This window comes from Oncorhynchus mykiss, chromosome 12 (assembly GCF_013265735.2).
Source record: "Oncorhynchus mykiss isolate Arlee chromosome 12, USDA_OmykA_1.1, whole genome shotgun sequence".
NCBI lineage: Eukaryota > Metazoa > Chordata > Actinopteri > Salmoniformes > Salmonidae > Oncorhynchus > Oncorhynchus mykiss.
The window spans coordinates 76921683-76993771 of record NC_048576.1 but is presented as its reverse complement, the minus strand read 5'-3'; the positions used below and the strand labels follow the sequence as shown (position 1 = coordinate 76993771).

Here is a 72089-nt window from a genome sequence, read left to right as displayed (position 1 = left end):
TGTAACCCCATTACATTTTTCCAGTTAAACTGGAGCTACTTGCACAACAAGCCCACATGACTCTTGAATAAGAACCATGATGTACTAAGTGCTAGACAGACATCTCTTTTGAAAATGTTTACAATATAATAATCAAAGTGGGCTCCTGTCAGTCTAAAGGTTAAACGGTTAATTATAAGATCTATATTTCTTAAATAAAAGCTTTCTTTAGAATTGGGAGGAAAAAACAATAACATTTTAGCCTTATATTTATTAATTATCCCTGTCCTGACCCAATGACTGGAACTGGAGTCGCTTCATCAGACTAAATCAGTGTTAGCCTACATGTAGGTTAACATAGTGTTATATAACACACCGTATCAATATCTAGAAAAATCCCCGCAATGACCTGTATTGATTGCTTTGTTTATTTTTGATTTGACTAAAACAAAACGGCTTAACATTTTCAGTTAACGACCAGACGTTATATCTTTCAGGAATCGAATTGCCTCAATGACATTTATAAGAGCACAAGCCTAGTTTGCAAGTTAATAATAGTCCGCGCCCTACTGCTATTCCCTCCGTTCATTTACCAATGGTTCGCTGTATAGATCGAACTGTTAATTAACCTAGCTGCAGTACATCCCTAAACGAATGCTGAACTGGTTCTTCTCTAAACCGTTTAGAGGATGTCATTCTACATTTCAGTCAGATATACAAAGGGAACGAAATAACGTATTTAAACAGCAATGAAAGTTTCAACAAACTATTGCAATGAAGGTCCTGTTAAGCATAATTACATACCTGTTCCACTAAATCTATTCAGATCATCTTAAGTCATCATAATTCTGTGACTGTAAAGTTATCTACTGAATAGATCACTGGCGAAGCCTAATAATGACATTTGTGGAGTAGTTGTGTGTGATAAACATATATATTATATAAATATATTTAAATTTATTTTATCTAAAGCTGATTCGAAAGTTGGCTGTAGTTTTCTTTACTTGGTATATTTGATATTATTTAACCTCAAATCATCGTAGCCTTCATAATTGATAGGCTTCTGTTGTAGGCAACATTGTCACATTTCTGCTCCTTATGCGATTGCCTATTCTCTGTAGTATAATGAAGGCACTGTTGAAATACACCGCATGAGTGTAAATTGTGAAATTACCTTGAGTTGGAGTCTCGTTGTCTCAGAAAAGCACCGATCTTTCAATTAAAGAAACGTGTCACAATGTAACAGAGCGATCATAATAATTCAGCAGCTTCGATTCAGCACTGGGTCATCGAATACACAGGATACTTTGTTTCCTGCACGGTGTAGGCTACTGTTAGCCTACTCAATATTAGGCTACTAGTCTCTCTGACACCTTGTGTCTCGCGTTTCTGCTCCACTTGGATTGCTGCAGCTCCTATTGGTTTCTTTCCCGGTGAAGTTCAGCGGAGGACGTTTCCTATCCTCACTTGAACCAATGGGCCGCATATGTGTGGTGCGCTCACTGAGACCGCCTCTCTCCATGCCAAGACCCACCCCTGTCCTGGCAAAGGAAAGCTCACATAACGTTATCCTGCTCATGCATCATCAACTGAACTCGCTAGCCCATCCTTTCGTAACAATTAAGTAATATTGCCAACTCTGGCTCCCTCTCACTCCCCCTGCAGATTTCCAATAGACCTATGATCTTCAACCAAACATCAGCTTTAGGGACGGCATGCTCGGTTTCACGTCAAAGTGAGTGATAGATCAGAGTTGTTGGAATAGAATTGAGAAAGAAAATGCCAGCAGTCATTATGTAAGCATTTGACTGAATCCATTCTCATTATAAAGGAGACATTCCTAAAAAAAAAAAAAAAACTGTAGATGTCTGGAGGGATATAGTGCAGGGAAATACTCTCTGTTTTTTATATGGCTTCTTATGAAATGTTCCATAAAAACAGCAGAATTCAGCAGTCACATGAGCTTTTAGAGTGGAACATACTGTATGCATCAGTCGAATGACCACCAAGCATCTTATGAAAATAAATCCTGGGTTTAAAAAAGTCTCTCCTGAATTAGTTTCAAATCCAGACTATAGGCAGGCAACAGCTTGAGACTTTATGACATTCTTTCCTCCATGTCAGTCTTGTTCCTATAGGATTAATACATTTTTAAACCATGTTATTTTTTTCTGGAAATAGATAAAGACAAAGTTTTCAAATCTAAATTGGTTAAACTACACACATACACAGAGCATACCAAACATTAGGATAATCTTCTTAGTATTTAGTTGCACGCCTCCCTTTTGCCCTCAGAACAACCTCAATTCATCGGGCAAGGAGTATAGAAGGTGTGGAAAGTGTTCCACAGGGATGCTGGCCCATGTTGACCCCAATGCTTCCCATAGTTGTGTCAAATAGTCCTGATGTCCTTTGGGTGGTGGAACATTCTTGAAACACACAGAAAACTGTTGAGCATGAAAAATCTAGCAGCGTTGCAGTTCTTGACAAACCGGTGCGCCTGGCACCAAGTACCATACCCTGTTCAAAGGCACTTTAATATTTATCTTGCCCATTCACCCTCTGAATGGCACACATACACAAACCATGTCTCAATGTGTAAAAATCATTCTTTAACCTGTCTCTTCCCCTTCATCTACACTGATTGAAGTGGGGTTAACAAGTGACATCAATAAGAGATCATAGCTTTCACCTTAATTCAACTGGTCAGTCTATATCATGGAAAGAGCAGGTGTCGTTAATGTTTTTTATGCTCTGTGTACAATGAACTGGTTGCTGACCTCATAATATATCATATCTGTTCTTAGGCAAAACAAGATGAAATTAATTACAATGATTAAATGAATAGTGACTCATCATGTACTTTTGATGTTCATCTGTTTATACAGTGTGATGTCCATTGACCGCTCAGCCTACAATAGCCAGGCGCTGCAAGGCGCTAGTGATGTCATTTCCCAATTATCACCCTCGCTGTCCATTTGGTATGACCACAGGCATTCCTCCGGCCCTCTCCACTAACTATGCAACCACTACGCACCCACCTCAACTGGCACAGTGCCTGCCTTGGTCCTCTCCCCTTCAACAATCCCTTCAACAGAGCCTCGTGAGTGCTTGCTGTTTGCGTGGGTCTTGGTTGCAGAATTTATCATTTGTGTTGGATGCAAGATATAGATATGAATTATATAAAAGATATAAACAAACAAAATATCGCGTGAATCCCTCTTTAGTGGCGGTAGTCTGAGGCCCTCTTCAAGAAGTTTAAGTTGCAAATCAATCGTTGTTTTTGAAATCAGTGGACAGTCAATGAAAAATGCACTCTTGCAACAGCCTATGGAATAAAAGTGGGGCATTTATTGTGCAATCTAATTCATGCAGATAAAAAAATCCATAGGCCTAATGGACCCATACTCAAACTAGCACACTTTTGATAGACTTAAAGGGGAAATCTGTAGTTGCTACATCCATTTTGGACATATAAATTATTTATAGTAATGTAAAAATATAATTTAATCGTATTATTATATGTAGTAGAAAGAAATGGGTTAGAAAAATGTAACATCCATGTATTGCCATCTATGTAATCTTTAACATTGATTTATCCTGCAATAGAAGTTGTTCAATTGGTAACATACATTTGTGTCTTCTTCTAATGCCTCTTAAGGGGAAAGTAATCTAAAAGTACCTGAATGTAATCAGATTACGTTACTGAGTTTGGGTAATCCAAAAGTTATGTTACTTTGGACAGGTAACTAGTAACTGTAACGGATTACATTTAGAAAGTAATTTACCCAACCCGTATGGGGTCAGGGATTAGTTGGATAACCCATTTTCTCCAGTGTTCTTCTGTACAGAACTCAATGTACATGGTGAGGTCACTGTCCTCCTCACTGTGTTTGCCATGGCTATCACAGGCCAAAGAAGATCAAACATCATGGGGCCAGGGGCTAGTTTAACTATCTATCTTACTGCAAGCTGGGGTGGGGTAGGTGGGAGATAGCTGGGATGCATGCATGTATTCACAGACGTAATTGAATAGGTCATACTCCAATTCATATAATGGTACTCAATATCAGTGTCTTCATTTGCGTTAAAGGAACACTTTGATGTAACTGTAACTACAGTGTAACAAAGCTTGCTTTTTTTGCCTTATTTGCCTGAAATACACACTCATTTGAGGCATTACACACTCACATCATACAGTGATCTCTATACATATAAATATCTCTGTCCTGCCTGCCAAGTGGGTGGTACACAGTGGCACAGAGGGACTCACAGTTAGGCTGTTTTTATCCCAGCAAGACTGAACGACAGAATTGACCACTGGGAGAGGACAGGGAGGTTTTAGTGGAAGATGGTGGTACAGGGATGTTGTGTAACGTCCTCTGGGACACACTGGGATCGTGCCTAAAATACCAACATGAGGAGTCCACTGAGGAAAACAAAGGCCATGATCTCTATACTATAATTTACTGTACATTTTGTTCTATTGACACACATGAATGATTGCTGCAACCTGGTCTCAGAGCATTTCATATTATTCTGTATGTAAATTCGAGAGACTCCATTTAGTATGATATTCTACGTTTGGCCGTATGGTATGTATTAATTTGTGGATATCCACCACCCATTTCGTATGATATGTTACAAATTACAATTTGTATTATATGTTATGAATTAGCAAATCGTACAATATGTTACGAATTTGCAGAATTTACAATATGTTAGGAATTCTAGTTAGGTGGCTAACGTTAGCTAGCTGGCTAATATTACCTAGGTTAGGGGTTAAGGTTCATTTTTAGGAGCTAGGTTAAAGGGTTAAGGTTAGGGTTAGGGTTAGGGGAAGGGGAAGGATTAGCTAAAAGGGTTAAGGTTAGGGTTAGGTGAAGGGTTAGCTAAAAAGGTTAAGGTCAGGGTTAGGAGAAGGGTTAGCTAAAAGGGTTGCAAAGTAGCTAAAAAGTAGTAAGTAGATGAAAGTTGCTAATTAGCTAAAATGCTATAGTTGTCCGTGATGAGGTTTGAACTCAAAACCTAGATGTTCACGTTGTACGCCCACTCATCCACTACAACCAACCACCTTAGCCTTAAGTAACCATCTGTCTTATGTAACCATATCAAACGTAACATGTCATACTAATACCAGATTTACATTTACTATGTTCACTGGTCACGATGGCAACACCCACCCGTAGCACGCGCTCCAGCAGGTGTATCTCACTGATCATCCCTAAAGCCAACACCTCATTTGGCCGCCTTTCCTTCCAGTTCTCTGCTGCCTGTGACTGAAACGAATTGCAAAAATCGTTGAAGTTGGAGACTTTTATCTCCCTCACCAACTTTAAACATCTGCTATCTGAGCAGCTAACTGATCGCTGCAGCTGTACATGGTCCATCGGTAAATAGCCCACCCAATTTACCTACCTCATCCCCATACTGTTTTTATTTATTTACTTTTCTGCTCTTTTGCACACCAGGATCTCTACCTGCACATGACCATCTGATAATTTATCACTCCAGTGTTAATCTGCTAAATTGTAATTATTCGCCTACCTCCTCATGCCTTTTGCACACAAGGTATATAGACTCTTTTTTATTTATTTATTTATTTTCTACTGTGTTATTGACTTGTTTATTGTTTACTCCATGTGTAACTCTGTGTTGATGTCTGTTCACACTGCTATGCTTTAATTTGGCCAGGTCGCAGTTGTAAATGATAACTTGTTCTCAACCTGGTTAAATAAAGATGAAATAAATAAATACAATTTAAAAAATGCTACGTCTAATCTATGAGACCTGGCTGGATTACTGCAGGAAAAGATTTCACAACACTTCCTTCACACCTGGACCACACCTTGTCAAAGTTTCTCTCTCTTTTTTCTTTCTTTCTTTCTTTCTTTCTTTCTTTCTTTCTTTCTTTCTTTCTTTCTTTCTTTATTTCTTTCTTTCTTTCTTTCTTTCTTTCTTTCTTTCTTTCTTTCTTTGTGTCTCTCTTTTGTTGTGCCTTTCTCCCCCCTCGCACTCGCTATCTCTCGTCAAACTCTTTCAACCCTGTTGGCCAGTCTCAGACCATATCACAGCCTCATTCCAGAAGCTGGGGTTATTGTGTCTCAGTTTAGATAATGGGCTGTAACACATTGACATGTTGCACCACTTATCTGCCCTGCACTCATTGACACGCTACAGATAGGAATGCTCAACACCATGCTGTAGTTTCTAGTAAAACTACAGCATATCAGTAATTGCTATTGAAGACACCCCAACCTGAAATAAAACTGCCATGTCCCCATTTGACCCCCCTTTATAGGCTCAGCACCATCTATCCCTCCACTATCCCCTCCATACAGAGTCACGTGTACTGTGCTGTAAAATGCTATTTTAATTCTATATAGAATTATTCCACAATATTGCAACATTTAGTTTTCCTGAATTGAGAATTAACTTCAAGCTCTGAATCAATGAATGGAACGAATTGCAAAAATACCTGAAGTTGGAGACTTATATCTTCCTCACTAACTTTAAGCATCAGCTATCTAAGCAGCTTACCGATCGTTGCAGCTGTACACAGCCCGTCTGTAAATAGCCCATCCAATCTGCCTACCTCATCCCCATTTTGTTTTTATTTACTTTTTTGATCTTTTGCACACCAGTATTTCTACTTGCACATTATCATCTGCACATCTACATCACTCCAGTGTTTAATTTGCTAAATTGTAATTACTTCGCTACTAAGGCCTATTTATTGCCTTACCTCCTCACGCCATTTGCACAAACTATATATAGACTTTTTCTATTGTGTTATTGACTGTACGTTTGTTTATTCCATGTGTAACTGTGTTGTTGTTTGTGTCACACTGCTTTGCTTTATCTTGGCCAGATCGCAGTAGTAAATGAGAACTTGTTCTCAACTGGCTACCTGGTTAAATAAAGGTGAAATACAGTGCCTTGCGAAAGTATTCGGCCCCCTTGAACTTTGCGACCTTTTGCCACATTTCAGGCTTCAAACATAAAGATATAAAACTGTATTTTTTTGTGAAGAATCAACAACAAGTGGGACACAATCATGAAGTGGAACGACATTTATTGGATATTTTAAACTTTTTTAACAAATCAAAAACTGAAAAATTGGGCGTGCAAAATTATTCAGCCCCTTTCATTTCAGTGCAGCAAACTCTCTCCAGAAGTTCAGTGAGGATCTCTGAATGATCCAATGTTGACCTAAATGACTAATGATGATAAATACAATCCACCTGTGTGTAATCAAGTCTCCGTATAAATGCACCTGCACTGTGATAGTCTCAGAGGTCCGTTAAAAGCGCAGAGAGCATCATGAAGAACAAGGAACACACCAGGCAGGTCCGAGATACTGTTGTGAAGAAGTTTAAAGCCGGATTTGGATACAAAAAGATTTCCCAAGCTTTACACATCCCAAGGAGCACTGTGCAAGCGATAATATTGAAATGGAAGGAGTATCAGACCACTGCAAATCTACCAAGACCTGGCCGTCCCTCTAAACTTTCAGCTCATACAAGGAGAAGACTGATCAGAGATGCAGCCAAGAGGCCCATGATCACTCTGGATGAACTGCAGAGATCTACTGCTGAGGTGGGAGACTCTGTCCATAGGACAACAATCAGTCGTATATTGCACAAATCTGGCCTTTATGGAAGAGTGGCAAGAAGAAAGACATTTCTTAAAGATATCCATAAAAAGTGTCGTTTAAAGTTTGCCACAAGCCACCTGGGAGACATACCAAACATGTGGAAGAAGGTGCTCTGGTCAGATGAAACCAAAATTGAACTTTTTGGCAACAATGCAAAACGTTATGTTTGGCGTAAAAGCAACACAGCTCATCACCCTGAACACACCATCCCCACTGTCAAACATGGTGGTGGCAGCATCATGGTTTGGGCCTGCTTTTCTTCAGCAGGGACATTGAAGATGGTTAAAATTGATGGGAAGATGGATGGAGCCAAATACAGGACCATTCTGGAAGAAAACCTGATGGAGTCTGCAAAAGACCTGAGACTGGGACGGAGATTTGTCTTCCAACAAGACAATGATCCAAAACATAAAGCAAAATCTACAATGGAATGGTTCAAAAATAAACATATCCAGGTGTTAGAATGGCCAAGTCAAAGTCCAGACCTGAATCCAATCGAGAATCTGTGGAAAGAACTGAAAACTGCTGTTCACAAATGCTCTCCATCCAACCTCACTGAGCTCGAGCTGTTTTGCAAGGAGGAATGGGAAAAAATTTCAGCCTCTCGATGTGCAAAACTGATAGAGACATACCCCAAGCAACTTACAGCTGGAATCGCAGCAAAAGGTGGCGCTACAAAGTATTAACTTAAGGGGGCTGAATAATTTTGCACGCCCAATTTTTCAGTTTTTGATTTGTTAAAAATGTTTGAAATATCCAATAAATGTCGTTCCACTTCATGATTGTGTCCCACTTGTTGTTGATTCTTCACAAAAAAATACAGTTTTATATCTTTACGTTTGAAGCCTGAAATGTGGCAAAAGGTCACAAAGTTCAAGGGGGCCGAATACTTTCGCAAGGCACTGTATATACTTTTTTAAAGTGCTCCTCTGAGAGTTCCACACAGAAACACATTCAACTCTTATCGAATCATCTATACACGCAGCCACATCCACTGTTTCATAATCATAAGCATATGACATGTACTGCGGCTCCTAAAAATAGAACACGGCTCATTTTGTTTAACTTGTGGGTCTGTTTCATAACAGGGGGACTAAGCCCCCCGTCCTCCTTAAAGTGGCAATATGCAATTGCTACATACATTTTTTGACAAATTAATTATATAAACCTGTTGATTCTTATAAACGCCTTATGAGCATATTTTAACTGCCTTACCTCATTAGAACCCAAATTACAAGCTTATTTTACTCCATTGTTTGTAAACAACGCAATTGTAAACTAACACTGTATAGCCTCAAAACATGGTTAAAACTATAATTGTGATATCATGGATGGTCAGTCCTTGCATCCATAGCTTTGTCTATGAATTTGAGAGTGAGTTAAATTTCCCCAACCCCATCCCTCAGCTGTTTACCAGAAGAGCAGCAGTGTTGTTATAGTTTGAACTGCAGATTGCCCCTTTAACTCTATACTGTATGTCTATCACTCTCCATCTGCTAAATCCAAAGCACATGCACTAACTCACAATGAACACTAAATTAACACACAGAACTTACTCTGTGTTAACATTTTGCTTTGAGGCAAAACCGTATGCGTTTCAGTATTAACCTCTGACACACACATCAGAACAACATGAGAAAAACAGAGCATTGTGACGAGGAACACAAGACCTCAGAACCCTTCCTTCCACATGCTTCTATTCCTGGATTCTAAAATACGTCACACAGTTGCCACAGCAACCACTGCTGGTTGCAGAGAGGAGGGGATGTGATGAAATAATCATAAAATGGGCGGGTAACAAATGGAAAATCAAGTTTTCACATCCAGATCAGATCAATAAACCAGAAAAATACTTTCAGCCTAAAGTTATTTTCTTCACAATATGTTGAAAAGCACAAATGTTAATGATGCAGATGCAGACAGAGTATGAAAGCCATGTCTGGCCGTTCTTATTTTAGGTTGAGCTCCGTAAGCAGTTCTCTAGCTCAGTGCCAGGTCGGCTCCAGGAAGGAGCGCAATCTCCATTATTTCCTGTAACTGGGAGGTAATGACCTTGTCACCTAATGCCATTATGTGACTCAATGTGTCACCAATCCATGTGTTGTTCAATGGGCACACTTTGACCTACAATCCTGGCTAGCTGCAGAGCGGAGGTGACAGCCGTCCAGTGTGTAATTGTAAGAGGCAGAGCTCATTGAAAGTCGTCCTTTTTTCTTTGAACATAGCCTCTGATAAACACTTGTATTGGTTTCAAAGAGCATAAAAGCATATGGAATATAGCTTACTAGGCAACACAAGATGTTATTGCCTTCTTCCACTCTATTGAAATACAAATTGACAAGGAACTGAATGTATTTATATTTGCTGTGCAACTACTCTACTATGACATCTGTCATCAAGTCAAACGCATTGTTCAGTTGTCATGAAATAAGATATAAATCCTCAGAGCTTGTGACGGAGAGAGTTGTGTGTGGGAGGGGGGTCTTAGTTGTATTATTCTTACTGGTGGGTTGGTGTTGTTGAACAATCTATAGCACAGAGGGGTGGGGGTCGAGAGTGAGTGCATGACTAGGGTTATGTAACCCATGCTGTGCCCTTACATAATACATTCAGAATCAGCCTCAAGGACAGATATAGATGGCCTAGTTTCCACCTTGTGCCTGCCAGCATACCAGTGGCACAGTGTCCTGAACACTAATTTCACTGCTGGCTGCAGAGAGGAAAGGCTTGGGATTGTTCAGCATATCTATGGTTTTACAGATTTTTTATGTCAGATACAGTGATATGTGTCTAAAGAAGACAAAAAATGCATTTGCAGTGTACATGTTAAGACAAATATGGCCACAGATGTTTTGGTGTGAGGCTGATAGACATACCTTTTTGGTTTGCTAATCCCTCCTGTAGTTGACATCACTTAGACATGACACATGTAGGCCTAACACACCGCAAGGCCCTGAGCCATGTCAAACAGATTCTTTTCCAAGTGTGCATGCAAGAGCCACCCTGTCATTACTCTATTTATACTTTCACAGCTCCAGACTCTTCCAGTATGCCATGCTCCAGACATTTTGGAATGTTCCTCTACTCGTGTCACCTCTGCTCTTCCACCAACATTGCTGAGCTAATGACCAGTTCCAATACTGATTCCACCACTCTACCAAAGCTAAAACAAAACTCTCCTTTTTCCCACTGCTAACATGACCATATCAGCACAGCCTGGCTCAGTGTAACTCTGTGTATTGCGAAACCGTTAAATGACCTGTTAATCAATATCAGTTTGTCTACATTTGAAATAGTTGTTGCATCATCCTCAGATAGCAGCTTCCCTCTCATTAATTTGAAGTTGAAACATGTTGTACTATCCACATTAGTGCTGTAGTGTCAGAGTGAATCCACTCAAATAAAGGAGCTAGGTTACGGTTGTTATCAGAGAGGACTTCCTCCATCATACTCACTTCCGTTGCCAGAGACAACTAAGTACACTTCGTAACACCCTCCGATGTAACATGTTTGGATCTAGCAGCCTCCCTCTCTCAGATAGAGAGGAGTCTTTCTATCACTGTAATTACACCAATTCATTTTCAGAGTTAGTTAGCAGAATTGACTGATTTGTGATTATTGGTTAGTTGCATTACTGGGAGTGAACCCATTAGACTCACATGGTCCTATTCTCCTCAGTTTGTCATGTCCTAAACAGCACATGTCCCCCATTTGCAGAACCTCTGAGCACAAGTAGCTTTTAGGACATACTTAGGAGGAGGGGGAGGGGGGTTAAAATTAGAAAGAATGTACAAATCCCAGAGAGCACTAATAGAGGTATGTAGAGAAGCACTTTGTTACAGCCTATTCAATAGACTGTACGTAGTTTCCTGTTCCTTACTCTGTTGCTGGGCAGATTATCGAGATAATGTAATGAAGAAAAGAGAGAGATATAAAAGCATGTAATATGCATTTAGATAAGGTAGAGTGAAAATACATCGCAATTATTAATGACAAAAATGTCAATTAAAAACAGAGACAAGGAAACTCATCTGAAACTTTGCTCCTTCATTTTTTTTAAAGGGCTTCACTTTAGCCTACGTTTTCAGACAAACCCTTTTGAGATTCATCCATGTGTACCAGTATTGACTTCAGTTCACATCCATGGTGTAGCTGTAATGGAAAACAGTGACTTTCACGCTGAAACTACAGTATGTCAGCTGTGTCCACTGCAGCCAATACAAGTATCTGCATGTCTAACATATCTTTCCCCCTGAGAACTAAACTGGGTTTTCACAGCTTCAGTGATGGAAACTCCTTGTTGGACTAATGCTTTGCCCATGATGTGATGTTGAGGTTTATGTAATGTCTGTTGGTGTTCCAGAAAAAGATTCAAAGGCTTTCTCAAGTAAAGGTACTGCAAGTACGGTCTTTCCACTAACTCCATAAATAGAGTAATGGCAGTGCAGAGGAAGAACAGTGAAAAAAGGCTTTGAACAGTTGGCTGTAAGAGCTTAACCCAAAGTTACTTCAGCCCCTGATCCTCTGAACAAACCCCATGCCAGAGCTAGCCGCCAAGGCTAATAACACATTTGGATTGGTCAGTGATGGGAACTGTCATCTACTGTCATCAGATGTAGGCGATGTTATTGTGACATTGGGGACAATAGGTTGAGCTGGGCCTCACTACTTTGACAATTGATAAAGGATTTATTGTGGAAGTGTACAATAATGCATACTGGTGTTGAATAACCACAGAGAAAAGATTCCCAGCTGGTGGAGTCTAACTAGCCTGGTATATACCAGACTGATTTACCGCTGTAGCGAACCAGTCATGGGTCGGTCGTTCCATGTCATTTCAGCATGCCATGACAACCACCATCTCAGATTGTTCTGAAATCATTTCTATAGTAAGAAGCAGATAAGATAAGCATTCCGTAGGCATTATTTTGATAAAATATTATTTGATCTCTGAGGAATTAAGCTGATTGATTGCAACCAAATTGGCAATTTTAACATATAGGATTCATATAATCAATAATTATAGTACCTAACAGCCAATTTGGACCAAACGTTTTTGACGAGTATATAGTGTCAGTTCTCTATGGTTGACAAGTAGTATGGAGCTGAGGCTCAGAGTTTTGTTTCTTCATCCTTTGTAATGTACTCTAGGTAAATTTGGTGTGTCCCCCTGTTTTCCCCACCATCTAGTGGTCAGAACCAGGTAACATCAGGATATTGGATGGGGCATAAACCCAACAACTTCAAAGACAAATTTCTCTGAACATACTACACTGAACAAAAATATAAACGCAACATCTACAGTGTTGGTTTCATGAGCTGAAATGAAAGATCCCAGAAATGTCCATACGCACAAAAAGCTTATTTCTCTCATATGTTGTGCACAAATTTGGTTACATCCCTGTTAGTGAGCATTTCTCCTTTGACAAGATAATCCATCCACCTGACAGGTGTGGCATATCAAGAAGCAGATTAAACAGCACAATCATTACACAGGTGCACCTTGTGCTGGGGACAATAAAAGGCCACTCTAAAATGTGCAGTTTTGTCTCACAACACATTGCCACAGATGTCTCAAGTTTTGAGGGAGTGCAATTGGGATGCTGATTGTAGGATTGTCCACCAGAGCTGTTGCTAGATAATTTAATGTTCATATCTCTACCATAAGCCGGCTTCCAACGTCGTTTTAGAGTATTTGGCAGTACATTCAACCGGCCTCAAAACAGCAGATCACCTGTATGGTGTTGTGTGGGTGAGCGGTTTGCTGATGTCAACATTGTGAACAGAGGGCCCCATAGTGGTGGTGGGGTTATGGTATGGGCAGGCATAAACTACGGACAACGAATACAATTGCATTTTATCAATGGCAATTTGAAGGCACAGAGATACCGTGACAGGATCCTGAGGCTCATTGTCGTGCCATTCATCCCCGCCATCACCTTATGTCTTCCATGGCCTGCATACTTACCAGACATGTCACCAATTGAGCATGTTTGGAATGCTCACAATTGACGAATACGACAGCTTGTTCCAGTTCCCGCCAATATCCAGCAACTTCGCACAACCATTGAAGAGGAGTGGGACAACATTCCACAGGCCACAATCAACAGCTTGATCAACTCTATGAGAAGGAGATATGTCGGCCTGTGTGAGGTAAATGGTGGGCACACCAGATACTGACTGGTTTTCTGATCCATGCCCCTACTTTTAACTCAGGTTAACTTTAACTCAGTAAAATCTTAGAAATAAATAGAAATAGAATCTTAGAAGTAAATATTTGTATTAATTGTTGGCGTGGGATGTGGGGGGTCCGTGGGATGTGGGGGGTCCGTGGGATGTGGGGGGTCCGTGAGATGTGGGGGGTCCGTGGGATGTGGGGGGACTGTGGGATGTGGGGGGACTGTGGGATGTGGGGGGTCCGTGGGATGTGGGGGGTCCGTGAGATGTGGGGGGTCTGTGGGATGTGGGGGGACTGTGGGATGTGGGGGGTCCGTGGGATGTGGGGGGTCCGTGAGATGTGGGGGGTCCGTGAGATGTGGGGGGTCCGTGGGATGTGGGGGGTCCGTGGGATGTGGGATGTGGGGGGTCTGTGGGATGTGGGATGTGGGGGGTCCGTGGGATGTGGGGGGTCCGTGGGATGTGGGGGGTCCGTGGGATGTGGGGGGTCCGTGGGATGTGGGGGGTCCGTGGGATGTGGGGGGTCCGTGGGTGGTTTTTGACCATTTTTAACTTTTTAACTCATTGTTAGAATCGGATGTTAGGTACTATATTTATTAAATAATATATGAATCCTATAAATGAAATTGGCAAATTTGGGTGCAATTAATTAGGTAAATCTTTTAGAGATTAAATTATATTTCAACAAAATAATGTTGCAGAAATGGTGCAACATTATCTATTTCTAAAAACAGAAACAATTTCAGAACAATCTGAGATGGTGGGTGTTGAAATCCTCTTTCCTGGGCTTTTTGAGGTGGAACGACCCTGATGCAAGCCTGTGGGATCAGGCTAGAGTCCAACTATTCATCATCCAATTGTGACAACCTTGTCTTTGTTGTTGACCCTTGTAATGTTGTGTTATTGAATTAGACAATTGTATTTTTTTGGGGGGGGGGAGGGGTATAGTGAGGACAATGGCATACCATAGTTGGGCTATTTGAGGACTGTTGGTTGTTATTACACCATGGACCCTCTTCCAATGTTGGTTTATTCATTTCAATTAATTTATTCAGATGGCAGAACAGGCAAGTCAGAATCTCCTGTAAACAGATGTTATATATATATCTTATTGTGGTGTGTAGAACCAAAACAGTCTGCCCTCCTGGAAGTAACGTCAAATATTTGTGCTTCCGTGAATTTACATTTAAAGTTTTACAGAATATTTTCTTCTTTGAGATGCAAATGCACTAAAACTGTTTCCTAAACATAAACCATGGGCTCATTCATTACCTACAATAAAACAGTGATTTATTCCCTCAACAACCATTCTTCTTTTCATCCACCTCAAAGGACCTCGTAGATGTCAGTTACATTAGATTGAAAGAAGAAAACAGTCTTTTAGTGGTCATGAAGTATTCATCGGTGCATATCTGTTCCATGGAAGAAAACGTGTACACATCTATCTGGCAGACAGGCAGAGCTACCTGTGAGCTTCCTGGTGGCCTCTGTATGATGGGGTGAGGTGAGTGAGTCATCCTATAGGCTTGTCTCTGCTGGAAATTTGTTGGGCCCCATCTCATCTCAGGGTATTTGAAGGAGTGGTGATGTCAGAGCTGTCACAGCTACACTCTGCCTGAGCCCATAGACTGCTCCTCATATTGACGAACACTGGGAGATTGAAACTGGAATGAATGGACCGTACTGTCTCTCTCTTTCACTCCTGCATCTTAACCTCCTCTCTCTCACCCTCTTCCTTCCCCACTCCCTGTTTTCTCTGCTGTTTTCTGGCTGGAGGCATGCATATTCATTTTCCTGGAAGAAATTACAAAAGTCAGCCAATGGGTTTCCAAGAAATGCTGGAACACTGTGTCAGGCTTGGCACCGCTCCAATGGCTTTTGTTAGACTCAACTGTATCAATTGCATAATAAACACTACAATGCAGGCTTTGTATACAAGCCTATGAGTCAGAGAGGGACTCACATTTCAATGCTATTTCAGAAATAGATAAACAAATCAGTTAGCAGGTTTGTTGAGCTGGTCTTTTTTCTTGGCGTTAACTGGTGCACATCACAGGTAGCAGTGTTCTATCACTAAGTAGGATATTAGTGACTCATAGCTGGATGAGTCACATAAGTTATTTTCAGTCGTCAGCAACACCCTATTCATATTACCCTTGTAGTGACTTTGTGGAACTACTGTACTGTGTAGGAAATGCTTTCTCTGATTTGTAAGGGTGATATCACCATCTTCTGGTAAAAGATGGTATCACATCTCTGAATCCACCCACAGAGCCTCCTTGCTGTGCTAATTCATTAGGCCTACTTATTATGGTTAATTGGATCAACTATTTTTTACTTTTTGAAGAGGAATTGACCACTCATTTTCAGGTTAGTAAATGAATGATATTGTATGTTTTGATTATGAGAGTATGAAAACCACAGTGCCTTAAATCACATAGTAAGTTATATGGACAACGCACACATACAAAGTGAATCGATTGAGTGCTCTACGATAATGATGGCTGGTCATGGTTGGTCGACGATTCATGCTCAGATGATTCGTTGAGAGCCCCGAGACAAAAGTACAAAGGTCTTTTATAGCCAAGATACACCCCTTTCAACCTACATGACGAACAACAATGGGTCACAAGGTTAAGATCTGTATGAAAGATACCTATAATACGTAGCAGACAGTATCTGCTGTGTCAACAGTTTTCATTGTATAGAGACCAGTGTCTGGTCCTCCGACTCCAAACTGGAACCATCTCTCCCTGGTACAGTATAGAACAGAAACATTAACTCATGCTCTGGAATGCTCTTTAGGTTTTATCACCCAAAATACATTGTAAATCTCCTGTCAGTGTTATCTCTCAGAGGTCCATCCTCAGAAGAACACACACACAATAGTTAAGAATACTCTATTCTGTTGCATTTAAACAACCATTTGATGCAATAACAGTATTATAACATATTCTTGCAATTTTCCACCATAATATCTTTAAGCGTGGTCAAGTTAATAATTATACAGTGGATGAAGCATTAAACCACCCAGACACATCAAAGATGCAGTCGTCCTTCTGAACTGAGCTGCAGGAAAGGAAGGAAACTGCTTAGGGATGTCACCATGAGGCCATTGGGCAACACAGTTGAATGGCTGTGACGAGGGAAAACTGAGGATGGATCAGCAACATAGTAGTGACTCCACAATAATGACTTACATCACAGAGTGATAAGAAGAATACAAATATAAACATGTTTTTGTTTTTAACATGCATGTGTATGCAACAAGGCAGTAAAGTAACACTGAAAAAAAAAAAAACATGGAAAAGGAATACTCTTTTTGGCCTAAATGCAAAGCCTTATGTTTAGGGCAAATCCAACACAACACATCACTGAATAGCTGCCTTCTTATTTTCAAGCATGGTGGTGGCTGCATCATGGTATGAGGGTAGCCTAGTGTTGGGCCAGTAACCGAAAGGTTGCTGGATTGAATCCCTGAGCTGACTAGGTAAACATCTGTTGTTCTGCCCCTGAACAAAGCAGTTAACCCCTGTTCCCCTTTAGGCTGTCATTGTAAATAAGAGGGAATATACACTGTATGTAGTGTGATTAGGGAATGTAAACCAGGTGTGCGGGGAAACAAGACAAAACAAATGGAACAACGAACAGTGGAGTGGCAATGGCTAGAAGACCAGTGACACCGACCGCCGAACACTGCCCGAACAAGGAGAGGAGCCGACTTCGGCGGAAGTCGTGACTGCTTGAAAATCTAAGACTTGAAAATGGCTGTCTAGCCATGATTCCCTACACCTTGACAGAGCTTGAATAATTTTTTAAAGAATAATGGGCCAATATTGCACAATACAGGTGTGCAAAGTTTTTATGAGACTTACCCAAGAAGACTTACATCTGTAATCACTGCCAAAGGTGTGTCTAACATGTATTGAATCAGAGGGTTGAATACTTATCTAATATCTAATACTTATCTAATAGTATATTAGTGTTAAATGTTACTATCACTAGTTACCACAGCACAAAGTCAAAATTATGGCTAAACCCCACCTATTTCTATAATTTATATTCTTAAAATATTTGTTTTAACCTAACCTTATCCCTAACCACATTGCTAACCTTATGCCTAACCTTAACCTTAAATTAAGACCAAAAAGCTAATTTTTACTTTGTGGCTGTGCTAACTAGTGACAACCATTCTTCTATGACATTATGCTGATGTCACAATGCAACCGCACTGTGCTGCCCCACTTTCAGACATTCTCACAGCTACAGCTAGTGTCATCATACTTCCCTGTGGCACTGTGTACTGAGACAATCTTGTCCATCAAAGCCCTGTCTCTGTACCCTGTGAAGAGAAGAGAGGAAGCAGGGGGCTGGCGAACACTACGCAGAACCCCCTGTCAACACCAGGAAGAGGGACCATGACCGCCCTCCGGGACAGCATGTTTTTAGGAGGAGGGAACACACGGAGGAAAGAAATCACCAACGTCACCATGGCAGCCTTCATGCTCCCCGTGCAGCACCTTAATGAGATCACCCCTCTGATTCTGCTGGAGTTCCACCCTGAGGTGGAGGCTGACACTGTGGACTGGCTCCTGGGGAAGATCCTTACACCTGAGCCCCTGGGGGGACTAGACCTTTTGGCCAGAGTGATCAGCCGGACCAGGGCCGGGGGTGCCATCATGGTGGTGGGGGCCACGCCAGAGCGGCTGCTCCTGGAGGCTGACGAGGACCTTCTGTTCAGACACAAGCCCTGCTGCCCAAAGGAGGTCAGGCACGGGAGGTGGGGGACCTGGGGGGGATGCGCCCCACGGAGGGGGTGCATGGGATGCTGTCATCGGCTGAGTGTGTGACCCTGGTGCAGAGGATCCTAGACAGGCTGAGAGTGGGGGAGGGGGAGGAAATTCAGGTGCTCCAGCGGATTCCCCTCCTTCCAGGAGAACCAGTGATGGCCAGTCTGTCCCGCTTAAGAGTCCTAACTAGCATCTACCCCCTACATGAAGCGCCACTGCTTCAGAGCCTCCAGGGGAGGTGGTGGGCTGGCTGGTGTGGCCTCAAACCCTTCAGCCAGAGAGAGCATTGGCAGCTGCTGGAAGATATCAGGGCTTATTTTGGGGAGGTGGTGGCCCTCTACTTTGGGTTTGAGGGTTCGCTCATCAGTGCTCTCCTCCTGAAATCCACCTTGTCCATGTTTCTCTCCTTCTACCCCCTCAGACTGGGGAACAACCTGGTCTTTTTCACCCTCTCTAGTGTGGTGTGGTCAGAGCTGTTCCTGAAGGGCTGGGGGGAGAATAGCAAAGCCCTGCAGAGGGACTGGGGGACTGTGGTCACTCATCTGTCACGCAGTCACTCATCAATAGCAGCAGCGGTGCCCAGGGTGGCACAGGGCACAGCACCACCACAGCCCCAGATTGATGCCCACCCTTTTGGAAAGATGAGCTTGAGGAGACTGCAACACTCCGTTGCCTTCCTAACCTGCACCCTCTGCCTCTCCTCCATTCTGATCCTGATGTATTTACACCTAGATGGACTAGTGGGGGACTTCCTCCTGAGAGAAGAGCTCAGTTTCCTCTTTCACAACATCCTTGTCTACCTCCCCAAAATCGCCCTCACGGTTGCCATGGCAGGGATGGACTGTGTTGCATTCCAACTGTCCCAAGGCCTCAGCCCTGATCCCGAGCCGCCAGGGCAACAGTCACCAAGGCAACAGCCCCTGCTCCCTGAGGTTATCCTCTCCTGCCTCTTCAACCACTTTTCCGTCCACTTCTACAGGGCTCTGATCTTGAAGGACCTCGCCATGGTGCGCTTCCACCTGTCTGTGCAGCTGGCCACCCACCTGGGCATCAAGCTACTGTCCGCCACACTATTTCCCCGCCTGAGGAGGATGAGGACGCCCCTTGGCCGCGCCCACCAGGAACATCAGTCTCCCGTCCTTAGACAGATCATAGAGCAGAGCAACAGACCACCGTGTGACACCCAGACCTGGAGCTACCTGGAGCTCCTCATCTCCTACTGCCACGTCATGTTCTTCTCAGGCATCTACCCCCAGTGTGCCCTCTGGTGCCTGTTGACCATCATAGCTAAATCCTGCATGGACTTGTGGCACCTGTGTTCAGGCGCACGCCGCCCCTTCCCCAGAACATCCCCCGGGGGTAACTTTTTGTGGCAGCGGGTCTTCTGTGGCTTTGAGGCCCTGGCTGTCCTGCTCAACTCCCTCCTGCTGAGGTCCTCTCTGGAGTTCAGGCTTCTCTTCCTGAGCTATACTGGGTGGGAAATGTTCAGGGCCTTCCTCCTGCTGCAGCTGTCGCTGCTGAGCCTGAGAGGAGCGGTCACCTTCCTGCTCCTCTACCTGGCCTGGTTTGTTGGCAGAAAGGCAGAGCAGCCTGAGACTCGCCAACCCCACCTCCACAGGCTCCATCGCCACCAGCACCATCAACAGCAGCACTCTCACATACTGTAGAGATGCAGCAGCCACTCAGCTTTAGGCTTTGTGGGAGGATCATTGTGTCCTGCAAATAAAGTGAGGAGTGAGGAGTGACATGCTGTAGGTGTGCTGTTTGTGTGTGTGTGTGTGTAGGGGTATCATTTTTCTTTTACAGAGTCTATCAACTTTGGCATTAGAGTACAGAAATCTTTCTCAAAAAGATCAAGCTCACACATCTATATCTGGGATCTTTAGTGAGTCATTCTTAACCGTTGTCCCATCTACTGTAGGCTATGCCCAGGCTTTTGGCCTACTTTGAATGGTGATAACAGTCAGACAATTAACACTGTGACTGGAGTCCTTCCGCCCTGGCAGTAGGACTGACAGATGGTGCTAAGCAAGGCTAAACTCAGTGGTCATGTCTGTGACCTCAGAGATGAGACACTCTCCACTGAGTCTGATCACAGACCGGAGAAAGTCCTTGTAGGAGAAAGTCCTAGTAGGAGAAAGTCCTGTTTTAATGATCAGCTTTTTGAGACTGATATATGTTTGGTAAACACATGACCGAGCTACAGTATGTATCAAATGTGTCGGTCTAATAAAGATACTGCACATCACTAGATTACAGTGGCATTTTACAGTGTTTATGGACTTACACCCAGGCCTTCCAGTGGCATAAGAGGGTGCTGCTAGCCTTTGATCCTTCAAACATTGTTATTGCTTTCTAAATTGAAACTCAGACATAGCAGGTAGCCTCCTGGGCTCTTTCTTCTACATTTTTAAGATATAACTGAAATATAATATAAATGTGAAAGTTATTGTAGTTCTAGACTTTGGCCTAAATGAATCTGCTGATGATAAGACTCATAGTATTGAACAATATAGACTGTTCTGTTTTGTCATTCTATGTTACCTGCCAACAGGAAAGTAGTGAACCCTCGACTCAAACATTTCTGGTGTTAAAACAGAACCCTGTTTCCACTATTCATCTGAGTCACATCATGACAGTGTTTTATTTGTGGATGGACTGAACTTTGGTTATTCCATGTCATTAAGGACAATAATGTTCATTATGAACTGTCAGTGGTACAGTATCTGAGATGGAAAGGGCTGATCCCAGCCAATCATTGATTGGCTCACCTCTAACTTGTGACTTATGGCAGATAGAGAGACCCCCAGTGAAACCTTAGCTTTAGCCACAGAGGCCCGAGCTCATGTACACTGGGTGGGTTATGGTCAACTAACTATGCTTGCTGAGTCAAACATGGTTGCACCCAGGATAATAGTCATCTGGCTTTCAAAATGCATCTGGGTCCAAGCATATAACAAAGAAAATGTAAATGCCAATTTCTGTAGATCCTTGTTTGTTCACTGTCACACGTGACCATAACATGAAGGACAGGAACCTTCCTGTAGCAAGATAAATTAGACAGAGTTGATTTGAAAAGGATATTTAATGTATGCACTTCATTTCTCCTCACTGGATTGTATTAACAAAATGTACAATACTGATAAGCAGAGCCTGATGGGACAAAACTGAGATATGTACGGACTGAGATATGTACGGACTGAGATATGTACGGACTGAGATATGTACGGACTGAGATATGATTACGGCATTTGTGCGTTTACTGAAACATTTATAGTAGTTTTGATTACCTTCACATTTATGCAGTCCTTGATAATGACATTTCTCTGAATTGTGTGTGACATTTGTCATTTTGATCGAACACTGAACAGTAGTTAAACCTTTACAAGCAGAGCAGTTAAATGAGAGAGGACGTCTTTTGTACATTGTGAATATTTGTAATGAAATTGTAATGTTATATACAAAACAGATTTTAGTCTTACAAAGCATGGAATGTTCAAGCTAATACTAATTCAAGTTTCTGCCATCGTAGTGAATTATGCAGTTCTACCATCCCAGTTCCTTAGTTATACATTTGAAACGCTAATCTTATAGAAGTCCTGGTAATGGTGACCTCCAGTATCAGTCCTGTTCCCGTGGCAGTGGCCTGTTCACCATACCTGCCTCCCAACGCTGCCACAGAGGAGTTTTCTGGCCGCCTGCCTTGTAAACCTTGGGCTCCTGGAGAGATAATGCAGGACACAGGAAATGGATTTAGCTAGTCTGATTAGCAGTTTAGGTTTTCTTACATTTCAGTCAATCTCCATTTAGCCACACACAGAACTTGAATATAACCACATCCCTTGTCAGATGTAAAATATTATAGCGCAGAAAATAAATGTTGAGGTCAGCTTTGCCAGCAAAATACACCGATTCTAAACAGAACCCCTACTGTTAAATTGCTAGCAGAGACAGACATACAGTGTAATTGCAATCAAAGCTTGTGAGTGAATGACATGTTGTGTTCTTGTCACAGGGAGGAAACTTTTAGGAAAACAGAGCTGTACCTGTGTTTGTCCAGGGTTCACCCTAGCACTCTTAGGATTGGGAGGAGGCCAGGTCCGATCCAACTTCCCCTTGGATTGTCGGCCATCAACTGCAGAGAGGCAGGATAAGGAATAATGAAATGGGATAAGGAAAGGATTTAAAGACTGATCTAGCAGGCTCCAAAACACTGCTAAGTAAAAATACAAACTACTTCTAGACTCTGTACAATTTGAAAATGTATCCATTGCAGTTACAATAATTCATATTGTAATTCCTCCGATGGCTATTTTTGGAACTAGTTCATTTTATTTGAATCATGCTAGAAGTCAAGGAAATTATCTTCTCCCGTCTGTCCCCCCAGACCTCTAATATCAATGGTCACAGGTCACAGCCATATATATATATATATATATATCCCCCATGCCCACAAGTTTATCAATCTAGAATATACACACTCATATGATTCTACATTACATGACAGGAATAAGCTGCGACTGCACTGTGCTCACAGAACCCCTTGCTGCCCCCCAAGACATATCTGTCATCTCAAACATGCAGATGCCCAGAACACCCTTGATCTGATCTTTCTGGCCATTGTACTGCCGTGGTAACTTTGGTTACATCCTACAAAGTCCCCCTGTGGCATGTGCTGCTGATTCAGATAAGTGTTCAGCCAGAGGGATCTTGCCCTAACCCCTGGTGACAGGGATGACACTAAGTTGACGACAATACTGTGCCCATAATAACATTATCTGATGCTAATGCAAATAGGCAGACATTAAAGTGCTTGGGCTGAGATGAATGTGTGCTGTGGAATGAATGAGGCTATAACTGGCTTATCCACTTTCCCTCAACTAGGTGTGCTTATCATACGTTGACACAACACTATTTCATGATGGCACAAACAAATACTTTTTGCAAAAACTCTACTATGCTCCCCCTCACTTTGCCCCAATTCAAACACAAAGGAATTCTACATGTAATACAGGACATGTCCACTGACCTGATGCTGTGAAAGAGGAGGTGGATGAGGGAATGCGTGTGGTAGGTGAGTCTGGGCTGGGGTCCTCTGTGCCGTCTGGCCTGCCCCCACCGACTCCTGCCTCTCCGTACAGACTACACCTCTGCCTGCGCAGCTCCTCCTCTCTCTCCCTGGCTTCCCGGATGTCCCTTTCCACCTCCGGCTTCATGGCCAGTGAGGGACGCAGCTTAAAGAAGGGGTTCTCCCTGAGGATGTCGTCCTCATCCCCTGGCTGTTCTACCCTCACCTCATCCGTAGCCTCCTCCTCTGTAGAGACAGTGCCCCCTATATTTAGGCAGTCTAGGCTTCTGTAGAGGCGTTGAGCTCCTCTGTCTCGGTTCGGATAGTGGGCTATGATTGTGTCGTCACTTTCCAGAATAACCACCTTCCTCTCTGCTCCTTTAGCGGCGGGTTGGTTCTCTGCACTTGGGTTTTGGCCTGAGCTAGCCTCCTTTTTGTCCTTTAAGTCAAACAGCTGATGGGAGTGGGCTCTTGAGAGAGGGCAGCCTTTGAAAGAGACAAGCTCCATGCTACGCGTCCTCTCCAGCACAGAGGGGTAGACATGACCTCTCATCCCCAGGCCTGCTGTGGTGAGGGGTCTCCTGTGCCTGGTGGGTCCTTCTGCATTGCCTTGTTGGAAGGCTTCAAACAGCAGCTTCCTCTCCCTCATCTGGCGTACTGTTCCCTTGCTGTAGACTCCAGGGATCTTCCCCATGTTCACCAGGACAAGCTCCCTATGGATCTCCTGGCTGATCTCCTTCTGCATCTTCTTCTCTGAGAACTGCCAGTCAGCACCCTGCCCCGGCCCTGCCTTAGAGGACAGTGTCTTAGCCAGCAGCGGAGTCTTCATCAGGGGGATGTCTACCACCTCCTGACCTTCCTGGGTGTTTGACATGCACCTGGACTGACGCAGGCTCTGCTCCCTTTCAGCAGATCGCCGGATCTCCCTCTCGATGGGAGTCTCCTTCTGGGGTGGGGGAGCCTTGTTGTCCATGATGGGGGCTGTGGTCGTGTGGATCTCGTGTGTGCTGACAGGGGAGAAGTCAGTGGACACCCCGCTGTCACTCTGGTCATCGTCACTGCATTCCATCTCAATCCTGACCATAGGCTGGACACTGAGCTGGGCAGAAGGACGAGACTGGACCTCCTCCGCTTTCTCTCCTGCCACTGTTTCAATATGTTCTTTCTCTGGAATCTCTGTGTCTTCCTCACTTACCGCTGCCCTCTCTTCCACCTCGACAGTCTGTACTCTCTCTCCCTGCTCTCTCTCTTCCACCTCGACAGTCTGTACTCTCTCTCCCTGCTCTTTCTCTTCCACCTCGACAGTCTGTACTCTCTCTCCCTGCTCTCTCTCTTCCACCTCGACAGTCTGTACTCTCTCTCCCTGCTCTCTCTCTTCCACCTCGACAGTCTGTACTCTCTCTCCCTGCTCTCTCTCTTCCACCTCGACAGTCTGTACTCTCTCTCCCTGCTCTCTCTCTTCCACCTCGACAGTCTGTACTCTCTCTCCCTGCTCTCTCTTTTCACCGCTTCCCTCACTCCCTCCTTCCTCTTCTTCTTCCTCTTCCTTCCTACACTCGATTCGCTCTACCTCCTGGTAGCCTGTATCCTGATTGGTTGTCTTCATGGCCACCTGGTGTGCGGGCGGAGGCTCCTGTGGCACCTGTTGTCCGTCCTGTCTCTGTTGCACCAGATGCAGGCGATGCAGCAGCTGCTCCCCCTGCTGGATGTCTTCAGCTACTGTCAGGCTGCTAACCTCCTGCTGCTCCTGCTGCTCAGGGGCAGGTGACTGAGGCGAGGGCACTAATACTTGTTCTCTGGATAAGCCTCTTGAAATAGATAGGTGAGGCTGGAGGCACTGGACGTCACTGCTAGCACTGTCTCTCCTGACCCACTCGTCTTTGGTCATGTCATAGTCTAGTGATCTACCATCGACCATGTCCTCAACATCATTGTTACTCTCGTCTGTATGTTCTGGCTCTATGATGGTCCCTTCATGGGTTGGATGACTATTGTTGTCAAGGCAGTGCTCTGGCTCAGACTCTCTTGTCTGTGATGATGGGACAGGATCTGTCTCTTTCAGAATGCTGGTTTCCATGTTCGGATGTGGCTGCTCAGGGCTACTGGCACCCACTGCTTTATATCCGTCTGTTGTTGGTGGCGTGACAGAGCCAGGTCTTTCAGTCAGCACTGTGATATCCTCAGATCCTCCCTTCTTCAGTTCAGTCTGCTGCTCCTCTTCCACTGTTACTGTAGCCTTGTCCATGACTGGAGTGCTGCTAGGCTGCTCAGATTGAACTCCATCTAAGCTCCTGGGATTTTCTTTAGCCTCTGTGACGCTTATGGCCCCAGCATTGGGCTCCGTAGTGCTGCCCTCTTCTGGACAAGAGGGGTCTTTGCATGGTGGGGAAAGGATGAAGACGTCGTCATCCTCCTCCATCCTATCCAGGTGGCCTGCGCTGACCAAAGGGGGAGGTGGTATGACAGCCTGCCAGGCCTCACAGGGCTTTTCCCCAGAAGTCAGGGAGGAGTTGTCTTTGGCCATATCTGTGTCCTCTGCCGGTTTACAGCCAACCTCCATCCAGAGACCACAATCTTCCTGGGAGACTGGACCCTTAGGAGATTGGGGGCTGACCATGGGCTCTGTTTCCATAGTGATGGGGTATAATTCCGTAATTTGAACTTCACACCTTTAAATATTTTCTTTGTTCTCCTTTCACTGTCTTTGGTTTCAGTCTCACAATCTGAAAAATAGTGTTAATGACTTTGCAATTAGAGGCATGTTATTTGAGCCCCTTCAAAAACATGCAACACTAGGCTTAGGTGGTCTACCATTCAGTAAACCAAATAATTACGAAATGTGTTGGTCTTTAAAGTGTGTACTAAAAATTGCAATTTTTATAACAATGTCATAGATGTCAGGTAATACCAGCAGAAATAGGACAATAAAGTAAATGTTTGTGAATCTGTTCCTCTTTTGAGGAATGCTGAACGTTGAAAGAAAGGATGACGGTCATTATGCCAGCTTTGGCCTGGCATAATGTGATGTCACTAAAACATGTCATGTCACTAAAACATGTGATGTCACTAAAACATGTGATGTCACTAAAACATGTCATGTCACTAAAACACGGAACTTGGATTTAAAAAATATGTACAAAAAAATTGCAACTTCACCTTTTAAGCTTTAAAATGAAGGAAATTATCTTAAAGTTGTAGTGCATTCTGTTCTCTCTCACCTGACATATTTACTAGCTGACACTACAATGGTGATGTAGTTGACCTGAGCAGAGTTCTGCTTACTAGGGGGAAGAGTAATCAGCTTTTCACTGTCTGGCACATCCACTATGCATCTGCTACAGGAGCCTCCTTCACAGCCTTCTACTCCAGAGCCATATCACTTTCAGTCTTAAGCTCAAAACATTGACTTCATGACAACATACTAATTTAAATTCCAGCCAATTTAGAGAGCTGTATCTGTGAGAACCAGTAAACCACATTATGAAAATGTATGTTTACTGTATGTCATTTGCGTGAATGTCTCCAGACACCACACCTGTTAAGATGACTCCAGATTTTGTACGATGCATAATGGCGAACTGATCAGAACCGTTATTGTCATTGAGGATGTGCAGTTCTGTCTGTCATCATGTCTAATTACCAATGCTCCCATGTAATCTACAGATGCATGATCTTCATTTTAAGACAGCAGGAAAATAATCATGCAGCAACAGAAAATGGGAATTATTGTCTGGATTATAATTAATGGCCATTTTTATAGGGGTTGATACATTTTTTGTTAGGGAAAATCAAGTCTGAAATTTCAAAGTGGAAATTACAAACTTTAGAAGCCTTTTAAAAACACTACAAGTTTGCGTTTCCTGCCGTGCAGGAAAATTCTCAGCAACAAAAGAGTGATGAAATGAAATTCCTACACCTGTAGTCACCTCAGGTGCAGGTGAGATTTATATGTCTATATTTACCCTCAGGCTTATAGCCATACTCCTGTCCAGGATTATCAAAAAGCCAGCCACACTATGTATGAAGTGATTGCATCGCAACGCAAAATATTAATGATATTTAATGAGCTTATCTCCTCCATTAAGAGGAAGTCAACCAAACATTTCTCAGTGATACAAATTCAAGCTCTTCCTTGAAAACCACAATTAATTATACATATCACCTCATGACATATCAAATATCCTGAAATCTGGAATATTTAAAGCCTTTTCGTGGCAATAAACTGTAGGCTGTATATATCTATATTAAAGTAAAGCTAGACGCTTCTTTCAAGAGTTGTTACTTTGTGATCAATAATAACAGCCATACTGTTCAAAACCATTATTATTTGTTTATGAAAACTAAATGGGTTATGGAAATGAAATGTAAATGAATCATATGCATCTGTGAGTGCTATTAATGACAAAACGTTGGTAACTAACAGTATAATATCAGAATACGGCAAGGTACTGTAAAATGAATAATAAGAAAGAGACCCACCTGTTTGCAGTGTCGTGGCTGTGCCCAGGCTTCTGTCTGAATGATGCTGCTAGGCTGCTGCTGAGACACGTGAGAGGTGAGACTGCCTGTCACTCAAAAGGCGAAGGGACTGAAGCTCATTGACTACACATCGAATTGCTACAGGGCTGGCCCACGTGGGGAAAATCTTAGGGAAAATGGCATAGCACATCTTCCAGAAAAATAGCATATCTTTTAAACTAGGGATTTCATGGCTAATTGTGGTAATTCTGCTCATATATTAAGTATGTATGAACTACACATTGACACATCCAGCCCAAAGCGAGAGGGAAGAAAAATACTTTGTAGACGGCAAAGTTCCCTAGCGTGTCTTTAATGGTATGTCACAGCTCATTTGCAATAAAGAGTGCTATACATGAACGTCCTGACAGGAACGTTGCTACTGATGATCAAAAGGAAAGACCGAGACAAACAAAAATCTTAAGAATATGAAATATATTTTGTTTTGATAATCACACACACATTCCAGTTTTTATCCACCTTCATTAACAGACATGGCTAAATCAAAATTCAACTACCAAACACACTTACAAATACAAATCGCACTGAATAGATGTAATGGCAACCAACCCTTCTTTAACAGACTGTTTTGGTCAATGACGGAATACAATATCATATTCATAACCATAACATTTGTATTACTGATGAGGAGACTCTAAAAGTGCTTCTACACCTGCATTGCTTGCTGTTTGGGGTTTTAGGCTGGGTTTCTGTACAGCACTTTGAGATATCAGCTGATGTAAGAAGGGCTATATAAATACATTTGATTTGATTTGAACAAAAGAGGTGCCATTGAAAAAGGCACATCGGGCATTTCTAAGATTAATATTTAAAAATCTATTTCCAAAAAGGAACAGATCAGTGGTTGTTGTATTCTTCATCTATTCTTCATAGTCTTCATTCCTAGGGGACATAGTGCTGAGTACTTTTTTTGGCTGATACAACCAATCCAGAGGAGTGTGAGATGAGTGCTGCTGGGATTCTGGCAGTAAAACCTAGTTGCATTACTGAACTGTGTCCAGCAGGAGGCAGAAGGGCTTTGTAACAGTCACACTGGAGTCTGTTCACAGAGCTGTTTGAAGAGAGGAGGATAACAGTAAACACTCCTTGACACAAGCCATGTGGGACTGTAGTCTCAGAGGATACCAGTGACATTTTAGATGAGGAGCAAAGGCACGCTGGAGCACATCCTGTGCAATTTAGACAATGTTGTAGATTTAGGCCAAGCATACAGCCCATTCATCATGAGTGGCATAGCTAAGAGAAATGGGGTGTGCAGAATCACATGATAGAGCAGCACTTGGTATTGTGTTTGGATGCCCTCTTTCCTGTTTCCTCGGCTCTGTAGCGTGGGGTTGGTCTGGGGGGATCATCCTCATGTCCCAGATCCTCAACCTCTTCCCGAGTGTAGCCCAGGATGACAGGTGGGACAGGGCCCTCCACAAAGACAACCAATCCACTCACGTCCTCCTCATCATCCTCATGCCCCACAGCCTCAACCTTTTGCTCAGTGTAGCCCAGAAAGGGTTCAGTCTCAGACCCAAGAACAGGAGACTGGAGAACAATCTCCTCCTCACCCGCGTCAGAAATGATCACCCGCTCCACCTCCACCAACTCTCTATCATCCTCATGGCCCAGACCCTCCCTCTCTGACTTTACCTCAGTGTAGCCCAGGAAGGTCAGTGTGACAGTGCCCTCCACAAGGTCTACCTGACCTACTCCTGTCTCCTTGTCCATCTCATCATCCTCACAGCCCAGATCCTCAACCTTTTCCTCAGCGTAGCCCAGGTCGGTCAGTCGGGTAGGGCCCTCCACAATTTCCACCACTCCTATTTCTACCTCCTCGTCCATCTCATCATCCTCATGCTCCACAACCTCAACCTCTTCCTCAGTGTAGCCCAGGGTTGTAGGTGCGGCAGGGTCCTCCACATTGTCCACCTCCTCTTCCATCCCACCACCAACCTCTATCTTCTCCTCTGCCTTCTGTTGTGGTACAACTGGGATCTCATCCAGCAGCACTTGCATCCCGACATCGTTGATGACACTAAGGAGCTGTCCCAGCTCCTCAGCAGAAGGCTGCCCTTCTGCCCCGCCGACGTGGTGGACGCTCTTCCTGCTGTCATTGAACACCGTCTCCCCCAAGGCCCTGGGTGCTCCAGACACGGGCACCACAGACCTGATCTTGGTGACCCCTGTCTTTGAATCCCTCTCCACCTGCACTGTAACCATCCCCAGCACTGCAACACAGAGGGAGAAATTATACTGGGCAATATAACAGTCAAGTCACTATATTTGGAATCTTGGTCAGAGCATGGATTACCTGGGCTATAGAAACATAAAATATTAATGTTATATTCTACCCATACCACCACTCAAATACTATCAATATAGCCTTTCCCCTAAAGGAAGGCCTACATTACCAGTAGGTGAAGGGCGAGGAGGCACATTTTTGTGGCATATGTCAGAGCCCTCTTTGCTAATGTCAGCCTGCACAACATGAGTAAACAACACAAGGTCAATGTGCAGGCTCACAGTGCACAACCCAGTACCCTTTCCACTCTCCATAGCCCCCAGCATGCATAAGAAATGTACCAAGAGAAACAAAGTGGGCTAAATATAACTATCGCCTGCATTCTGCTCCAGCCCTTCAACCCAGCCAGCCACATCGTTAAGCCGTACCCTGGAGGCAAAACCCAGCCACAGGAACAGATATAGAGAAAAATATGGAGAGAAATATGGTTTCCCTCATAGCGAAGGTATGTATAGATCATCACTGTGGCTGGGCCCGTCCCAAATCAATGGTCTGGAGGATGATGAGCACTATCACATTTCTGTGGTAGAATCCTCCCCAAACAGTACCTGATCGACCTTCCAGTCCATTCTCATGCAGAACCCTCTCCATTACTGGCCCAGGGAGCTGACCCCCAGCAGCTCTGATGATGTCTAAAAGATAAAGATACAGCTAATACAAAACCATTGTACTTTCCATATACAAATGCTAATGTGCTGCGCGACAATCATGCATTTGAGTTATATCATAGCAATTATAAAACAATCACAGCTGTGGCTTCATTCTGTCACCCTGATTACATTAGTGTCAGTCAGAAAGAGATGAAAGAACAGTCACATGCAGGATGGTCTAAGAGAAAGTGAGAACAAACGAGATATCCAGGCCTAGAGCTAAATGACCATGCAGGTGAAGCTTACCTTGTATCCCACCCTCTTCAATGTCACTCTATGGGGAAACAGAGGAGACAATTTTAAGTGGAACCCCTGGTCCAATTGGTCCTACAGTCACTGTCTCCCCCAAACACTTTCCTCTTCATCCCTTATCTCTCTCAGGCCCTGCGCACTGCCATAAATATGTCACAGTAACCATTAGAGCAGTGTGGCGCTGGGCTCAGCTTCGTCACACCATGAGTGTTAGAGATGAATACACACTGAACTTCCTTACCAAGTGTTAGTGTGAGCTAAAGATGGACCATACATGAACCTGAATGTAAAAGTTCAAGTAATGGCCAGTATATTATACACACTAAGTGTGCCAAACACACCTGCTTTTTCCATGACATAGACTGACTAGGTGAATCCAGGTAAAAGTTATGATCCCTTATTGATGTCACCTTTCCTAAATTAGCCATGGATGGAGATAAGGATTTGGACGTGTGGTTTTACTTAATTCTCCATGCTGGACAATGATTATAACGGAGATTCTGATCCAACCATAAATTCATACATTGTGCCCCTGGACTGAGAGGATGGAAGTTCAATATGTAGCTAGATGTAGAAGGCTAATGTTAACTAGCTAATCGTTGCCCATGAAGGGAAGCATTTTAGCCAGGTAGCCTAAGGCAACAAAAAATACAAGTGTGTACTGTATGACAGAGTCATAGACCGTTTCGTCAACAGGAAAGAGAGCAGGATGACATTGGTGTTTCTCTACAGGTAGGTTGAGTCAACATGTTTTTTCCACTTTTGTGCACACACCCACACCCACACACACACACACACATCTCACATCAAAGCTAACTCACATGGACAGCCACATCATGTTTGGCGTATGTTGATTGGACTAAATAGTTTTTGGTATATTTTAGTTGTCCCTGTATTAGACCAATCAGAGGTGATTTGATGATGTTGAAATGTTGATGTTGAAATGGTGCTGGAATAGTGGAGGCAGCTCCTGTTTTGTTTGTGACTTGCGGTAACTCTACGTGGTTCTAAATCAACAGTTGTTTAGTAGTCCATGCTGCAGGTCATGTAACTGTTTGTTACATTCAATATGCTTTGTGGACTTCACAGGACAGATCTTGCTCTCCGGTTTGTGATGATACAAAGGTGTGGTTTAATCTTTCTGCCACTGTATCTTCTTATTGTCTCTGCCTTAGGCCTATATATCACAGTGGAAAGGCACATGAACTAACAGGTTATAGAGCAAACAACGCAATTGTCACTTTTTTTCTGGCTTGGCTTCCCCGGTGATTTTACCCACGCACCACTACTGGTGGAATGCTTTCGACACCTTGTCCATGCCCCGACGAATTGAGGCTGTTCTGAGGGGGAAAGGGGGTGCAACTCAATATTAGGAAGGTGTTCCTAATGTTTTGTACACTCAGTGTATGTTCCCCTGTAGAGTTCACAGTTGTTATGAGGTCCTGTCAGTCAATAGCCAGACACCCTTTAGGGCTCCCCCAATGTGGAGGGCTATAATGTCACTAAATGTCAGAGTCAGTTTTCCATAGGGTAGCATACATACACTCCTACTTTAGAACAGGGGATCGGCACTTTGCAATGTACTGTGGTTTGATTTACAAAGGGAGGCAAAAACCAATCTGTTGAAAAGGTCATAACTGCACAACGGGAAACTTTACTATAGAGAGGAGTGGTTTCTGCTGAACATCAATCTGTAGGATCACAGGCTTAGTGAGGGAAAAGATCTTCAACTGCTGTAGTTGTGAAATATCGAAGCTATTTATATTACACAGTTCCAAACTGAATCAGCTGTTATTGATGTAAAAACATTGAGACTATTGAGTAAAACAGACCATTGGGGTAAGAAAGTATACCGGACATAAATATAAACGCAACATGCAACAATTTCAACGTTTTTACTGAGTTACAGTTCATAGAAGGAAATCTGTCAATTGAAATAAATAAATGAAGCTCTAATCGATGGATTTCACATGACTGGGCAGTGGCGCCGCCATGCATGGGCCTGGGAGGGCATAGGCCCACCCACGTCGGAGCCAGGTTCACCCACTGGGGTGGGGCGGCCTAGTGGTTAGAGCGTTGGACTAGTAACCGAAAGTTTACAAGTTCAAATCACTGAGCTGACAAGATACAAATTGGTAATTCTGCCCCTGAACAGGCAGTTAACCCACTGTTCCTAGGCTGTCATTGAAAATAAGAATTTGTTCTTAACTGACTTGCCAGGTTAAATAAAAAAATCTGAATGAGTTTTTCCTCACAAAAGGGCTTTATTACAGACATAAAAACTCCTCAGCGTCCCCCTCCTCAGATGGTCCCGCAGGTGAAGAAGCCGGATGTGGAGGTCCTGAACTGGCGTGGTTACGTCTGCAGTTGTGAGGCCTGTTGGATGTACTGCCAAATTCTCTAAAACGATGTTGAAGGCGGCTTAAGGTAACAGCGCTGGTGGACATTCCTGCAATTGCATGCTTTCTCAAAACTTGTGGCATTGTGTTGTGTGACAAAATTGCACAATTTAGTGGCCTTTTCTTGTCCCCAGCACAAGGTGCACCTGTGTAATGATCATGCTGTTTAATCAGCTTTTTGATATGCCACACCTGTCAGGTGGATGGATTATCTTGGCAAAGGAGAAATGCATATTGCGTTAATAATTTTGTTCAGTGTATAATGGGGAAAATCTGCTAAGATATTTAATATGGCACAGGTATTTTAGCTGATTGAGTATATTAAAAATCATATTGAAACTCAGGTTCTCGGAATGTCTCTGCGTTCTCCACTTGCCTGGCTGTGGTTCTGGGCATTGGTGACTGTGTAGCTTGTGGATTCAATGACCTCCACTATATCCTCTTCAGTTGGCAACCTAATACACACACATTCACACAATGATGACCGTAACACCCCATGACACATGAAACCAATACATTAACATACAAAGCCATTCACAAATACAATACATACATGCAGAGGCATGACTACAGTTCAGGGGAGGGTCAGTATCAAGTGCTTTATGTAAGAGATATAAAAACATCTGAGCATATCAACTCCCTCAGCCAACAGGAATGGGGAGTGATAGATTGTGTGTGTGTGTGCCGTGGGTGTCTCACTCCTCTGTGTAGTTCTCAGCGCTGCGCCCAGGGACAGGCTGGGGGTTCTCGCTCAGCCACTGGTCCCTCAAGGACTTCCGCTGTGAGGAGAGATTTGGAGAGAGAGAGAGGGATGGAGAGAGAGAGAAAGAGGGTTGGTGACTATGACTAGGGTCTGCTATGTCCTATGCAGTTAGCATATGCATGAAACGGCCTATGCTCTGAGCCATCTCTCACAGCATGCAGCTTCCCCACCTGCCAGCTCATCAGCTCAAAACAAGCCTATTCTCTAAAATTCCCCATAGCAAAAGAAGCTAACAAAAACAAAAGCCTTCTGTCTCTATGAATACTGAAACGGTTATCCAGTATGCAGTAACCAAAACAAACAGACCCTAGGCACAGAGCTCTGGTTGCCTTTTTTGGATCTCCAGCAGGATGAGTGAGGCCAAGAGCTTGGTGTTGTCTGTGAGGGAGAAACTGCCCCCAACTCCGGATCCCTCACAGGGAGGGCTCAGAGAGCCACACGTCCTCAAACCCGAGTGTAGGCTTGGTCACAAGGGGTCTGATTGAGACTGACAATAATAAACCTGACCATGTTTATTTAGAGAGTGTTTGTAAATTTGCCAACCTGCATTGGCTGCGACTCAGTTAGTTCCCTTTCAACCTTTGAAGCAGAAACCTTCCAGAGCCCAGAGGTACAGTAAAGGAGGGGTCCTCCTTTCATTCTAACTCAGGTATGACAACACCAAGCCGAGGGGTGAACATAGTCCTACCTGGCTCCAAGCCTCATCAATTAGTCATACGACAATGTGGGGAGTGTGATAGCAAGCTAAGCAACAACAACAGACAGACAGTGGTGACAATGACACAACATTATATTGGAGTGGTGGTGACACTAAGTTGGCCTTGTTCACAACTATTTGCCAAGACAACCTTTTGGATGGAAAGTATGTGACCGCTCCATGTGGACCAGTCTCTTACTGTGCTCAGAGACAGAAAAGAAATGTAAGACAGGAGGGGAAGTGAGCTGTGCATACAGAGATGCTCTAACTGCTGGGCTGACTGGGAACACGAGACTGTTCTCACACTTCACACTGAGGAAGAAGAAGGACAACTCTCTTTCCTCTGCCATGTGTAAGGCTGGTGCCGCCAGCACAGCACACATCCTCAGGCAAACCCAGTAATGTAGATTAGACTGTTTGTGTGGGCGGCTGTCTGAGTCATATGTGTTGATGGAGCGGTTCTAGCCACTCCACCACTGATCTGATGTGAAGGAGTTAATGAGGTCCAACAGGGATCAGTGCTGGTGGTCCCAGTGGAGGAGAGAGTTACTGACAAAGATCAACACAATGCACAGCTCTCTCTCTCTCCCTCACTCTGACTCACTCTCTCCCTATTTCTCTACAACCACCTCATCATTTCAGTTCCTCTCTTTCATGTGATTTCTCTCTCTGTTACAGAGATCATGGTAGCAGAGATCATGGTAGCAGAGGTCATGGTAAGATGATGAGCAGAAGAGAGTTGATCAGGAAGGAGGGAGAAAAATACTGCTATACAGAGGAATAGAGAATGCCTCAGGACACCTCATGGTGTTGGGGATGTTGTCTGGTGTTATGGAGCTAATTGAGTTTATCATCACACAGGAGGGCTCCACCCTGGGCATGTGAACCAGCTGCCAGACATGTGGCTCCCTGCAACAGGACAACAGGGAAGGACAGACAGACAGATCCAGACAGACCTTGCGCTGGGCCTGCGTCAGCCACCCCTCCTCCATCTCCCTCCTTGCTTTCTCGTCGTCCTGCTGCTTACGTCGCTTGTCCTGGTGATGGGAGAAGAAGAGAAAGAGACCAACAAAAAGAGAGATTTAGGGTTGAGTGGAGGTAGAGATATACTTATGTTTCTGAACCTAATGAGGAGCAATTCCTGTTATTAATCATCTCAGACGTGTGTCACCAGAGAGACAGAGTCCCACAGCTCACACTGCTTTCAAGCTCTATTGAGATAGTCATAGTTGTCATTTGAATGGTGCTAGTGAAGGAGAAGATAACAGCACAACTACAGTACTGTATATCTTATTACAGTATAACTGAAAAGCAGTGACAGTAGATTACAGTGACAAGCCCCATAGACATATATGCTGTTGACCGGTGGAACAGCTGGTTCTTTAAGGTCAAAGTGCAGAGAAACGGAGATGAAGCGGAGGCAAGGCTAGGAGCACGTGGGCATGCCGGCACTCCATCTTCATCAGCTAGTCTGACAGTAACACACATATCACACATACTGCACATTCATGTTCTGTTAGGAGGAGCGGTTCACTCCCATACATTAGCACCAATCCAGGCCTGAGACTGCTATCCCTTTGGATTTCTCATAGTTTCCCCAACATCCCTCCTTTCAAAAGCAACTGCAATTAGATTACGCTAAACAGAAGGGCTAATTTAGATCAGAATTTAATTAATGATTTTGGTCTAACCTAATGCAATAAGAACTGTGTTGGGGCATAACGTGGGAGTTGGCTAGACCCCAATGCATCAACGAAAGACAGGATAAAGCATGGAGGGAAGGCATGAGCATTGTGTGTGTGTGTGTGTGTGTGTGTGTGTGTGTGTGTGTGTGTGTGTGTGTGTGTGTGTGTGTGTATTTCTACTATCCCTTAATGCTCAAGGTCCCTGTAGTGTTTAACCCTGCTGATGAGGTCAGTAGTGGCCCTGAAGCAAACGCCATGCAACCCAATTGAATTATTCAAACATGGACAGACCGGGGGAGAGCTGTCACACCCTGAGAGCCTTTTTATTTCTCTATTTGGTTAGGTCAGGGTGTGATTTGGGTGGGCATTCTAGTTTTCTATTTATTTGTTGGCCGGGTATGGCTCCCAATCAGAGGCAGCTGTCTATCGTTGTCTCTGATTGGGAATCATACTTAGGCAGCCTGTTTTCCACCCTAGTTTGTGGGATTTTGTTTTGCATATTTGCTGTGGAGCCTGCAGAACTTTACGTTCTTTTGTATTTTGTTGTTTTTTGGTGTCATTTGAAAATGAAGTAAAAGGTACGCCTACCACGCTGCACCTTGGTCCAAGCAGCGTGGCCAGGAGGAGCAGGGATCCTGGGCCCAGGAGAAAAGTGAATGGAGGACATCCTGGACATGGGAGGATATATTAGATGGTAAAGGATCCTGGACGTGGGAGAAGATCCAGGCTGGAATGGATCGCCTTCCATGGGAGCAGACGGAGGCAGCGAGGGAAGAACAACGACGACACCGGGGTTCGCGACCTCGACGCAAGCACGAGAGGCATCCCCCCCAAAACATTTTTTTTTGGGGGGGGCACATGGGGTGGTTGGCGGAGCCAGGTTGCAGATCAGAGCCAACTCCCCGCACTCGCTTTAAGGAGCGTGTGACCCTTCAGGCACCATGCTTTGCGGTTACACGTACTGTGTCGCCGGTACGCATCCACAGCCTGGTGCACTCTGTGCCAGCTCCCCACATTTGCCGTGCTAGAGTGGGCATTCAGCCAGGACGGATTGTGCCGGCTCAGAGCTCCTGGTCTCCGGTGCGACTCTTCTGCCCAGGATATCCTGCGCCGGCTCCACGCACCAGGCCTCCAGTGTGTCTCTCCAGCCCGGTGCGTCCTGTGCCAGCTCTACGCACCCGGCCTTCAGTGATGATCCAGGGCCCGAAGCCTCCAGTGATGATCCATGGCACGAAGCCTGCAGTGATGATCCATGGCACGAAGCCTCCGGGGGGGGCTGACCTTAGAGATCCTGTTTATGTCTCTATTTTGGTTTGGTCAGGGTGTGAGTTGGGGTGGGTATTCTATACTCTATTATTTGTATTTCTATGTTTTGGCCGGGTAGGATTCTCAATCAGGGACAGCTGTCTATCATTGTCTCTGATTGAGAATCATACTTGGGTAGCCCTTTTTTCCAGCTGGCTTTGTGGGAAGTTGACTTTGTTTAGGGCACATAGCCTTTAGCTTCAAGGTTTGTTTTGTAGTGTTTATTGTTTTGTTTGGTGTCATTTTCCAAATAAAGAGAAAATGTACGCCCACGCTGCACCTTGGTCCTCTTGCTTTAACGGCCGTGACAGAGACTCACCTCTATAGCCTGCACTCTCTGCTGGTACTTTTCTGCCTCGTCCATGTTGGGTCTACAACACAAGAACACAGAGGAGAGTTATAGTTACTTTACTCCTACTGTAGCAGTCCAGAAATCTGTTCATCATTTAAATGAAAGTCAATTATTAAAAGTTATTCCACACATATTTGGCAAAAGCGCATAACTGATTTTCAATTCCCTTCGCTGTGGGACAGTGGATGAGAGAGTGTGATGATGTGACGCCAGATCCTAGATCAGTCATATATCAAAGCAGTGCAGAGGCTTATCATGGAGAGACTGCTACACTACTGTATTCTGTCATGTACTGGGTCCTTTGGGTGTTGACCTGTCATCCTTCAAACCACCAACTACATATTAATATTATTATACACTTTCCACAGAGGTGACTGGAAAACTGCCTGTTAGCAATATCTGCACTAGAGATGATTACTACATAATTCTTATATAATTATTTAAACCCTAAATGAGAGAGCAGAGAGGAACTGGGAGAAGAGAGAGCACATAGCAGCACTTGATGCTGAGTTGCTGAGCTCCCAACAGTAATAAGTCTGACTGAAATTAAAGGAATGATTGATTCCTGGAGCAGCAACCTCACACTTTATCCCTGTGTGTATGAGGAGAGGGAATAAAACAGAGGCTGTGGAGAGGACTATGGATCAGTTTAGCTTACAGTAAGAGTGGGAGGGGAGAGCTGCTCTCAGAAGATATATTAGGTTCACTCCATTCCTATGTTTTCATTAACTGTAAATAAAATGCTATAAACCAACCTGTCGCAGCTTTGATCACTGACATGACAATGCCACTAGTCCAGAGTGTACTACAGAGTGTAATACACAGTGTACTACAGTACAGCGTGTACAACAGAGTGTAGCACAGTACAGAGTATACTAGAGTGTACTACAGTAGAGTGTACGACACAGTGTACTACACAACAGAATGTACTACAGAGTGTACCACAGAGTGTACTACAGTACAGAGTGTACTACTGTACATAGTGTACTCCAGTGCAGTGTACTCCAGTACAGTGTACTACTGTACAGAGTGTACAACACTAGAGTGTACTACACTACAGAGTGTACTACAGTGTACTACAAAACACAGTGTACAACATATTGTACTACACTATAGAGTGTACTACACTACAGAGTGTACTACACTGGAATAATTAATAGTGTAATAGAGTACGTACTACAGAGTGTACAACACTACAGCATATTAGAATGTACTACACTACAGAGTGTACTACAGTGTACTACAGTACAGCCTGTACTACAGTACAGAGTGTACTACAGAGTGTACTACAAAACACAGTGTACAACATATTGTACTACACTATAGAGTGTACTACACTGGAAGAATTACTACAGAGTGTAGTACACTACATACTGCACTACAGTATCTCATCCTGTCATCTATTTAAACACACTTAGAAGTGCTGACATAAGAAGAGCTGGAAGATGCCGATTGAGTCAAACTCCAACAACTGTCAGAAGGGCTACACACACACACACACACACACACACACACACACACACACACACACACACACACACACACACACACACACACACACACACACACACACCTCAAATCAGAGCTCACTCTGGGAGATGGCTGCTTGATTGAAGTTGCAGATGTGTTAAGCAATAAGAGATCTATAATGTTTCACAGCCAATGACAGCCATTTCATGAGAGCAGAAGATATTATAATTATACAGTATTATAACTATACAGGTTATATTTCAACCTCAGATATTTACCTTATATCTGTAAATTAATGATATACATGATTGGTATAACTAGCCTACTATGGAGAAAGGTACTCGAGGCACGGGTGACTATATTTTAAGTACCGTTCTCTCCAACTCAGATTGATACTATATAGCATAAGTGGTTTGAGATTTAGGATGGTTGTATGGTGTCTGAGGGCTGTTAGTCCCAGGCGGGCATTGTAGTGAGGGTGACAGACGGCTCTAGAGGTAGAGGGGGTGTTGTATTGACGGCAGGGCTGTGATGGAGAGGGAGGGGCTGTGATGTCTCACACCCAACACGGGGGTCATTAGTGGGCATTGTCACGGTGATGGAGTGCCACAGGCAGAGGTTCATTAGAGCGCTGCCAACCCGGGGGACTCTCCTTGTCCAGATGATGGACGCCTTACACATTGCCAACCGCCAGCCAGCCCAGAGCCCCCCCACTCACTTGGACACCCCAGTCCCTCTGTGTCTGTCTGTGTTTGACTGGCTGCTGCTGCTACCCTGGAGAGAGTATACCACTTTGTTTGTACAGTCTGGGGGGGGGGGGGGGGGGGGGGGGGGGCGTGTGTTGCTTTGGCAACTTCCGAGGAGAAATACTAGGGCCAAAGGGACAGAAACTTTCCATGCATCAAATGTCCCTGTACACTGTACTGTAACTCAGCCTCTTGAGAGACCCTGACCTGAAAGAGAGAGATAGAGGAAAGAGAGACATCTGGGTCCTCTGTGACCTGGACTGAGGGGAAAACACAATGTACTTCCGACAGCTACAAATCGAGCTCTTAAGCCAGAGTCCCTGCAACCCTTTTCCACTGAGTGGAGTCTTAGAGCGGGACCAAAATGGAATGTAAGCACAGACACTGAGGCTGGTGTTTGGGTGTCCCTTACCTGTCCCCACCCTGTCACTGAGCCATCTCTCTCTCTCTCTCTCTCTCTCTCTCTCTCTCTCTCTCTCCCATCCGTTAGTAGAGAGAGAAGTGCTCTCACGGAACATGGAGTGCCCACTCAGGCTGAACTGATTTCTCTCCAGCTCTGGGTGAGATCCAGGGATGGAGTGAGTGTGTTGTGTGTGTATCACATTGAGTGTTTCACAGGGGGACACAGATAGTATGTACACGAAGGTGGGGGTGTAAATGGGTGGGTGTGTGGGTGTGTGGGAGAGAGATAGATCTGACCTGTGTTTCTCAGCCACAAACAACTACAAGACGTCCGACAGTCAGCGCCTTATCTTCTCCAAGGGGGTTGAAAATCTCTTCTGTCTTTTCTGTTTAAGGCACGGCTCACTTCACTGAATGTGACTGTAAGACTGGGGGGGGGGGGGGGGGGGGGCACTGGGAGATATTTACACGCATTTCTGGTATACATTAAGTTGAGTGCCAGGAGTTTTTCCTGGCTGTGTGATCTGACCAGAAAAGACTTGGCCTTCGTTGTGACTATAACTAGGCCAGGTCCCATGATATGGAAATAACTCCTGGCCCTAAATGCATCGGAATCGCAATCGTTTGTGTAAAAACAAGAAAGAAGGTCTTCATGGCACATCCAGTCCACCGAGTGAGAAACTCAGACCCTGCCACTTAGCCATATTCTACATGGGGGTGAGAGTCAGCCAGTCCAGAGAGAAAGCGATTCTCTGTCCCAGAAACCAGTCATGTACAAAAGTTACGCTGCTCCGCTCCCTAATGTATAATTCAGCACTAGGAAGGAATTCTATCTGTTCTCCGGAATCGACAAGGTTTTTAAAGTTACTCTCTGTGTTGTTTTCCAAGTCCTCTACTTCCTGTTGCTGAAGGCATGGATTCAATTGTATATACTTTTGGTTTTTAATAAAGTGCAAGTGCTTTAAGTCGTTGTGGGTGTGCATGTCTGCATGCATTTGTTTGTTTGTGTGAATCTGTGTACATACGTGTGTTTGGTAGATTGAGTGCTGAAAGTATAGGGAGCCGTAAAAGTGACAGAATATGAGTGGAATCAGAAATATTTGATTTGAATGCCACAGAAGTATAACTCACAGAACATTCTTCCTCAAAAGCAAAACCAGGTCTGGAGGAGGAAGCTCACAGCTCTGTGACTGATTTGACGGTGGGAACTCTGGAGATGTGAGAACAGTATAAACTCTCAGTGAGATTCTGGAGGTTATCAGGAAGCCACACATATCTCCTGCAAGGTCACAGCTGTAGTTTTATTCACATCCAAAACATCTCTAAATGGGATGTAAGGCAGGGATCAGGGAGATAATTGGGCTTTAGCAGAAGTGTTCACCCAGCAACAATATTCATACACCAGTAACTATGGGATGTCCTGAACTCTGTAACCAACACCACCATTTCCAGGAACAGAGGTGCAGCTAACATTCCAGTACAATGAAGTCAACTAGAGAATACAGCACGTTCCATCGGAATCACTGTTGTCCAGACATACAGTAGACTGTGGTATTGTACTAGGCTGAGTCAGGACAGGAGAGCCCCAACCCTCCTCAGCCTGGCACAGGATGGGCTGCTAGGAGCCAGGACTTCCAGGACTGGTAGGCTTTACTCAACTGAAAGCACACAGCTTAGCAGGGGAGACGGACTCACATTAATGGTCTCTCTATCAGGAACTTCCACCTGGGCCACACACACACACACACACACACACACACACACACACACACACACACACACACACACACACACACACACACACACACACACACACACACAAGGAAGCTCCTGCCATGTTGAGGCCCAGATTGCAGGGCATGTGTCTGTTGCCTACCAAGCGTTTGCATTGTCATTGTGGGTTACTTCATCATTGGGTTCAATCACCATCAGAGCTGTGCTTGGGGGCACAGATGGCTCATGTGTGCTCTGTTTGTTTGTCTGAGCCTCTCTGTCAACGTCTCTAATTAGAATAAGGAGAAACAGTATGCTGTTTCCCAACAGGAAGTAAGATGTAGCAATACACTCCATTTAACTTCACAAGAGCTCACACAGGAGCTCCGCCTATCACGTGCACATGCACACACACCGACGTTCAAAGGTGCATGCGCACAAAGACACACCCACACCCACACTCACTAACACACACACTTCACCAACTTTCCCTGGCAAACACACTTGGATGGAAATGCTCTCTCACTTCGTAACGGTTTTCCTAGAAAGAGTACTGAACTGTGTGCCGTTTAAATGTGTGCCGTTTATACTGAACAAAAATATAAACACAACTTGTAAAGTGTTGGTCCCATGTTTCATGAGTTGAAATAAAATATTCTCCATATGCACAAAAACCTTATTTCTCTCAAATGTGGTGCACAAATTTGTTTATATCCCTTGCCAAGATAATCCATCCACCTGACAGGTGTGGCATATCAAAAGGCTGATTGAACAGCATGATCATTACACAGGTGAACCTTCCACAGATGGTTCACCAGTGTAGAAGTTTTGAGGGAGCGTGCAAATGGTATGCTGATAATTGAATGTTAATTTCTCTACCATAAGCCGACTCCAAAGCCATTTCAGAGAATTTGGCAGTATGTCCAACTGGCCTCACACCTGCAGACCGTGTGTATGGTGTTGTGTGGGCGAGCGGTTTGTGAACTGAGTGCCCCATTGTGGCGGTGAGGTTATGGTATGGGCAGGCATAAGCAACTGACAACAAACACAATTGCATTTTATCGATGGCAATTTGAATGAACAGAGATACCATGACAAGATCCTGGGGCCCATTGTCGTGCCATTCATCCGCATTAACGCATGTTTCACCATGATAATGCACAGCCCCATGTCACAAGGATCTGTACACAATTCCTGGAAGCTGAACATTTCCCAGTTCTTTCATGGCCTGCAAACCAGACATGTCACCCATTGAGCATGTTTGGGATGCTCTGGATCAACGTGTACAACAACGTGTTCCAGTTCCTGTCAATATCTAGTAACTTCAAACAGCTATTTAAGAGTTGTGGGATAACATTCCACAGGACACAATCAACAGCCTGATCAACTGTATGCAAAGGAGATGCAAAGTGTCACGCTGCATGAGGCAAATGATACTGATTTTTCTGATCCACAACCCACTTTTTTAAAAGGTATTTGTGACTAACATGTGCATATCTATATTCCCAGGCATGTGAAATTCATAGATTAGGGCCTAATTTATTTATTTAAATTTACTGATTTCCTTATATGAACTGTAAGTCGATAAAATCTTGAAATTGTTGCATGTTGTGTTAATACTTTTGTTCAGTATAAATGCCTGTCATATTGTCATTAGATAAAATAGGGTGGGAACATGAGACGTGACAGTGTGGTTGTGTTGAGCATAAACTGTTCAAGTATTCAGTTAATACGTGATCCAAACTCAGGTGTTCCCAAAACTTTTTGGCCCGTGACCCCATTTTGATATACAAATGTTTTGTGACCCCACCATGTAAAAAAAGTAATGCAATCAACAGCCATTGTATACTTTTTATTATTGGGGCTATGACAGTTTATTACAAATCAGTCTGCCGGTACTTTTGCCAGTATTTCAATCTGAAGGGAGTATGGTTTGAAGTAAATGAAATGCATCAGAAAGGTATTGGGAAGTTCAATAGATCAGGGCCTTGTCTTGTCTACTCTGTTTTAATGAGTCCTGCGTGGCTTGTGGGCAAGGTAGAAGGAAACACAAGACACATACAGTACATGTTTCAGAAGACACATACAGTACATGTTTCAGAAGACACATACAGTACATGTTTCAGAAGACACATACAGTACATGTTTCAGAAGACACATACATGTTTCAGGGTACTGGCATAACCCCAGTTCTATGAACCAATTTACTCTCCCGACCCCATTTTCAGACCAGGCGACCCCTAGTTTAGGAAACGCTGTCCCAACTGCTGTGTATGTACAGTATGTCAGGCTGCATCCTCTTCCCTGCGGTACCTACTGTGCCAAATCAAAGCAATACCATGAGGAGGTGACTGAGCCTAGCTATAGTTACTGGGAACAGACCAGTGTACAAAATGATCAGATGCAGCCAATGCTTGCACCCCACCCCCATCCTCCACTGATATACTGTCGATACACATGGATACACATGGACACATTTTTTGTAATTTTTATTTTTTATTTCACCTTTATTTAACCAGGTAGGCTAGTTGAGAACAAGTTCTCATTTACAATTGCGACCTGGCCAAGATAAAGCATAGCAGTATGAGCAGACAACACAGAGTTACACATGGAGTAAACAATTAACAAGTCAATAACACAGTAGAAAACAAAGGGGGAGTCTATATACAATGTGTGCAAAAGGAATGAGGTAGGCGAATAATTACAATTTTGCAGATTAACACTGGAGTGATAGATGATCAGATGGTCATGAACAGGTATTGATATTGATATTGGTGTGCAAAAGAGCAGAAAAGTAAATAAATAAAAACAGTATGTGGATGAGGTAGGTGAAAATGGGTGGGCTATTTACCAATAGACTATGTACAGCTGCAGCGATCGGTTAGCTGCTCAGATAGCTGATGTTTGAAGTTGGTGAGGGAGATAAAAGTCTCCAACTTCAGCGATTTTTGCAATTCGTTCCAGTCACAGGCAGCAGAGTACTGGAACGAAAGGCGGCCAAATGAGGTGTTGGCTTTAGGGATGATCAGTGAGATACACCTGCTGGAGCGCGTGCTACGGATGGGTGTTGCCATCGTGACCAGTGAGCTGAGATAAGGCGGAGCTTTACCTAGCATGGACTTGTAGATGACCTGGAGCCAGTGGGTCTGGCGACGAATATGTAGCGAGGGCCAGCCGACTAGAGCATACAAGTCGCAGTGGTGGGTGGTATAAGGTGCTTTAGTGACAAAACGGATGGCACTGTGATAGACTGCATCCAGTTTGCTGAGTAGAGTGTTGGAAGCCATTTTGTAGATGACATCGCCAAAGTCGAGGATCGGTAGGATAGTCAGTTTTACTAGGGTAAGCTTGGCGGCGTGAGTAAAGGAGGCTTTGTTGCGGAATAGAAAGCCGACTCTTGATTTGATTTTCGATTGGAGATGTTTGATATGAGTCTGGAAGGAGAGTTTGCAGTCTAGCCAGACACCTTGGTACTTATAGATGTCCACATATTCTAGGTCGGAACCATCCAGGGTGGTGATGCTAGGCGGGCATGCGGGTGCAGGCAGCGATCGGTTGAAAAGCATGCATTTGGTTTTACTAGCGTTTAAGAGCAGTCGGAGGCCACAGAAGGAGTGTTGTATGGCATTGAAGCTTGTTTGGAGGTTAGATAGCACAGTGTCCAATGATGGGCCGAAAGTATATAGAATGGTGTCGTCTGCGTAGAGGTGGATCAGGGAATCGCCCGCAGCAAGAGCAACATCATTGATGTATACAGAGAAAAGAGTCGGCCCGAGAATTGAACCCTGTGGCACCCCCATAGAGACTGCCAGAGGACCGGACAGCATGCCCTCCGATTTGACACACTGAACTCTGTCTGCAAAGTAATTGGTGAACCAGGCAAGGCAGTCATCCGAAAAACCGAGGCTACTGAGTCTGCCGATAAGAATATGGTGATTGACAGAGTCGAAAGCCTTGGCAAGGTCGATGAAGACGGCTGCACAGTACTGTCTTTTATCGATGGCGGTTATGATATCGTTTAGTACCTTGAGTGTGGCTGAGGTGCACCCGTGACCGGCTCGGAAACCAGATTGCACAGCGGAGAAGGTACAGTGGGATTCGAGATGGTCAGTGACCTGTTTGTTGACTTGGCTTTCGAAGTCCTTAGATAGGCAGGGCAGGATGGATATAGGTCTGTAGCAGTTTGGGTCCAGGGTGTCTCCCCCTTTGAAGAGGGGGATGATTTGGGTAAAGGAGAACCTGGAGAGGCTTGGGCGAGGAGCAGCGGGGGGGGCGGGGCTGTTGGCCGAGGTTGAAGTAGCCAGGCGGAAGGCATGGCCAGCCGTTGAGAAATGCTTATTGAAGTTTTCGATAATCATGGATTTATCGGTGGTGACCGTGTTACCTAGCCTCAGTGCAGTGGGCAGCTGGGAGGAGGTGCTCTTGTTCTCCATTGACTTCACAGTGTCCCATAACTTTTTGGAGTTGGAGCTACAGGATGCAAACTTCTGCCTGAAGAAGCTGGCCTTAGCTTTCCTGACTGACTGCGTCTATTGGTTCCGGACTTCCCTGAACAGTTGCATATCACGGGGACTATTCGATGCTATTGCAGTCCGCCACAGGATGTTTTTGTGCTGGTCGAGGGCAGTCAGGTCTGGGGTGAACCAAGGGCTGTATCTGTTCTTAGTTCTGCATTTTTTGAACGGAGCATGCTTATCTAAAATGGTGAGGAAGTTACTTTTAAAGAATGACCAGGCATCCTCAACTGACGGGATGAGGTCAATGTCCTTCCAGGATACCCGGGCCAGGTCGATTAGAAAGGCCTGCTCACAGAAGTGTTTTAGGGAGCGTTTGACAGTGATGAGGGGTGGTCGTTTGACTGCGGCTCCGTAGCGGATACAGGCAATGAGGCAGTGATCGCTGAGATCCTGGTTGAAGACAGCGGAGGTGTATTTGGAGGGCTAGTTGGTCAGGATGACGTCTATGAGGGTGCCCTTGTTTACAGAGTTAGGGTTGTACCTGGTGGGTTCCTTGATGATTTGTGTGAGATTGAGGGTATCTAGCTTAGATTGTAGGACTGTCGGGGTGTTAAGCATATCCCAGTTTAGGTCACCTAACAGAACAAACTCTGAAGCTAGATGGGGGGCGATCAATTCACAAATGGTGTCCAGGGCACAGCTGGGAGCTGACGGAGGTCGGTAGCAGGCGGCAACAGTGAGAGACTTATTTCTGGAGAGAGTAATTTTCAAAATTAGTAGTTCATGCACACTTGGCTGCATAAACAAGCAGGCAGAAAGAAAGAAAGACATTGTGTGAATGGAATATTCTGCACAATGAGGGCCGAGAATACACAGTGTTAACTCAGGAAAAGTTCTCATCTCATAAATAGTTAAAAAGCTGGGCTTTTAAAAGAATTGGTTAACCTGTGCCCTGCAAGTTTGGCGGTCTACAACATATGCATTCAGGGAGGTGGAATTGTGCTTTTCTGGGATGCCTAGCACTTAATAACTATGGCTCTGGCCTGGGGAATGTGGTCTATAAGCATGCCTGGTTAACTTTGAGATGAACCTGCTCTGAACCTGCTCTGCTCACATAGACTTCTCTCTACCTCTACCCAACACACACAACACCTCATCCTTTACACTGTTGACCATTATCATCACGTTATACAGTTCCATTAACAGCAGAGTTGTCATCACTATGGAGAGAAAAGTCATAAGACAATGAGTTAAAGCTGGTGAACCTTACCTTACCTTCGGTGATTCAGCCGTTCTAGTCCATGATCAGAATGAAACTACCCACAATGACCAATCAACATTACGGCATTACAGCAATTATTGTCTGGCTGGCAACATCAAATTTGAAAGGCCTAATCCTCATACAGTAATAAACACTCTAAGTAATGAGCAATATAACTACTGACCTTTCATTTACTGCTGCTTAAAATGACAGCTAGGTCACACTGCAATGGCAGCTAGGTCACACTTTTGAGCTGAGGCTGGGGTCTTATGTGGCTCAGTTGGTAGAGCATGGCGCTTGCAATGCCAGGGTTGTGGGTTTGATTCCCACGGGGCACCAGCAAGAAAATGTAAGTCGCTCTGTATAAGAGCATCTGCTAAATGGCTAAAATGTCAAAAAAAGAGAAGAATGTAAGGCCAAAGTGTACTTGTTGAGGAAGTTTGAGGTGTAGCTGTCAGTACCTGTGCCCTGCAGGAGGCCAGGTTTAGGTTTGTGTGGAGCAAACCAAAATTGGTTCTGTAAAGGTTCCCAGTACATTTGTTAGGTTGTGGCAAATGTTCTCTTAACACAAAAGCTGTCTTTTTGTGATAATTATAGAATGTTTGTATAAAACATTTGCCTGATGTTCCTAGTACACATTTAATCTGTTCCCAGAATGTTGCATGATGTTGTGTGGACATTATAAGAGTTCCCAAAACACAAAAGCTGTCCACTTGTGATGATTATGTAAATGTTTCTTTTAGGTTGCAAAACATAGACAACATTTGCCTGATATTGCAATAACATTCCCAGAACAATTATTTTGCTTCTTTAAAAGTTCATAAAACATTTCTTTAGGTTGTGGGAACATTGTGGGGATATGATAAGAGATAGGTTCCTAAAACACAAAAACTGTCCAGTTGTGCTGACATTCAGATAATGTTTATATCCGGGTGCACAAAACATTCCTTTGATGTTGCAAGAATGTTGACAGAACAGCCTTTCTGAGTTCTTTAAAGGTTCCCAGAAAATATAATTAGGTTTTGGGAACAGTGTGGGTGCATTACAAGAGATAGGTTCCCAAAACACAAAATATGCATGGTTGTGATGAAATTCATACAATTTAAGTGAGGTTGCACAGGACATTCCCTTAATGTTGTAAGAATTAAATAAGACAGTTTATGACTATTCCATTGATTTTAACGAACGTCATAAAAACAGACTCATTGCTGCAACAGCCCAACAGGTTCGGGAGGCAATAGTCGGGTAATGCGTCCTCAGAAACATGACCCGCCAAACCACACTTCTTAACACCCGCCCGCTGGACCCGGAAGCCAGCCGCACCAATGTGTCGGAGAAAACACCATTCAACTGATGACCGAGGTCAGCCTGCAGGTGCTCGGCCCGCCACATGAAGTCGCTAGAGAGCAATGAGCCATGTAAAGCTCCCCGGCCAAACCATCCCCGAACACGGACGATGCTGGGCCAATTCTGCACCGCCTTATGGGACTCCCGATCATGGCCGGTTGTGATACAGCCAGGATCGAACCCGGGTCTGTAGTGACGCCTCTAGCACTGCAATGCCTTGGACTGCTGCACCACCGCCCTTTCCAAAGATATTTCCCCTCCACACACACACTCCTAAATATTTGCTTTTTTGCAGACAAGCTGATATTCAGTCCCATAGACACTCAGATCCCCTATGTACTTGAACACTAGTTAATGGTTCACAGTTCTGACTGGTTCTTTCATTCAGCTGACAGCAGCACTGATCTCTGACCCTTTCACGATGAAGGTCATTGAAAAGCCTGCTCACGTCTCGTCTTCACACATTCCAGGCAGTGAGAACACATTTACTGTACACACAGACACAGTAAGAAGGCTGCAGAGAGCAAAGGGTACACAATGTAATCTCCTGTAATCTCCTAGCCTAGTAAAGTCACATGATGTCTTGCTGTCATTCCCTCTGTATGATTTCCACCTTCATAGAAACAGGCTGCTCGTCGAACATCTTATTCCACAATTATGGGCATTAATATGGAGTTAGTCCCCACTTTGCTGCTATAACAGCCTCCACTCTTCTGGGAAGGCTTTCCACTAGATGTTGGAACATTTCTGCTGGGACTTGCTTCCATTCAGCCACAAGAGCATTAGTACACTGATGTTGGGCGATTAGGCGTGGCTTACAGTCTGCATTCCAATTAATCTCAAAGGTGTTCGATGGAGTTGAGGTCAGGGTTCTGTGCAGGCCAGGCAAGTTCTTCCACACCGATCTCGACAAACCATTTCAGTATGGACCTGCTTTTGTACATGGGGGCATTGTCATGCTGAAACAGGAAAAGGCCTTCCCCAAACTGTTGCCACAAAGTTGGAAGCATAAAATCATCTAGAATATCATTGTATGCTGTAGAGTTAAGATTTCCCTTCACTGGAACTAAGGGGCCTAGCCCGAACCATGAAAAACACCCCCAGACCATTATTCATCCTCCACCAAACTTTACAGTTGGCACTAAGCATTCGGGCAGGTAGCGTTCTCCTGGCATCCAACAAACCCAGATTCGTCCCTCGGACAACCAGATGGTGAAGCGGGATTCATCACTCCAGAGGACGCGTTTCCACTGCTCCAGAGTCCAACGGTGGTGAGCTTTACACCACTCCAGCCGATGCTTGGCATTGCACATGGTGATCTTAGGCTTGTGTGTGGCTACTCGGCCATGGAAACCCATTTCATTGAGCTCTCGGCGAACAGTTATTGTGCTGACGTTGCTTCAAGAGGCAGTTTGGAACTCGGTAATGAGTGTTGCAACATAAGAGAGATTATTTTTACGTGCTACACGCTTCAGCAGTCCCATTCTGTGAGCTTGTGTGGCCTACCACTTCGTGGCTGAGCCGTTGTTGCTCCTAGACTTTTCCAATTCGCAATAACAGCACTTACAGTTGACCAGGGCAACTCTAGCAGGGCAGAAATTTGACGAACTGACATGTTGGAAAAGTGGCATCCTATGACAGTGCCACAATGAAAGTCACTGAGCTCTCTGCTACTGCCAATGTTTGTCTATGGAAACTGCATGGCTATGTGCTCAATTTTATACACCTGTCAGCAACGGGTGTGGCTGAAATAGCCGAATTGTCACGGCTGTTGAAGGAGGAGGACCAAGGTGCAGCGTGGTGAGCGTACATATTATTTTTATTTGAAAAGACGCCGCACAAAACAATAAACACTACAAAACAAACCATGAAGCTAAAGGCTATGTGCCCTAAACAAAGTCAACTTCCCACAAAGCCAGCTGGAAAAAAGGGCTACCCAAGTATGATTCTCAATCAGAGACAATGATAGACAGCTGCCACTGATTGAGAACCACACCCAGCCAAACACAAAGAAATAGAAAACATAGAAATAAAGAAACTAGAATGCCCACACTAGTCACACCCTGGCCTAAACAAAATAGAGAATGAAAGCCTCTCTATGGCCAGGGCGTGACACAAATGCATGTTTATTAAATGAAACGCACAAAAACAATAAAGAATGAACGAAACGTGAAGACAATGGAGTGCTCACAGGCAACTACACATAAACAAGATCCCACAAACACAGGTGGGAGAAATAACTACTTAAATATGATCCCCAATTAGAGACAACAATTACCAGCTGCCTCTAATTGGGAATTATACAAAACACCAACATAGAAAAAGAAACTAGAACACAACATAGACATAGATATACTAGATCACCCCCTAGGCACGCCATGACCTACTACACCATAGAGAAACAATGGCTCTCTATGGGCAGGGCGTGACAGTAACCCCCCCCAAAGGTGCGGACTCCGGCCGCTAAACCTGAAACCAAATGGGGAGGGTGGGGGAGGGGGGGTGATTAGTGTCGATGTCGGTGGCGGCTCTGGTGTGGGATGAAGAACCCGCTCAGCTTGCGGATCCACTAGCTTTGGTGGTGGCTCTGGTGCGGGCCGAAGAACCCGCTCATCCCGCGGATCCAGCCATGGACCCGGGCTGAACACTGTGCCTGGACTGGTCCTCGGTGTCAAGGAAGGCTCCTGCCATGGAGCAGGACTGGATACCAGCCCTGGCCTGGACATCGGTGCAGAGGAAGGCTCCTGCCATGGAGCGGGACTGGACGCCGTATCTGGACTGAGCTCCAGCGCAGAAGAAGACTCCAGGCCATGGAGCAGGACTGGACGCCGTGTTTGGACTGGACACCGGCGCAGAGGAGGGCCCCGGCCATGAAGCTGGACTGGACGCCGTACCTGGACTGGGCACCAGCGCAGAATAAGGCTCTGACCATGGAACAGGACTGAACACCGGGCCTGGGCACCGGCGCAGAGGAATGCTCCTGCCATGGAGCGGAACTGGACGACGTGTCTAGAAGCTCCGAACCGCCGACCGTTGCTGGAGGTTCCGGACCGTCGACCGTCGTAGGAGGTTCCGGACTGTGGACCGTGGTAGGAGGTTCCGGATTGTGGACCGTCGCCGGAAGCACTGGACTGGAAACCGTCACCGGAAGCTCTGGACTGTGAACCATCGCCGGAAGCTCTGGACTGTGAATACGCACTGGAGGCCTAGTGCGTGGAGCCGGTACAGGTGGCACCGGACTGGTGACCCACACTTCAGGGCGAGTGCGTGGAGCTGGCACAGGACGTACCAGACTGGAGAGGCGCACTGGATGCCTGATGCGTGGAGCCGGCATCAATTGTACCGGTTAGATGACACATTTAACACAGCAAGTGCGAGGAGCTGGCACAGGACGTACTGGGCGGTGAAGGCGCACTGGAGACCTGGTGCGTATAGCCGGCATCAATTGTACCGGAACGATGACACACTTCGCACGGTGAGTGCGAGGAGCTGGCACAGGACGTACTGGGCCGTGGAGGCGCACTGGAGACCTGGTGCGTAAAGCCGGCACAAATGGTACCGGACAAATGACACGCTCCTCAAGGCGAGTTTGGAGAGCTGGCACAGGACGTACTGGGCCGTGGAGGCGCACTGGAGACCTGGTGCGTAAAGCCGGCACAAATGGTACCGGACAAATGACACGCTCCTCAAGGCGAGTTTGGAGAGCTGGCACAGGACGTACAGGGCTGGGAAGGCGTACTGGAGACCTGGTGCGTAAAGCCGGCACCAATGGTACCGGACAAATGACACGCTCCTCAAGGCGAGTTTGGAGAGCTGGCACAGGACGTACAGGGCTGGGAGGGCGTACTGGAGACCTGGTGCGTGGAGCTGGCACAGATTTGACCAGACTGATAGCACACTCCTTAGGACAAGTACGGAGAGCTGACTCAGATGGCATTAAACTGACAACACGCTCCTTAGCGCAAATGTCGTGCATCTTCCACCAACTCAACAACTCTCTCCGTTCTCTCTCCTCCAATATCTCCATCCACTCTCTGACGCTCTGACTCTCTCCTTTCACTCACCTCCAGTTTATCCCTCTTCTCAAAGACTGGCTCTGGTTCACTCCTCGGCTCCGCCGACCACCTCTTGTGCCCCCCCCAAAAAATGGGGCTGTTTTTTGGGGCTTTCTTTGTGGCCGCGAACCCCGGCGTTGTCGCTGTCCTCCCTTCTCTCTTTGCGTCTGCCGCCAAGGAAGGCTATCCTGTCTTGCCATGATTTCCTTCCAAGTCCAAGATCCTTTCCCATCCAAGATCTCCTCCCAAGTCCAGGATACCTTCCCATCCAAGACCTCCTCCCAAGTCCACATATACAAATACATTATGCACCACTAGTATGTCCTCATTCTGTCCTCCCCAACAGTCAGTAAATCATATCTCATTCTATCTATGCACATTATATTCCACTTAATCCTTGTTTATTCTGTGTAGGCTAAGACTCACGCACATCTGATAAATCATGGCGTCCAGTTCATCACACCGTGTGCTCCTCCACAGCACCCTGATCCAGTTGGAAAAACAAACCGAAGCGATAAACTGTTGTTGTTCCTTAGCTACGTTGTTTTTAGCCATCGACCCTGCAGCCTCTCTCTCCTCTGCCTTAACACCATTACATCGTTAGAGAGGGACGATTACATCATTTGGGCGGAATATGCGGAATATATTAATGGTGATGTCTTTTCAAGTCAGATTAGAGATGAGGTCATGTTGTTAACCTCAGTGTTATGGCATGCATGGCTTTGTCATGTGAGGATGTCAACCACAGTTCCTTGACACAGCTAGTATTATGAAAAACAGATTGTCCATTCAAATGTGTAAACCCTTTGGAAAATAGTGTGTTCAGCCTGTCACAAGTACATTACACTCAATTTACTCTTTGGAAAAGGGTATTCAATGCACAATTCATATATTTTTCTTCTACACCTCCCTTGACAAGTATTTTCACTGATTCAAATTCAGCATAAAAACGGCAATGGAGAAAAAGCATTTCAAACCAATTTTAGATGTTTCCAGAGCATTCTAATGCAGCTTCCTGAAATAGCTCAATGTCTCTTGGTAGAGGTTACAATTTAAGCACTTTAACAAATAAAATGGGCCTTGTCAATGTACAGTGCAAGTCTAATGAGTTCATGGCTCCATAACGGGAAAGAGCATTCATCAAGCACTTTGCCTCACTTGCCAGGCTTATATTTTAACACCGCATTGTTGGAATAGGTAAGTTATTTATGAGGCAGCACTAGAGGGAAAGGGGCCCAACTATGGTCATATTGAAGGGTAATTAGATCCATGTTATCTCCCACTCTACACTCAAAGACTCGATCATGGACACTGTTACTGACACTTGTGGATGCTTCGCGTGATGTATTGTTGTCTCTACCTTGTTGCCCTTTGTGCTGTTGTCTGTGCCTAACAATGTTTGTACCATGTTTGTGCTGCTATCTTGTTGTGCTGCTGCCATGTTGCTACCTTGTTGTTGTTGTGTTGCTACCATGATGTGCTACTATGCTGTTGTTGTCTTAGGTCTCTCTTTATGTAGTGTTGTCTCTCTTGTCATGATGTGTGTGTTGTCCTAAAAAAAATTATATCCCAGCCCCCGTCCCCGCAGGAGGCCTTTTGCCTCTTGTTAGGCTGCCATTGTAAATAACAATTTGTTCTTATCTTACTTGCCTAGTTAAATAAAGGTTAAATAAAAACTAAAAATAGATTAGATTGAGGCAGAATGAACAGCCATTGTCTGATGAGCCTCCAAATGTCAATCCAAATCCTACACATCTGTCCTCATATCCCTTGGGCGTACTACTGAATGAATTTGTGTACAGTATAAATATGTATTCAAGTATTTCATCTTGAATTTTGTGGCAGTCGAGGTCCTTAGATGTTACATAGTCATTGTAACAACACGTTGTCCAATCCATAACACTCAGCTGTGCCATTTAGGTGGAGGTTCCTTTCAACAGAACACCACCCAACATAGGACGGCCGACGTCATGTCAGAGTTGGATGGTAAATGTTCCAATAAATGTTGATTAATGGTCCCCTACCAGCCCTTTCCCTGGCAGTGGAATCCATCCCCTCAAAAGTGGGTCACGTGAAAGTAATGGGGGCTGTGGAACAGGACAGAGCAACCCCATAAATAATAGAGAAGGGAAAGCAAGGCGGTGTTAGCCGCAGCGGCCATAATCCTTTGTCTGTAATCACATTTCTAGGCCCAGCTTCGTCAGGCAAATCCGTAGAGGTTTTGTGTCTAATGGTGTCTTTCCATCAAGGCGTAAGTCTGATTCACGACTCTGGAGTGACAGCCCATTGTCTCCTCCCTGAACCCAGAATCCTCAGGGTTTTCTCAAGCTGTCAGCTTGTGTATCCACGGGCTACATTAAGCTAATGACGGGATGGAGATTTTGTGGGGAGAAGGGCAGGCATGGCTGAATGCAAACAGCTCAAAGCTCTCCATCAATCTAATTGTGTGAGAGACTGTGCTGCTGATATCACCAAGGAGATATCACGGAGAGCAGCGCTCAAATGTGTTAATTGAGTTGACACTCGATTTCCAAATCCACGGGCAGGAATTTAGTTTTGCCTCATCTAAGGAACAGTACTGTACATTTCCACATCCATTCGATCTATAGTAACAATCATAAAAACTACAGTACAAAAGTATTTTGCACAGTAAGCTAATTCCTCCATTTCTCAGAACATCTGATCAAGACCAGAACTGCCTGAGGTTACGGAGCAGCAGATATTCAGTATCAAACTGCATGGTTAATGTTCCTCTCTCTGGAATCCATTTTCCTCCCTGTGACCGAAGCTCTGACATTTAACTGTAATGGCTCAGAAGAACATGAACCACAGCTATATTTTCAGGAAACAGCGCTGCTTCTCTTTGAGATGATTGACAATAAGTTAGCCATGTACCAAGAGCTTCTGAAGTAAGTCTCTTACCTGACGTGATGGGAAACATCAAATATTCAAGAGAGCAAAATTCACCTGCCTTTCCAAACGCAAGCGCACCCCACCACTGAAAATGGTTGGCTCTGGACAGGTGCAAAGCCCTAGTTCCAACCTAATCTCGGTTAACCCAGAACTAAAATCTCACATAATTTGGTTATGTTTATGTAGTCTGTCCACGAAAGATTAGTTCTAACCAAACAACCAATACTCTGAATGTTTAAGGGGGCACAACCTTTTGGCACTATCTTATGGTTTCTCATAATCTCTTCAACGGGAATTTTGGATTGCTGTTTTGACCTTAGTGCTTGAGATTGTACACATCGACAAGAAGTCAGGCTGCGAACCGGCTGTAAAGGCTTGACACCACAGGAGCGTAATGTAGTTCAAGATTCTGACCAGATGGAGCCACGAGAACCATCCCTTCATCTCCCTCCTCCCCCCTCCCCCGGTGTTCCTCCCTCTGTGTTCTACCTAATGAAGCACTTTGCTGGAGCATGTGGGTGTCTTTAAGTGAGTCTCACCCGCCTCAGGCCCAATCTGGATGCTCATAACACTGGCAGACACTCTACACACTGAATATATTTCCCTCTCTTACAGAGAGCAGAGCGATGGCTTCAGACGCCGTCCACCCTAGCACCAACACTACCACTCTGATGATGTGAAATCAATATGAACATTAGTGCCCTAATCACTGCTAATGTTCTTTATGATCGTTACCCATTTACTCATTAACTACAAGGCATTTCTTTGATATTCATATTCACATGAATATCATTATTCACATGACTATCATTATGTTAATGGTTGATATTTTGCATGACAACAAGCTCTATATTTGGTAGGTGGAGCCTGTGTCAATTCTAGACTAGTTATCTCCTATGAAGACCCTCAGCCTGATGCTGATATGTGTTTAAGCTCTGTTGCAGAAGACGTCACAAGAGTGATGAGGGACTGTCTCTGTAGTGCGGCATAGAGGCCAGAGCTGGAGTGGTGGTGTTGGGAGGGTGCGGTGTGGCTGGAATATAGTAGCACTTCATTCCAATTAGACTCAATTTCATTATTGTGCCCTGGCTGAGAATCCCAAAGCAATTTGTCTCCTTAAGCATTGCAGCCATTTTAGGGGATCTTTGTTGCCATTGAGTAGGTTAGTTAATGAAGCGCTCACTGTTAGAGATGTGTCAGTCGTCTGTGACTGACAGGTTGTTTATCAGTATTGAGTGGGTCACAAAAGCAGCTATTTTAAATGCACACCTTATATTAACGTGCACCAAGTCATAGTCATCTCTACTATACCAAAGGCAGGGATTTGTGTCTTAAGCTTTGCCAATAGAGTGAGATGACAAAGTTCTTCAGTTCAGGAATGCCCAAAGAGGACCATTTATTATTTAACATCAGGCAGTCTTTTGTGAAATGAGGCCAGGTACTTGGTTTTTACACTTTGAACAGGAATACAATGAAGCTGAATTGATTAATTTCACATGATATTCATAAAAATGTGTCATTATATTGAACCAGCCCAGTTACAACATTATAATAAGCAATGTTGCAAAACAAAAAACGTTTTTTTTTAAAGATCTGTGGCACAACCTCAATGTTGAATAATATTGCAAACTGGGATCCAACTTGGTACAACTTCATGGGATATGATAATACGAAGTTGGCCCACAGAGTGGACTTTTAAAAGAGATGATGAACTACAATAATTGACATACAACTGAAATTACGTGTAAAGCATTTGAACAAATAGGTAAATAGCCTTACCTTGCGTAACTTTCACTCCCAGTCGGAATGCAAAACAAGCGCACAGAAATATATGGTCAAGGACAGGACTCAGATTGAAAAAGTTGTGAACTCTTCAATCAGATTTGACTGTATTTTCCACTTATACGATGTGTAACGTTGGGTATGAAAACTGCTGGGAAGTTAGTAAGAAAACACGAATTCGTTTGTGGGAGTGACCACAAAGTTCAGCGAGACGTAATAGGAGGCTAGAGTAGCCCAGTCCACAATGAACACTTCGGCGCGCCTCTCGTTCGGGGAAGGTACCAGGGAAGAAGAATAGCATGCTCCAGAAGAATGCTCGAGACCGTTAACTACCGCAATAGTCTTAGCGTTTTACTTTCTAAAAACAGTTTTAGAATATGTCTTGCTGCCAGGATAGGTAGCTAAAAAAGAAAGAAAGTGAAACGTTAACTTGAGGTCGGCTGTTCTTGGTTATCTCATCAGTTTTCATGGGGTCGGTTAAGATAACAAGGTGCAGGCTATGGCCAGATACCAGATACCGTATGGGCCATATGCCACACAGTAGACATGTAAGGGACCCTTCCATGTTATGTGCTCTATTGTAAACGTCATTGTCACATGCCTGGAAAACACCTCAATATGTATAAGCATACCTATACATTATTTTATATTTACACCATTGAAAACCCATTGATTATTACTTGATAATTCAGGAGGGAAACCATTTAATCCACTAATAGTGTCTGCTTGGCTGACTGCATGGTCTATCACCAAGGCAGAGTGGAGTCATTATGGGAGTGCTCCTTTGATAGTGTACACATGAGACAGTGATTAATAATCAGCTCTGTAGGAGGTGCACTTCTTGTCATTATAATGAGCTTCTGTCCCCAGCCAAATTTGACAAATGGGATATTTTCTGCATGCAGGTTTTCTACCTGTCATGTGGGATGCCAGCCTGCTCCAAACTGCGTAACCTTGCAGCGTCATCCATTAAAATGAGCCCTGTGCTACCTACATTTCCATCTCATTAACACCCTAAACCTCAGTGTACTCTGCATCGGGACCCCATCTGGTGTGTTCACAATAACATGCATCATTTCCCCCATGCCTGAAGGTTTTTCTGCAGTCTCTCTTACATGAACAAGAAGCTCCATCAGAACCTGTAAAAATAACTGAAGCGCGTAAAACAAAACACGTGATTTTATTTTCTAATCAGCATCAAAGCATCTCACCTAGTCCCTGTCGCTTGCATGGCCAGCACACTCACTGTATCCATTCCGTCCATATTTATGACACAAACCCGAAACAGCCCAACACAAAGCATAGACTACAGTACAGCTCCAGCACTGCGGGAGCGCAAGCATGGAGACCACTCTAGCAGACATTTGCATAAGGTTATGTTCAGTCAGGCATTTGCGTGGCTGACTGAACATTGTGTTGCACCTTGTGTCGCTCTGAGCACCTTCTCCTCTCACATCAGTGTTACCTAACTGCTCATTGGGTTAGGGTTAACTCTAACTGATCATTTGGTTAGGGTTAACTCTAGCTGATCATCTGGTTAGAGTTAACTCTAGCTGATCATCTGGTTAGAGTTAACTCTAACTGATCATTTGGTTAGGGTTAGGGTTAACTCTAGCTGATCATCTGGTTAGAGTTAACTCTAACTGATCATTTGGTTAGGGTTAGGGTTAACTCTAACTGATCATTTGGTTAGGGTTAGGGTTAACTCTAACTGATCATTTGGTTAGGGTTAACGCTAACTGATCATTTGGTTAGGGTTAACTCTAGTTGATCATCTGGTTAGAGTTAACTCTAACTGATCATTTGGTTAGGGTTAGGGTTAACTCTAACTGATCATTTGGTTAGGGTTAACTCTAGCTGATCATCTGGTTAGAGTTAACTAACTGATCATTGGGTTAGGGTTAGGGTTAACTCTAGCTGATCATTTGGTTAGGGTTAGGGTTAACTCTAACTGATCATTTGGTTAGGGTTAGGGTTAACTCTAGCTGATAATTTGGTTAGGTTTAGTGTTAACTCTAGCTGATCATTTTTTAGGGTTAGGGTTAACTCTAACTGATCATTGTTTTGTTTCTCAGTGAGCTGAGCAAGGCAGACCAAGGCCAACAGTATGAAGCTGTATAGACAGCAGACCAAGCAGAGGAATGTACAGATGTAGGATTTTCATTTGACCTATATTGTCACAGCAAAATAATCATGCAGCAACAGGATTTGAACGTATAGTCCATAATGTAGCTGGAGCTGTGGTTAAGCTATTATCTGGCCAAAAGTAGGCTACATGAAAAGTGCATTACTGTTAATATACCGTGTGTATTGTGTGTTTTCAGTGAATTTATATAAATCACAAAGCTTATCTGCATTTCCTGCGGTCAGGAAGATTATCAGCCACAAAAGACTGATCACATTAAGATCCTACATCTGTTGTCTATTGTTGTGTGTCTGATTAATGAGTTGCCCCTATGCACCACAGCTGGAGCCTTGGCTTGGCATTGTGTGTGTGCACATATGTGTGTATGCGTAGGCATGCGCACGTGTCCTATTTTCCAGTCTTTCTGCAGACTGATCTGCCTTAGTGGAGGGTGTCCATGTAGGAAATGTGTTATGCCATTACATTGTTAAAGGAAATATGCAGTCATTTCTGCAATTAAATCCAAACCTCTGGATTTGTACTGCTGATGGGTGGTCAGTTCTCTGACCGCCCATCAGACTGACTGCCCAATACTACAGGATCATCACATTCTTTATATTGCATGGATGCCCATCACATGTAAGACTCTCACAAAATCAATCACCTAAATAATTCAAACTGGTCAGTATGCAGGTGTTATAGGCAGTACAATAAGAGGTACCGGAGGTGCTTACGTATTCACATACATGCATATATGAATATTCTATTTGGTGTTTGGTGTATGTTTGTGCAAAGTGCATGCATGTGTAAATGTATGTGTACATCCCATAAAGTCCACCCATGTTGGGTTTGTCTTTTTGTGTCTCGGTGTGCAGTGTAGAGACATGGCTACCATGGTAACCACACATCCACATCTCCCACAGTGAGAATACCCGGCCCCCTCCACCTCGCTCTCTCTACCGCCCTCTATCCCTCCCTCCTCTTCTCCCCATTCCTCCTCTGTCTGTATTGATCAGTCAGTAAGGCAGCTCAGTTATGTTCTCACCGGGCAGGGCAGGGGAGGGGAGGGGAGGAGAGGAGACCCATGGGACAGACATCCAATGTGCTGTAACCATAACGGCCTAATAATGGGCAGATTCCTCAATTCCACAATGCCGTAGCCATATCTCATCCCCACTCTGACAATCCCACCGAGCCAGAACAGCAATGCATGCTCAGCGCCTAAGTGCTAGTGAGGGGAGAGCTGGGCCTGGCTCTGGTGCTAGTGCTAGGGCAGGGGCTATAAAGCTGGGCAACTATCCTTTTAGTACACCCCTAGCCTCCACATAATAGTCCCCTATGCTTGCCTAGAGGGGTTACCCAGTGGCTGTGTTGATTTATGCTGTAGGTATATATTTATATACTGTATGTGTATTGGTCAGATACTATACAGAGAGCACTGTGTGTTAGCTAATGTGGCTAATGCCTATCAGCCTCCCAGTGGTAATGCTATATTAATGAATGTGAGTGAGTCATTGTGGAGTTACCCGTGGTTGACCTGCTGATTCATTTAACACCTCAGGGTGGAATGGGGAGCACTTAGAGGTCCTCTGCTCCTGAGTGGCGCGGTGGTCTAAGGCACTGCATCTCAGTGCCAGAGGCGTCATTACAGACCCTGGTTCGATTCCAGGCTGTATCACAACAGGCCATGATTGGGAGTTTCAAAGGGCAATGCACAATTGGCCCAGCGTTGTTTGGCCTTGGGTAGGCTGCATTTGTAAATAAGAATTAGTTCTTAACTGACTTGCCTAGTTAAATAAAGGTTCAATCAAAAATGCTCCTCATCAAATTTATTTATATAGCCCTTCGTACATCAGCTGATATCTCAAAGTGCTGTACAGAAACCCAGCCTAAAACCCGAAACAGCAAGCAATGCAGGTGTAGAAGCACAGTGGCTAGGAAAAACTCCCTAGAAAGGCCAAAACCTAGGAAGAAACCTAGAGAGGAACCAGGCTATGTGGGGTGGCCAGTCCTCTTCTGGCTGTGCCGGGTGGAGATTATAACAGAACATGGCCAAGATGTTCAAATGTTCATAAATGACCAGCATGGTCCAATAATAATAAGGCAGAACAGTTGAAACTGGAGCAGCAGCACGGCCAGGTGGACTGGGGACAGCAAGGAGTCATCATGTCAGGTAGTCCTGAGGCATGATCCTAGGGCTCAGGTCCTCCGAGAGAGAGAAAGAAAGAGAGAATTAGAGAGAGCACACTTAAATTCACACAGGACACCGAATAGGACAGGAGAAGTACTCCAGATATAACAAACTGACCCTAGCCCCCCGACACATAAACTACTGCAGCATAAATACTGGAGGCTGAGACAGGAGGGGTCAGGAGACACTGTGGCCCCATCCGAGGACACCCCCGGACAGGGCCAAACAGGAAGGATATAACCCCACCCACTAAGCCAAAGCACAATCCCCACACCACTAGAGGGATATCTTCAACCACCAACTTACCATCCTGAGACAAGGCAGAGTATAGCCCAGAAAGATCTCCGCCACGGGACAACCCAAGGGGGGGGGGGGGGGGGGGGGGGGGGGACAGGAAGATCACATCAGTGACTCAACCCACTCAAGTGACGCACCCCTCCCAGGGACGGTATGAAAGAGCCCCAGTAAGCCAGTGACTCAGCCCCTGTAATAGGGTTAGAGGCAGAGAATCCCAGTGGAAAGAGGGGAACCGGCCAGGCAGAGACAGCAAGGGCTGTTCGTTGCTTCAGAGCCTTTCCGTTCCCCTTCCCACTCCTGGGCCAGACTACACTCAATCATATGACCCACTGAAGAGATGAGTCTTCAGTAAAGACTTAAAGGTTGAGACCGTGTTTGCGTCTCTTACATGGGTAGGCAGACCATTCCATAAAAATGGAGCTCTATAGGAGAAAGCCCTGCCTCCAGCTGTTTGCTTAGAAATTCTAGGGACAATTAGTAGGCCTGCGTCTTGTGACCGTAGCGTACGTGTAGGTTTGTACGGCAGGACCAAATCAGAGAGATAGGTAGGAGCAAGTCCATGTAATTCTTTGTAGGTTAGCAGTAAAACATTGAAATCAGCCCTTGCCTTGACAGGAAGCCAGTGTAGGGAGGCTAGCACTGGAGTAATATGATCAAATGTTTTGGTTCTAGTCAGGATTCTAGCAGCCGTATTTAGCACTAACTGAAGTTTATTTAGTGCTTTATCCGGGTAGCCGGAACGTAGAGCATTGCAGTAATCTAACCTAGAAGTGACAAAAGCATGGATTAATTTTTCTGCATCAATTTTGGACAGAAAGTTTCTGATTTTTGCAATGTTACGTAGAGGGAAAAAAGCTGTCCTTGAAATGGTCTTGATATGTTCTTCAAAAGAGAGATCAGGGTCCAGAGTAACGCCGAGGTCCTTCACAGTTTAATTTGAGACGACTGTACAACCATTAAGATTAATTGTCAGATTCAACAGAAGATCTCTTTGTTTCTTGGGACCTAGAACAAGCATCTCTGTTTTGTCCGAGTTTAAAAGTAGAAAGTTTGCAGCCATCCACTTCCTTATGTCTGAAACACATGCTTCTAGCGAGGGCAATTTTGGGGCTTCACCATGTTTCATTGAAATGTACAGCTGTGTGTCATCCGCATAGCAGTGAAAGTTAACATTATGTTTTCGAATGACATCCCCAAGAGGTAAAATATATAGTGAAAACAATAGTGGTCCTAAAACGGAACCTTGAGGAACACTGAAACTTACAGTTGATTTGTCAGAGGACAAACTATTCACAGAGACAAACTGATATCTTTCCGACAGATTAGATCTAAACCAGGCCAGAACTTGTCCGTGTAGACCAATTTGGGTTTCCAATCTCTCCAAAAGAATATGGTGATCGATGGTATCTAAAGCAGCACTAAGGTCTAGGAGCACGAGGACAGATGCAGAGCCTCGGTCTGATGCCATTAAAAGGTAATTTACCACCTTCACAAGTGCAGTCTCAGTGCTATGATGGGGTCTAAAACCAGACTGAAGCATTTCGTATACATTGTTTGTCTTCAGGAAGGCAGTGAGTTGCTGCGCAACAGCCTTTTCTAAAAATTTTGAGAGGAATGGAAGATTCGATATAGGCCGATAGTTTTTTATATTTTCTGGGTCAAGGTTTGGCTTTTTCAAGAGAGGCTTTATTACTGCCACTTTTAGTGAGTTTGTTACACATCCGGTGGATAGAGAGACGTTTATTATGTTCAACATAGGAGGGCCAAGCACAGGAAGCATCTCTTTCGGTAGTTTAGTTGGAATAGGGTCCAGTATGCAGCTTGAAGGTTTAGAGGCCATGATTATTTTCATCATTGTGTCAAGAGATATAGTACTAAAACACTTGAGCGTCTCTCTTAATCCTAGGTCCTGGCAGAGTTGTGCAGACTCAGGACAACTGAGCTTTGAAGGAATACGCAGATTTAAAGAGGAGTCCGTAATTTGTTTTCTAATAATCATGATCTTTTCCTCAAAGAAGTTAATTAATTTATCACTGCTGAAGTGAAAGCCATCCTCTCTTGGGGAATGCTGCTTTTTAGTTAGCTTTGCGACAGTATCAAAAAGGAATTTCGGATTGTTCTTATTTTCCTCAATTAAGTTAGAAAACTAGGATGATCGAGTAGCAGTAAGGGCTCTTCGGTACTGCACGGTACTGTCTTTCCAAGCTGGTCGGAAGACTTCCAGTTTGGTGTGACGCCATTTCCGTTCCAATTTTCTGGAAGCTTGCTTCAGAACTCAGGTATTTTCTGTGTACCAGGGAGCTAGTTTCTTATGAGAAATGTTTTAATTTTTAGGGGTGCAACTGCATCTAGGGTATTGCGCAAGGTTAAATTGAGTTCCTCAGTTAGGTGGTTAACTGATTTTTGTCCTCTGCCGTCCTTGGGTAGACAGAGGGAATCTGGAAGGACATCAAGGAATCTTTGTGTTGTCTGTGAATTTATAGCACGACTTTTGATGTTCCTTGGTTGGGGTCTGAGCAGATTACCTGTTGCAATTGCAAACGTAATAAAATGGTGGTCCGATAGTCCAGGATTATGAGGAAAAACATTAAGATCCACAACATTTATTCCATGGGACAAAACTAGGTCCAGAGTATGACTGTGACAGTGAGTGGGTCCAGAGACATGTTGGACAAAACCCACTGAGTCGATGATGGCTCCGAAAGCCTTTTGGAGTGGGTCTGTGGACTTTTCCATGTGAATATTAAAGTCACCAAAAATTAGAATATTATCTGCTATGACTACAAGGTCCGATAGGAATTCAGGGAACTCAATGAGGAACGCTGTATATGGCCCAGGAGGCCTGTAAACAGTAGCTATAAAAAGTGATTGAGTAGGCTGCATAGATTTCATGACTAGAAGCTCAAAAGACGAAAACGTAATTTTTTTTTTTTGTAAATTGAAATTTGCTATCGTAAATGTTAGCAACACCTCCGCCATTGCGGGATGCACGGGGGATATGGTCACTAGTTTAGCCAGGAGGTGAGGCCTCATTTAACACAGTAAATTCATCAGGCTTAAGCCATGTTTCAGTCAGGCCAATCACATCAAGATTATGATCAGTGATTACTTCTTTGACTATAATTGCCTTTGAAGTAAGGGATCTAACATTAAGTAGCCCTATTTTGAGATGTGAGGTATCATGATCTCTTTCAATAATGACAGGAATGGAGGTCTTTATCCTAGTGAGATTGCTAAGGCGAACACCGCCATGTTTAGTTTTGCCCAACCTAGGTCGAGGCACAGACACGGTCTCAATGGGGATAGCTGAGCTGACTACACTGACTGTGCTAGTGGCAGACTCCACTATGCTGGCAGGCTGGCTAACAGCCTGCTGCCTGGCCTGCACCCTATTTCATTGTGGAGCTAGAGGAGTTAGAGCCCTGTCTATGTTGGTAGATAAGATGAGAGCACCCCTCCAGCTAGGATGGAGTCCGTCACTCCTCAGCAGGTCAGGCTTGGTCCTGTTTGTGGGTGAGTCCCAGAAAGAGGGCCAATTATCTACAAATTCTATCTTTTGGGAGGGGCAGAAAACAGTTTTCAACCAGCGATTGAGTTGTGAGACTCTGCTGTAGAGCTCATCACTCCCCCTAACTGGGAGGGGGCCAGAGACAATTACTCGATGCCGACACATCTTTCTAGCTGATTTACACGCTGAAGCTATGTTGCGCTTGGTGATCTCTGACTGTTTCATCCTAACATCGTTGGTGCCGACGTGGATAACAATATCTCTATACTCTCTACACTCACTACTGTCCAATAAATGTTTCAAAGTGCTAATGAGCATGTGTGAGAAGCTAGGGTTTGAGACTAGACAGAATTGGGTGGGCATAGCGACCTTGGTTTAGTTGGGTCTGTTTTGAAGACGTGTACTATGATTCAGATGTGAGCTGACTGCATTAAAACCCCGCTGGCTACTGAATGAGGACATTCTTCATGCGGTGAAACTGTGAGCCCCAGATCTTCGTATTGTGATCACATAGCAAAGTTTGATGCGTACTTTCATCAATAGCCTGAGCCCACAGTCCCTTCCCCTGGAATGTTACACACACATTAATAATAGGCCAGACTACTGCCATCAAGAATATCAGAGTGTGTCATTGATATTGTTAATGTGATAAGCCTTGGCAAGCACATGTATGTCAACCCCCCTCAATTTAAGGGCTTGTTGTCATGGGAAACATATGTTAATATTGCCAAAGCAAGGGAAGCAGATAATACACAAAAATGAAATAAACAATAAAAATGAACAGTAAACATTACAAGCACAAAAGTTCCAAAAGAATAAAGACATTTCAAATGTCATTATGTGCAAATAGTTAAAGTACAAAAGGGAAAATAAATAAACATAAATATGGGTTGTATTTACAATGGTGTTTGTTCTTCACTGGTTGCCCTTTTCAGTGGCAACAGGTCACAAATATTTCTGCTGTGTGGTATTTCACCCAGTAGATATGGGAGTTTATCAAAATGTGGTTTGTTTTCGAATTCTTTGTGGATTTGTGTAATCTGAGGGGAAATATGTGTCTCTAATATGGTCATACATTTGGCAGAAGGTTAGGAAGTGCAGCTTAGTTTACACCTCATTTTGTGGGCAGTGTGCACATAGCCTGTCTTCTCTTGAGAGCCAGGTCTGCCAACGGCGGCCTTTCTCAATAGCAAGGCTATGCTCACTGAGTCTGTACATAGTCAAAGTTTTCCTTAAGTTTGGGTCAGTCACAGTGGTCAGGTATTCTGCCACTGTGTACTCTCTGTTTAGGGCCAAATAGCATTCTAGTTTGCTCAGTTTTTTTTTTACTTCTTTCCAATGTGTCAAGTAATTATCTTTTTGTTTTCTCATGATTTGGTTGGGTCTAATTGTGTTGCTCTCTCGCTCTCTCTCTCTCTCTCTCTCTCTCTCTCTCTACACACACTCTGACTCTCCCTTCCACTATAACAGTTCCCCTCTGGCTGTTGACCCTGTCCTGTTTAACAGTGGCAGGCAGGCAGTCAGCCCCTATCTCTTATCAGTCCTGACCTGCCTTATTAAACCCACACCAGCCCTAGATCAATAGCCATGTATTCATTGGATTGTGTGCCCTGAGGCAGGCAGGCTGCAGCCCGACACAGAGGCACACCTGAGCTCCCTCCCTCCCTCCCTCCCTCCATCCCTCTCTCTCTCTCTCTCTCTCTCTCTCTCTCTCTCACACACACACACCACTCTGTTTGAGTTTTACATCCCCTCCCTCCCTCATTCACTGTGAGAGAGAGGGAGGACAGAGAGAGAGAGAGAGAGGGATGGAAGGAAACAAGTTTTGAATACAAATGAGCTTCTCTCTAGTGGCACAGATACCACACATCCCCTCTCTCTCTCTTACTCACACGCGAATACACAATCTTCCACACACGCTGCCTCTCGGTCTGTATTGGAAGACAGCGCAGCACATGCAGTAATTCCCGCCACTTAGTTGATTAACTGCTTATTTGAAGTGGCTAATTAGATGGGGAGTGTGTCGAGTGTGTGAGGAGGGCTGGGGAGTCGCTAGCTCGCTTTATCTCCGTGCGCGCGTGTGTGAGTGTCTGTCTGAGGAGCTCCGGTACCTCACTTCACGCTGGAGCAGGAGGAGGAGAGAAGAAGAAAAGAGATAGAGAGGCAGCTGGGTGGGGAGATTTTCACAGCACTCTCCCTCATCTGACATGGCCTCCGCGTAGGAATCTGGTGCCACTGCAACAGAGGAGCTAGGCAGCAGCGAGGTGTCTAAGGTAAGAGGGAGGGGGTGATGGGTTTTCCTCTCCTCCGTCTGTTTTCCTCTCTGTCTGCATGGGTTGCAGTATGACGAGCATTAGCATGTTAGCATTGTGTTGTATGTCAATGGTTCAGATTGTGGTTGAGGCAAATGAGAGTGTTTTGGTGTTTATGTGGAGGTGAGGAGTGTTTCACCATGGTATTCCCCAAAGGGAAGCTCTAATAACCTAGCGTTCTGAAATCCTATTAGCCCCCCCCCCCCCGCCCTACCTACACCCTCCACCGCCCTATTAATAGCGTGAAGTGGAATTGTCTCTCTGGCAGGGGGGTAGTGTATGTTTTTATTACCGCAAGTGAAGGAGTGTGCGTGTGGTGTATGTGTCTGTGTGTTTATGCGTTCTGCACACGGATATCTGCAGATTCAGCATGTGGTCGGTCTGGTTTGAGTGAAACATGTCGGTCAAGAGCAAGGCACACACACTCAACATACTACCATCCTGCATGCTTACTACACACACCTTGGTAATGCACCAAGACAACAAACAGTACAGTGATTAAAGGGACTTGGACTGATCTCTTTGAACGTGGTTGGTTATAGGAGAGTATTCAGCAGCACAGGATAGCCACACACAGGTTGAAAGAAAGAAGCAGACAGTGCCATGTAAATGCTGCATTGGATTGTACAAACACATTGAATATACTACCTTGTACCTCTCTGAGTAGTACTGTGTCAGGGGGATGGCTACATTCAAGGATGAAAGGATCAACCAGACTGCCATACACAGTGCCCTTCACAAAGTATTCACACCCCTTGACTTTTTACACATTCTGTTATGTGACAGTCTGAATTTAAAATGGATTACATCAAAGAAAATTGTCACTGGCCTACACACAATACCCCATAATGTTGAAGTGTAAATATGTTTTAAAAATGTATTAAAAATGAAAAGCTAAAATGTCTTGAGTCAATAAGTATTCAACCCCTTTGTTATGGCAAGCCTAAATAAGAGAGTATACATTTGCTCAACAAGTCACATAATACGTTGCATGGACTTACTCTGTGTGCAATAATATTGTTTAACATTATGTTTTAATGACCACCTCATATCTGTACCCCACATATACAAGTATCTGTAAGGTTCCTAAGTCGAGCAGTGAATTTAAAACACAGATTCAACAACAAAGACGAGGGAGGTTTCCCAATGCCTCACAAAGAAGGGCACCTATTGGTAGATGGGTAAAAAACAGCAGACATTGAATATATCTTTGAGCATGGTGAAGTTATTAATTACACTTTGGATGGTATATCAATACACCCAGAAACTACAAAAATACAGGCAACCATCCTAACTCAGTAGCTGGAGAGGAGGGAAACGATTCAGGGATTTCACCATGAGGCCAATGGTGACTTTAAAACAATTACAGAGTTTAAAGGCTATGATAGGAGTAAACTGAGGATGGATCAATAAGATTGTAACTACTCCAAAATACTAACCTAAATGACAGAGTGAAAAGAAGGAAGCCTGTACAGAGTTCACTTCACATTTTCAAGCATGGTGGTGGCTGCATCATGTTATGGGTATGCTTGTCAAACTAGGGAGTTTTTTAGGATAAAAAGTAATGGAATAGATCCTAAAGAAAAACCTAGTTCAGTCTGCTGAGAGACTGTTGAGACTGTTGCTGGACAATAACCTAAAACACAAGGCCAAATATACACTGGAGTTGCTTACCAAGAAGACATTGAATGTTCCTGAGCGGCCTAGTTACAGTTTTGCCTTAAATAGGCTTGAAAGTCTATGACAAGACTTGAAAAGGGCTGTCTAGCAATGAACAACAACCAACTTGACAGAGCTTGAAGAATTTTAAAAAGAGTAATGTACAGATATTTTACAATCCAGGTATGCAAAGCTCTTAGATTTACCCAGAAAGCCTCACAGCTATAATCACTGCCAAAAGGTGATTCTAACATGTATTGACCCACGGGTTTGAATACAGATGTAAATTAGATATTTCATTTTCTGTAAATTTGCTAAAATGTTTTCACTTTGTCATTATGGGGTATGGGTAAGAAAAATAATATTGGGGTATGAATACTTTCTGAAGGCACTGTACATTGTACTTTGCTATTTTATGTTCATATAGAATATTGCAATATACATCTGTGCAGATGAAATATATCTCTGCGCAGTTGTAGTATTTCTCAGTATGTGGTAGAAATAGCTGGACGTGAAGGCAGCCGTGATACAGATTGTAGTGTCCAATTAGCCTTTGTGTCCCCGGGCGGTGTGTGTCTGTACATGTGCCTGTGTGTGTCTGAGGGAGGAGAGTGGACATATGATTTCCTGGGCTCCTATCCTAAGACTGGGGATTCAGACCAGCAGGATATTGTATATCCTCCTCCTCCTCCTCTGTGTCAGCTAACTAGTCACTAGTCTATTCATATTAACAACCTCATCCTCTTTCATTCCCTTCACATGTCCTTTCCTCCTAACCCCCATCTCTCATTCTTTTTCTTGAGTTTTCCAACAATAGTTTTGCCTCCTCCCTCTCTCTTTCCCTGGTATTTTCGTCCCTCAATTGCTCTCGCTTTTGTGTTTGTGTGTGTGTCTGTGGGCTGCAGTGTCTCAGTGACGACAAGCTGGCTGGGCTCTCTGATGGATGGCAAGCCAATAAGATCAGGACTCCTGTCACCCTGCCTCCCTAATCAGATCAAATCCAGCTGTACTCACGCACACGCAAACACATACATACACACACACACACACACACACACACATGCATGCGCAGGCAGTCATTTGCTATCAAACAACACTCTTTCTCCTATCTCTGGGTAAATTGCCCCTGGTGTCCTACTTTTATCTTCCTCAACAAATCTCCCTCTCCTCCCTCTCCTCCCTTTCCCTGCCCACCCATAAGGTTTCTACAAAATACTACATCTTGTCTATTCGGTATGTAGCACATAT

At 44.4% G+C, this 72089-nt stretch overlaps 5 protein-coding genes across 8 annotated transcripts in view; 2 read left to right on the top strand and 3 right to left on the bottom strand.

Moving 5' to 3' along the window:
* Positions 1–1852, bottom strand: part of LOC110538297 — a 4352-nt gene extending 2500 nt beyond the window's left edge. Inside the window, exon 1 of the mRNA XM_021625025.2 lies at positions 1154–1852. The gene's annotated coding sequence lies outside the window, so the exon portion shown is untranslated. The remainder of the gene's footprint in view (positions 1–1153) is intronic.
* A 16379-nt stretch (positions 1853–18231) lies between these two features.
* LOC118937825 (anoctamin-8-like) lies at positions 18232–20270 on the top strand. Its single transcript, XM_036939528.1, has 2 exons — positions 18232–18579; positions 18675–20270. The coding sequence occupies exons 1-2, from the start codon at positions 18232–18234 to the stop codon at positions 20268–20270; spliced, it is 1944 nt and encodes a 647-aa protein (XP_036795423.1).
* A 1412-nt stretch (positions 20271–21682) lies between these two features.
* LOC110538299 lies at positions 21683–25002 on the bottom strand. The gene is made up of 3 exons (XM_021625026.2): positions 23633–25002; positions 22650–22738; positions 21683–22323 (listed from the first exon to the last, which is right to left on the bottom strand). Exons 1-3 carry the CDS (start codon positions 24753–24755, stop codon positions 22225–22227), a joined length of 1311 nt encoding a protein of 436 aa, XP_021480701.2. The 5' UTR covers positions 24756–25002; the 3' UTR covers positions 21683–22224.
* Positions 25003–28614: 3612 nt separating this feature from the next.
* Positions 28615–42495, bottom strand: LOC110538300 (paralemmin-1). Its single transcript, XM_036939527.1, has 8 exons — positions 42353–42495; positions 38571–38622; positions 36218–36298; positions 34501–34580; positions 34178–34256; positions 31397–31424; positions 31049–31132; positions 28615–30426 (listed from the first exon to the last, which is right to left on the bottom strand). Exons 1-8 carry the CDS (start codon positions 42493–42495, stop codon positions 29471–29473), a joined length of 1503 nt encoding a protein of 500 aa, XP_036795422.1. The 3' UTR covers positions 28615–29470.
* Positions 42496–68676: 26181 nt separating this feature from the next.
* plppr2a (phospholipid phosphatase related 2a) overlaps positions 68677–72089 on the top strand; it is a 47085-nt gene continuing 43672 nt past the window's right edge. For 3 of the 4 annotated variants that reach the window (XM_036938535.1, XM_036938536.1, XM_021625030.2), the window contains exon 1: positions 68681–69143. The gene's annotated coding sequence lies outside the window, so the exon portion shown is untranslated. Of the gene's footprint in view, positions 69144–72089 lie in introns of all 4 variants that reach the window. The other variant, XM_036938537.1, reaches the window with a different exon arrangement.

Bases quoted from the DNA above. Each gene is read 5' to 3' on its own strand.
- LOC118937825 (XM_036939528.1), top strand. From the start codon at position 18,232: ATGACCGCCCTCCGGGACAGCATGTTTTTAGGAGGAGGGAACACACGG. The intron at 18,580-18,674 runs GTCAGGCACGGG...ACCCTGGTGCAG, and splicing joins AGCCCTGCTGCCCAAAGGAG to AGGATCCTAGACAGGCTGAG.
- LOC110538299 (XM_021625026.2), bottom strand. From the start codon at position 24,755: ATGGTCAGGATTGAGATGGAATGCAGTGACGATGACCAGAGTGACAGC. The intron at 22,739-23,632 runs GTCAGTGGACAT...GCCTCTCTGCAG, and splicing joins CTCCTCTTTCACAGCATCAG to TTGATGGCCGACAATCCAAG. The intron at 22,324-22,649 runs GTACAGCTCTGT...TTATCTCTCCAG, and splicing joins TGAACCCTGGACAAACACAG to GAGCCCAAGGTTTACAAGGC.
- LOC110538300 (XM_036939527.1), bottom strand. From the start codon at position 42,495: ATGTGTGGCTTCCTGATAACCTCCAGAATCTCACTGAGAGTTTATACT. The intron at 36,299-38,570 runs GTGAGTCTCTGT...TCCCATCACCAG, and splicing joins AGAGAGTGCAGGCTATAGAG to GACAAGCGACGTAAGCAGCA. The intron at 31,133-31,396 runs GTAAGCTTCACC...TTTATCTTTTAG, and splicing joins TGAAGAGGGTGGGATACAAG to ACATCATCAGAGCTGCTGGG.